This window comes from Anopheles funestus, chromosome 2RL (assembly GCF_943734845.2).
Source record: "Anopheles funestus chromosome 2RL, idAnoFuneDA-416_04, whole genome shotgun sequence".
Taxonomy (NCBI): Eukaryota; Metazoa; Arthropoda; class Insecta; order Diptera; family Culicidae; genus Anopheles; species Anopheles funestus.
In genome coordinates this window covers 36,178,538-36,242,159 of record NC_064598.1, presented here as the reverse complement: position 1 = coordinate 36,242,159, position 63,622 = coordinate 36,178,538, and the positions used below count along the sequence as shown (strand labels likewise).

The 63,622-nt window shown below is 41.3% G+C and overlaps 5 protein-coding genes across 7 annotated transcripts; 3 read left to right on the top strand and 2 right to left on the bottom strand.

Annotated features, from left to right (window-relative positions):
• Positions 1–3,213: 3,213 nt before the first annotated feature.
• On the top strand, positions 3,214–6,127 carry LOC125760529 (venom allergen 5-like). Of its 2 annotated transcripts, XM_049420727.1 has the most exons (6): positions 3,214–4,936; positions 4,990–5,136; positions 5,203–5,284; positions 5,369–5,516; positions 5,609–5,823; positions 5,888–6,127. In XM_049420727.1, exons 1-6 carry the CDS (start codon positions 4,793–4,795, stop codon positions 6,001–6,003), a joined length of 852 nt encoding a protein of 283 aa, XP_049276684.1. In that variant the 5' UTR covers positions 3,214–4,792; the 3' UTR covers positions 6,004–6,127. The 2 variants fall into 2 exon arrangements, with proteins under 2 accessions (XP_049276684.1, XP_049276683.1); XM_049420726.1 differs by having other exon boundaries at positions 4,990–5,284.
• A 3,858-nt stretch (positions 6,128–9,985) lies between these two features.
• LOC125760527 (uncharacterized) lies at positions 9,986–29,862 on the bottom strand. Of its 2 annotated transcripts, XM_049420723.1 has the most exons (3): positions 28,688–29,862; positions 17,870–18,201; positions 9,986–12,547 (listed from the first exon to the last, which is right to left on the bottom strand). In XM_049420723.1, exons 2-3 carry the CDS (start codon positions 18,106–18,108, stop codon positions 11,740–11,742), a joined length of 1,047 nt encoding a protein of 348 aa, XP_049276680.1. In that variant the 5' UTR covers positions 18,109–18,201; positions 28,688–29,862; the 3' UTR covers positions 9,986–11,739. The 2 variants fall into 2 exon arrangements, with proteins under 2 accessions (XP_049276680.1, XP_049276681.1); XM_049420724.1 differs by lacking the exon at positions 28,688–29,862 and having other exon boundaries at positions 17,870–18,827.
• A 13,523-nt stretch (positions 29,863–43,385) lies between these two features.
• LOC125760525 (mitochondrial outer membrane protein SLC25A46) lies at positions 43,386–45,291 on the top strand. The gene is made up of 6 exons (XM_049420721.1): positions 43,386–43,583; positions 43,666–43,829; positions 43,921–44,203; positions 44,279–44,335; positions 44,408–44,623; positions 44,684–45,291. The coding sequence occupies exons 1-6, from the start codon at positions 43,543–43,545 to the stop codon at positions 45,219–45,221; spliced, it is 1,299 nt and encodes a 432-aa protein (XP_049276678.1). The 5' UTR covers positions 43,386–43,542; the 3' UTR covers positions 45,222–45,291.
• Positions 45,292–45,418: 127 nt separating this feature from the next.
• Positions 45,419–47,444, top strand: LOC125760524 (gastrula zinc finger protein XlCGF57.1-like). Its single transcript, XM_049420719.1, has 4 exons — positions 45,419–45,733; positions 45,792–45,994; positions 46,072–46,886; positions 46,965–47,444. Exons 1-4 carry the CDS (start codon positions 45,596–45,598, stop codon positions 47,366–47,368), a joined length of 1,560 nt encoding a protein of 519 aa, XP_049276676.1. The 5' UTR covers positions 45,419–45,595; the 3' UTR covers positions 47,369–47,444.
• On the bottom strand, positions 47,417–47,967 carry LOC125760533 (probable small nuclear ribonucleoprotein G). Its single transcript, XM_049420732.1, has 3 exons — positions 47,806–47,967; positions 47,591–47,738; positions 47,417–47,521 (listed from the first exon to the last, which is right to left on the bottom strand). The coding sequence occupies exons 1-3, from the start codon at positions 47,835–47,837 to the stop codon at positions 47,471–47,473; spliced, it is 231 nt and encodes a 76-aa protein (XP_049276689.1). The 5' UTR covers positions 47,838–47,967; the 3' UTR covers positions 47,417–47,470.
• Between the last annotated feature and the right edge of the window lie 15,655 nt (positions 47,968–63,622).

Sequence of the window (63,622 nt, the reverse complement as noted above, 5' to 3'; positions counted from 1 at the left end):
TTTCCTCGGCACGTTATGTAGCTTCCGAAGGAAATCTTGTTGCTGAATCATCTTTTGCTGCTCAACCCGGTGGCATTGTGCTAGGGTTTCGATCGGAAGTGGTTCTACAGTTTGCTGTGTTGCCTCCATTCTTCCTATTGCGATGGTAGTTTTGATCGTGCTTCACGTAGGTCGAGGCACGATCCGGGACGAATGTGTCGAATGTTGCATCCTACCGTTGGACGCGATTAGACAGCACAGGCTGAAGAAAACGGGTCTCGTACGAGAATGATCTGTAGCTGTAGAGCTAACGAAAGGAACTAACGAGAGGAAAGTCATCGAATGCATTGCTATTATAACAGCAAAAGCTTGGAACGTGAAACGATGTAAGGAGAACGCGCAATAAGTTCCCATGAACTTTATGCCATTTAGGGATTAGGGATTCGATTACGGTTAGCTGTACAGGAGAGTTCACACTATCGTACACACACTCCTGCCAGACCTGCGGAATATTGCATTCCCCCTCTCTGCCAAAAAGAAAAGTAAAACAATATTCCACTTCCATACACTTCCTTCCTTCGGCCGATTTTCCCAACCCATCCCGGGCACCCTCATTTGATGAAACTTAATTATTTATCAAAAAACGCACACAGGAAATTCGTCTTCGGCATCGTGATAATGAGCGTTTTATTTAAATCATCACCATCAGTTTCAGCGTTTTGGTTCCATGCTTGGCCATTCGCGTCTCCCCATTCGCTTCGTCTCCGAATCTGTCCCATCTCGATGTGGACATTTTTATGCTAATTGTAGGCCACTGATTTTGGATATCGAACGGAAGTTCCGATTGCTCGTTCGGTCTCGTTTCACGAGCATTTTTGAGTAGCCAACGAGAGTGAAGTGTCACTTCACGCTTCGTGCCACAACCACCACCACCACCACCACCGGCAGTGAAAAGTGAATGGAAGCGGAAATGCTGAAACACACTGTAACGGGGGGGTTCGTTCGTACCGCCGGCTCAAGTCTTTCGATGAATGGGACGAGTTTTCGAACCGTTGGTTTTTTTGATTTTTTTTTACCAAAATATCTGTGTTTGTTTCACTCGATAATGTTCGTGATAAGGCATCACCAACCTCCTTGGCAGCTGTGATCGTATGGTATCGATATCGATGAGAAACTCAAAGATGGTGAAATTATGCACAACCTGTGAACAGCTGCAAAACTAAAATAAACAGGTTCAAAAAAAAAATTTGGTTGATTGGGGAAAAAACATCCTTCCGGCGGTGCGTGTGTATGTTTTTTTTTGTTTCATTGTGGAGAATTTCTCTTGTGCGTTTCTATTTTGGTCATCATAATGTTCGAACTCCATATATAACCACCTATACGTGAGACGGATGGGACGTAAGCTAACCGTAATGTAAATAATAATTGGCAAGCACTGTCCTAATGAAATTGACCTCGTGCAACGAGCTGCGGTCCTAAACAAATAGCGAGTTGCTTGTGATGAACGTACTCAAACAAGCCGCTGGCAATGTAAGAAGCATCCTTTTGTTGATACGCACTACAGATGGGGGGCAAATCAATAAAGGAAGCACCTTTAATAAGAATATGCAATCGCATTGTTTCATTTGGTGATCAGAAATAACATTCCTGAAGATAGATATGATGTGTGTTTTGATTATCTTTATATCATTTATCTTCTGCTAAGGTATTAAGATGATAAGAATTTATTTTGATATTAAATCCTCATCGCTCTTACACAATAAAGACATATTATGATAATGAATTAACCATTCATTTTCGTATCCATTCCAAAAACATTGGTTGCTCTCGAGGAGCATTTAGCAACTAATCCTATTTACTGGTAAGGATTACGATAGCGTAGTAGAGTGGCTTATTAAAAAATGATTAAACTTTGTGGAACGAGTAAGATATGCAAAGATGTCTTCATTCCATCATTATTTGCAGCTTAACAAAACTCGACCACAGTTTGCACCTATCGTCGAGAAATCGAACAATTTGGAATGAGATCGAAAAGGCTGATACGATAGAATAAGTCCGATGAAGATCTAACACCTTAACATCACATTAATCAGCTTAGTCTTCGTATTCGTGTGGTGTGTAATAGTAATACAGTTGTGACAAAATGTGATTTTTTATCCATCGCAGCTGAATTGTGTCTGCCTTTCTCTTTGCAGATAATTAAATACCATTTAGGCGATTTTTGTCATATGAACCATTTGCGCAAAAGAGTGAGAGAAGATGGAAGAGATTTCACCGGATGGTCTTTCTTAAAATCTATCGATCAGGAACAGGTCTATTGGGGGTCTATCGGCGCATGCAAGCTTCCGGTCGCAGACCGTCCATTCCATATGGTTACAGTTATTTGTTTTTTTTTGTTTGGTTGTTGTTTTTAGCTCTTCTGCTTTACTATTTTTCGGTACCGGGATCGAAACCCGAATGCATAGTGGTGGTGGAGATCCCAACGTAGAGCTACGATAAAAATACGCAACACGAGGGAATTTAATAACCACATTCGATCGTATCGTTGGAAACATTAATATTTAACCGAAATAATAACCATCCCCGAAACCAGTCGGTTTTTGGAACGGACGTGACGGTGCGGAAGGGTTGAAGACACGGGTACGATCCGAAGACAGTAGGGTGGACGATTAAATGCGAACGCGGCATAAGTTGGCGCTTGCGTTTTGATTTGTGATTGCCACGAAAATTGACCACCATCGCAGGCAGGGTTGGAAATGTGTGGTGTCGGTGAGCAGTGCGAGAAGGGCAAAAAGGGTCTCTTCATCGTCACAATCGTCGCACCGCGAACAGATGGGGTGTTATTAATGTCTATCTTCTCTAGCCGCATGATATGTTTTGTCTGAAGCGACAGCATACCGCACAGTGGGTAATTTTGTTCGTGGTTATGAATGGAATGTGAATATTGGTTTGGTATGTTTTAATCATTAAACATATCTTTTATTTTTTTTAACTGGGAGTTGCATTCATTTGAATAAGTTGATGAATTTAATGAAACACATTTAGCTTGTTTGTTGTGGTCGTTAGTATAAGTAGTGGTAGGGCTTTACATATGAACGAGGCTATTCAATTACCTTCAAGGTTTTTAGTCTTAATATACACTTATAAGGTTTCAATATATTCAAGTAAAAATACCTCATTACCTAACTTGATTTTTACACTTAATTTTGCACAATATTTACCCTCTCCCAACATCCCATAGTGTTGTGCTGTGCTATTGCAAAAGATTTTCATAACTGCTCAGATCAGACTATTCATTTTGGGGTTTTCGCGGTTCTTCTAACTCCCCCGGCAGGAGTTTGCAAGGAAGTAGGTGGAAGATATCCACTCATCACGTGCGTTTGTTGCCTTTTCAATCGTATCGCTGCCCGTCGGCAGCATAAACGCTCATAATCATAACACTACGGCCGAGGGGGGGGGTTTCTTTTTTTTTTTGGCTGTCCGAAACCTAGACACCGATCGACAAGATGTTGACGGCAGAAGAAGTGAGAAGAAAGACAACAAAACATAAACCAAGGGCCAAAATCTACTTCACCAGACAGATATGTTCGTGATAAATCATCAAAACGCGACCAACGGGCGCGCTCGGTAATCGTTGGTGATATATACCGCTGGGGCTTTTGCTTTCCTACGAACCGCCTAGCAAATGAACGCGAACGCTTTTCACATGTGCAAACGGGGCGAGAGAAATTGATGCGAAGCGCCGTTACCCACCGGGAGGGAAATAAAGATAAATAAAATAATACTACGAATTATAAATAGGTAGGTGGAGCTGTTCTATGCGCTTTTGTGGGGCTATTTCCTTTCCACCTTGTCAAAATTGTCGTTGTTTTTTTTGTTCTTGCTTTCCTAGCCGATAGTTCAATTCAAACCATGAAGAATATATGCTTTATCAAGCCGCCAGCATAACGCATATGAAGACTGTGGCAAATTGGCGGTATTGATTGAGCGACCCATAAAACAAGGGAGGAAATAAAATAGGAGAAAATGAAGGTTTTGTTGCCAATTTGCCAATTTTCTAATCAACCGAACGAAAGGCCACATCAAAGAGTTGGAAGGTAAGTAAAGGATCTTTCTTTGTGGCCCAAGAACGGTTGCAGTTAATTTTAAAATGTTCGTTTTTTTGTAACGTGTTACTGTTAAGATTAAATAAATTCTCTACCCAAAAACCATGTGCAATATTTCACAACTCAGCCCCGGTCATGGCGATTTGTTACCTTACCTTAGATGGGATAAATTATTTCAATCAAGCTGCGAAACATTAATCGAAACATGTGCAAAATGCATCAAAGCAAAAGGAACAAGAAAAAGAAAAAAACTTACCCACAAAAACACATTAGCGGAAGTCTTGGTACATAAATTTGCAATCGATATACTATTCCATCAAACGACACAGCAGCTTGAGGCAATAAAAGGCACACTTTATGTGCGCAATCTTTGTGCCGGAACAATACCGTGGATGATTAAACATTTATCGTACAAACATTTGGCCGAATGTTGCGTTGGGTTTGAAGAATGTACTTTATTTATGATCCTGGTTTTCCGTGATGGTAGTAGGCCATGATATCGTATTGTTTTTCCGCAAAGGGAAGATAACTGGTTAGTAGGTAATACGCTAATGGTGCCGGGATAGGGTGTGACGTTTTGTTTTGCCGAAAGCTCAAACCAATCCACGAAGATCCTGGTGTACGTCGAAGAGGAAAACAACAACCAACGTTCACGGTTTTTATCTGTTGGGTTTTTTTTAGGGTTGAAGGATTTACATTCGAACACAATGATGAAGATAGTGATTTTGATGATGCACATTATTGGCATCACTTTGGCACAGTATCAGTGGACCATTTTCGAGCAGGAGCATGTGAATCTTTGCCAAGACAGTTACAGCTGTGGTGGACGTGTGCATACGATGTGTTACAAGGTAGGTAGGAAGTCAATCGTAACGCCCTTACTTACATCTGTTCGGACTTCCAGCCAAACGAAACACATCCAAGATGTGAAAAGTTTGCACCAATCCGTCTGGGACAGGATAGCATCAAGAGCTTCATGATGGGACACAATGGATTGAGGAATAAGGTCGCAACGGATCCTCGACAACCTGCTACGAATATGCAATTTCTGGTAGGAACGGAATGGAAGGATCAGGATTGCTTTATGTTATTGACAACCTTCCACACGCTTTTCCAGCACTGGGACAAGGACCTTCAATCCATGGCGGAACGTTGGGTGCGTCAGTGCATCATCGGCTATGATGAGTGTGATTTCATCGGTAAGTAAGGGATAGCGTTGTGTGTCTTTGCTGCTCGGGACTCACATCACACCCAACCGATTGTGTCACCCTTCGGGTGTAAAGGTAACCCCTCCTATCCGGTCGGGCAGAATGTTTTCTTTCATCCCAAACCGATACTGAGGCACTGGGAAGCGCTCGCCCTGAGCACGTGGTTTAACGAAAAGGACAAGCTGGGCAACAACCTGTCCATCGGTAGCCTGCCGTCTGTCGGGTAGGTATGGCACGCGCCATTTCATATCCCTTCTTTAAAGGTTTTTAAAACATTGCATTGCTCTCTCGCCCCCCTCAAAACGTGGGCATCAGGGTGTCAAACTACACGCAACTCATCTGGGCCCGGACTCAGTTTGTGGGTTGTGGTGCCGCGAACATGTACGGTGGACATCTGATCGTCTGCTACTACCATCCCAAGGGCAACATAATCGGACAGCCCATATACACGGTTGGTCGTAGTGCGTGCACCGGCTGCCCACAGGAGCGTGCATCCTGTTCGCATGTGTTTCGTGGTCTCTGTGGAATTGGTAAGTTTGCCATGGTGTGAAGACATTCCAGTACAGTTGGCGAGCTTTGCGTACTTGTTTGCAGATGATAAACATTCCGCTGGACAGAGAACAACACTTTCAGTGAGGATGACGATGTTGGTACTAATAACGTTCGTGAATAATTTTGCATTGAAACCCAACTTAATTTTGCATTGGTAAGTGTATGGAGAGTAGAATGGATATTACAGAAGCTCAACTCAATAACGCTGGAGACCAAACCAAACAAAGTCAAACCTCAAACCCCAACACACTCACACGAGCGCACGCGAATAAAAAGGGGAACGCAAACTTGGCGAGTTAATTAAATGTAGCAGGCAAATTAAAAAGAATAGAAAAAAAAACAACAAAATCCAGCAACAGCAGAATGAAGTTATAAAAAAGTCATTAAGTTGACACGTTCACAATCTGCAATCCGCGATATACACGCGTGTCTGTGTGTGTATGTATGCAAAAATCGGGAACAAACGAAAGGGAGTTGCGTTTCGAGTTGCTGCTCATTAGACTCTGGCCGTACGATGTTAAGCTGCGGGGCCACGACAGTTGAGGATTCCCTCAGAACTCAAAACCTCAGGAACTCATGAGTGATTTTGAGGGATTTGCGTTTTGAGGAAAACCTGGCCGATCTACAAAAACCTCAAAAACTTTTTGAGACTTTTTTTGAGGAATCGTTTTGACAGTTCCGATGCCTCTGCCGTTCAGAATGTAAACAAAACATATTTTTATTTGCGATTTTTTTCAATGAAAGTACACTTTTCTTGTGCCATTGTTAATGCAAATATCTACTGAAGAACTAAAATTAACATTAATTATAATTTAACACCGTATTTGTGTGTTTATTTTTTTTTGTTTTTTTTTTCGACGGTAAATTGTTCATTTGTTGCACAGTGTGTGACACAATTTAGGTATACGATTTAATTTAAAAACTTAACTTTTTATGCGAAAGAGTATCCTTGAATCTCGTTCTTTTGATTGATAAAATGTTTAAATTCTTTCTTTTCCTTAAAACAACTTTTTATTGACTTTATATTTTCCATTAAATTGATCAAAAAACACCTTCGAACAAAGATTACAATTACATGAAATACATAGCATTTGTCAAACACTGTTTGTTGTCGCTGACGAAAAGAGAGGCAGCATGAGTGATTGTTTGTGTGACCAAATTTGAGGAAAACCTCAAACGGCCACGGCAACACTGGTTTTGAGACGTTTTTTGAGGGATTTGAGTGACTGAGGAAGTTTGAGGGAAAGTCTCAACTGTCGTGGCCCCGCAGCTTTATGTTTGGCGGCTTCCCTACCACCGAACGTTCTCCTTCCTGAGAGAGGGGGTTAGGCATTTTGAGCATGATGGGAAACCGTTTGTTTTACGAGTAATCCCTTACTGTTCGCTGCGGCCTGGAACTATGGAATTGTTTAAAGGGGGTGATTAAAAAAAAGGTGGCGATAATTAATATGAGGCAATTTATTCTAAATCTAAACGTTTTCATTCAACGTTTGGTGTGTTGTTTTTTTGTTTCGGTGTATTAGCTCTGATGTATCTCCGCGTAATCTTTTACTTTTAAATGTCTCATTTCCATCAACACATCACCAAACCGAAGGGAAGCAATCGACACCGGGAATGATGCGCCGATCGACGAATGTTTTTGCGGGAAGTGATTGCAAAAATTAGTAACAGCGCCATCGCGTTGTACCGTCGGACACAATCGACCAGTAAATGATTTAAAAGCTTGAACTAATCGCCGATGACAGGCAATCTCCATGTGGATTGCAAACGAAAAAAAAAACCGAACATACGGGTCGGAGTATAAGATTAAGACCAAAATCCCATTAAACAAGAACACCGCGCGCGGACAGCGAATGGAAGGAGTTCATCGTTGTCGTAGCCGGTAGTTGTCTGGCGAATGTTTTATGTTCATTTTCAGCATCAAGGTGCTGTTTGTCTGGTGTGTTTGCTCGTAAAACGATATCAACGACACTGTTGCAAGTTAACGGGAGCATTAAAGACTTTCAGGGTGAGCCGGTTCAGCGTTTTTTTGTGTGTTTTATTCTTTCCAGATTCTCACCGGTACGGTCACGAAGTGCAGACAGAAATGTGCAGAAAGCTATAATTATAGTTTCATTAGCATAGCTAGACGAATCGAAAAAAAAAACACGAAACAAATCCAATCACTAAGCTTATTGTGTGATGTTTGCATTTGTGTAGAATGATTACTTTGTGTTGCATCGTTTTTTTTTTGCTTCTTTCGGTTTTGCATCATTGAAGGTGCACCGATGGCCTCCATCCATGATGGATGCAACGTGCTAATCTAGGGATTAGATGTTTGAATTTGAAGTTACGGATTTTGCTTAAATCCTTTTATAGGCAATGTGAAGTAACGATCGTTATACGGCGACGGGTTGCATTATCGTTTGTCCATAATAGCATCAAACATTGCCCGGAGGAGAAATCTAACGACGGCTATCACGCTGTGGAAGCTAAGTGAAGGTTTTCTGCAAACGTACGGTAACGCAGGTACGAATGGCTAGACTAGGTACGAACTGCATTAATGACCGGTAATGCTGTCTCGCCAGACAAGGTTGATCGATGCACCGTTCGTAGGCGTTTTTCCGTGGAGGTACCAGTTTTTGAAAAACCTAGACAGAGATATATTTCAAATTAGACAACGAACTACACCGAACCGAACGGACCAGGTACCGGGGAAGCGTCTAGGATCAGCACGGGATTGATGAGTTGTGGAAGATTGGCTAGGTCGTCTCCGGTACGTAGGGCGATACTTGTACAGCCCAAAACAAAAACTTGGCCTGCATATTGAAGGCTAATTATGTCTTATTGCTTATTAAGTTTACGGCAGCCACCAAAGGATGGGAGACCCGGCAAAAAAAAACGAGAATTGCTCCCTTGGTTCGAAAAATGTACCAACTCAACGTAAATGTAGTTTTTGAGAATTAAATTTCCGCATACCTTTTGCCCCTGTGCGTCGAAGGGAAGTAATGATCGTTTGTTTATTTCGCCATTGGCCTTCGGCAAATTGTTTTGTGCGACTGGTACGACTCGTAGTGTAGTACGCGAATGGAAAATGAACGATCGTCAAATCGTCTCGTCGTTAAGGCTGCAACGAGTTTTCTCTCAGCGTACCTACTCGAAACTCGATTACGGGTAGGCTGTTGTGGAAACAAGATGATGGGCGAGGTAGCGAAACATGATGCAGCCATAAATCAGTCTTCATCACATCGATCGTAACGGTCCAATTCCTGGGTGATGAAGGTGCTTAACGGGGGTGGTGGGGAACGCAATGAAACAAATCCATTTCGGGCTGGCCATATTTTAAATCTAGTTTCTGCAAAACAAAACAAGCAATGCTAAAGTTTCGGGTTGTCATTAGCGGGTGATCAGCTAGAAAAATGGTTTTCTCTAATATCGTGTCCGCTGATGATGAAGATCTAAATGGATCGCACTATTGGGAGGATCTGATCCGATAGGTGATCTCCGGTACAGGATGGTTTCGTGTTAATTGTTGCATACTTTTAGGAGCATATGATATCATACAGGCAAAAGAGCCGATCTTCAAGCCTCTTATATAATTCCATAATGTAAATATCTTTATTGTTCTGGTGTTGTGAAAGTAGATCCTTTTTTTTCGGGGATTGTTTTTGAAAGCAAATTGCCGGTTCAATATCATCCCACAGTTAATCCACGTGGCGGAACGGTGGCAACGAGCCTAATCTCCATTGCCTAATGATACCTGATCTGAAGGGCAGATCCAGTGAAAAGTGTGATCTCTATTCACTTGAGGAACAAAAATACCCCGTCACACATACAGCAGAAAAAAAGGTTTTGCTTCCGTCTGTACGGAACCCATCGGAAGAGTCTGATTCTGGTCAGAACCTTTTTTCCTTTAGCCGTGCAGAAGGCGCCATCAGTCCTACGATAGGACCATATCCTACAGCATATATATAGGCGGCACACGAAAGTGATGCGCCATGAAAATCTGTCATTTCTCAACAATTCATTCCAATTCGCTTTTACACCCGGTCAGGGAGGCAAATATGGTGGATCTGGAAGGCTCGAAATGGGTTCAAAACACCACATCCTCACAAGGTGGATGTTTCGCTTGGCGGATTCATCGATTCCGATCGTGTGACGACTGACTGGCGACGTGCACACACACGTGTGTGTCTGTGTCTTTGAGCGGCTGTTTGGGTAATATATTATTTTAATTATCACCGTACAGCGATAGCTCATCGATATCCCTCGATTGGAGTGTGTAATGGCGCATCATCTTTTCGGGTCCCGTATCATTAGGACTCATAAATACAGCACCGGAGGAGATTTTTCTCCCTCGCTTGCGGTGTGTTGGGTTATAGATTTTAAAAACAAAAAAAAAAACAGCAAGAGGAAATAAAAAACTAAAACTCAAAAAACGCCCGGTAAACGGAAAACGTGGGGCAAATCAAATCAGTGTAAAGGGGAAAAGGGAATAATATTGAGCCCTATGATTTTGGGATGCTGTATGGCATGTATGGGCTTTTTTTGTTGTTGTTGTTGGGACCCTCTACTCCCAATCAAACGTTATTTCTATCTGCGCCGCGGATTAAATGGACACTGCTTTTGGTTACGTTCGCGTGTTTTCTATATTGTTCGCTATATTCTCAGTATAGAGATTAAGGGGCTTTTTTGCAATGGTTCTGTAAAAAAAAATTGCATGCGAATGTTGAATGAAGATTGTGGCGAATTTTGATTGGGAAAAGAAATTTTGAAGGGAACCACAAAAAAGGTAATATGGGCAGGTCGAAAAATGCACCGTTTGTTTCGCTTTTGTGTATATAATAAAAAAAGGAAGTTCTTGGAAAGTTGATTGACCTTTTTCGGGACGATTTGTATTGGGGTGTAAGAACACACCGTACATACTGAGAGCCTAACCTTAAATGTTGCGACTGAAGCGTGTATCACGAAATGAAGCTGTAAAAGATTATTTCGACTGGATTGTTGAGCTTATTCACATTGCTTATTCGTAAAAATCCCGAATAATTTTATAATACGCCATGCTGTTATTTTGTTTTATTAGAGTCGAATAACAAAGACATATTTGAATACAACTTTCAACACAAATGATCTACTCATTGTTAGCAAAGGAATGCACATCAAACAAAACAAAAAAACATCATAAAACGATCAGACTGATCGCTTTTCCACTTTCCACATGCACAAGAGGGGCCCCCGTTATCGGTTAATGTTTCCGCTATTAAAATCATTTTACGACACACCGACGCCGCTGCCGGCGTTCCCAATCGGAACGGCATCATTTGCGACAATGTAGTGCAGCAGGCATGGCAGTTTATAGCCGTGTGCGCGCGTTAGTTAATTTGTAGCTCATATTAGAAGCACATTTTGAATGCAGTTTTTGGGGCCGCGGAAGCAAATTGAAGAATCCGAACCGAGTGCTTTCGCTTGTGTGGTTCTGATGCGCTGCGGTGAGATGGGATGGCAGCAACTAATTAGCCATGGTGGATAGGGTTTTGTTTCCAGCTAGTTTTTGTTGTTGTTTGTCCTTCAGTTTGGTGTACAACAGCACGAGCCCCAAACAGCTGTCTGTGGATGTGTAGGATCCGCAATTTTCTGTTCAGCTGTTCCGATGAGGAATGGGATTCGTGCGAGATGTTGCTTTCACCTGGAGTGGAACGATTATTTTGTGGAACTTTCTAAAAGATGCTTGCTTTCCGAGAAGGTCTCAGAATAGCACATCGTTGAGAGGGTTTTCGAGACGATATTGGGTGGAACATTTAACCAAAAAACAAAAGAAAAGAATCATTATACGTCTAAACGAGGTTTATTTATTATTCGCATCTTGCAACGATTAAAGCAATTACCAACGATTTAACCCACTGTAAAGGAAGCTTTCAATACTTTTCCCTGCTGGTAACAATGTCCACTCGAATGATTTGACGCGTTTTGGGACTTGGTGTTCGGTAGCACAACGATCTATAACCTGCTGGAATGTCGGGGTTCTGATCATCTTGGCCCTCCGGCGTTACCGCTAATCGGTCAACCGAAGGACCCGATGCTGACTGTCCCCTGCTAGGTTGCCGCTCACGCTCCTCATGCGAATCCATCCGCCCGTCCATGGGCAGTAAAGCATCGGTGGATGTTTTGCTCTCCGTTCGCTCCATGCTGCTGCAACCTTCGACGTGCTGGAAACAGGTCGCACTACCACCCGTAGCACCCGTGACGAGCGGACTCTCCGTAATGGAGGAAGCCGTTGTACCGAGCAACTTCTGCTGATGACGCTGTATCATCTCCAGCGAAATGTTGGAAATGTTATCCAACAGTAGCGTCGCAAACGTATCCTCATCGTTTTCGGTAATGATGTTGTACTGGCTTCCCTGCTGTTGATCGTGCTCGGCCGATCCACCTGGACCGTCCACCGCTCGGCGATCCTGTAGCTCGAAGCTCTGGATGAATATCTGCGGAATGAGACCACTGCCAGGACCGCCTGCCGTACCGACGACGGTTGGAACTCCGGACCCGGGCCCGGTACATCCCGGTGGTGCCGAACAGTATCTTCCGAAATTACGATACTGCATGCAGAAGTGGGGCAGCTTGTGACGCTCCGAGCGGGATGCGCTTTTCGGTGCGAGTGTCTCCGTACCGGGCGGGATGTTCAAATTAACAATCATCAGAGGCGTTTTGGGCCCTTCGGTTGATTTCCTGCAACGGGTAACGGGAAGGTGGGAAGGACAGTGGATGAGAACACCTCGAAAAAGCGGAAGATGATCTTTGAAGCAAATTATGAAGTTCACGATAGGCATCAGCGCCAGCGCGGGATGATCTATGAGACAGGAGAACCGGCGCGGTGCGGCTCGGTGGAAGAAAAATGTATAAATTAACAGCCAACGATTCAAAAGGCCGCCTTGAAGACGTTCCAAGCGGCGCTTCCACCGGTAAGATTGTGTGTGAACATCTTCCGCTACATGTTTCGTCTGTTGCGAAACGTTCGGAAAACCCCCCCATGAAAGTATCTAGAAGCAACAGAATACGAGAAGAAGGCAGGAAGATTGCGCTCGTTTCTTGGAGCGTGTGAAAGCAGCCTCCAACTGTGCGGGTTAAGATGTGTGATGTGTCTTTATTTTTTGTGTGTTTGCTTGTTTTCGCCCTCGTTGGAACGTATTCCTGGACTTTTATGAATCAACACGCACGGGTCGCGAAACGCCTAACGAGGACTTCGGAACGGTGGTACCTTTTGGTAAAGACATATTCGACTTTATTGGGATCTTCAAACGCGGGAGTGAGAATTAGCTCACGGATGGCTAATGGGAAATTTTGGAGTGTCTGTGCAAAATGGGTATTGTCACTTTTCGTCAAATCGTGCCAAATCCTTGGACACCGTCCTATTTGGAGTAGAAGAGGGGAAAAACTTCTGCCGCCCACCAACGATGTTGGATCTCTGGTTGGGACTCCCGTATCCCGTAACCGAAATGATTCACGCCGTGCGATTTGTGTGTGTGATTCGTATCCTCACCCTGCTAATGGCATACGGCTTTTCGGAGCGAGGATTTGGCGGTTCGGTGTCCCACGACACGCTGATGACAGAAACAATTTACGGTAGGCCGAAAACAACGGCAAGAGCGAAAAGAAACAATGCAGCAAAACATAAACAAAATTACGCCACCAACTTCGTCGGACAGCGAACGCCAACGATATATAGATTGGGCTGAAATGAGCAAACAAAGCACGAATACAGGGGGGGAAATTCCCGCTTATTATTTTTGTTTTGTTCCCTTGAATGCAACCTGATGGGGCAGTTCGTAGAATGGAGCTCTGAGCGGGCAAGGAATGCAAGCGTCGTGGATATGATATGATCGAGAATGTTGGTCAAGAATTTGAAAGAAGTCACACGAGAAGTTGGTATGTTATTAAGTGTATTTTGAGGCTGTAGAAGACGATTATAGAGTCTTGGATTGTTTAGTTTTTTTCTCTTTAAATTTTGCATAGCTTGAAATCTTAAATTTAAGGCCTTTTGTATTGTTGTTATTTGCTCTTTTGTACTTGTAATTCTTTCTCAGGTAAGTAGTTGTTCTAATAATTGTCGAATTTGTCCAAATGTCTTGATAGATTAATAACTTTAATTTTGAGAAAGTTGAAGTATTTTTAAGAATTTGAGGAAGTACTTCACAATTACACCAAAGGGATTATTCTGTTATTTAAAAATCGTTTGTGAGGAATGCACTTTTTTAGAATATTATAGTATATTGAGATTGAGATAAGTTAGGCAACATAAGATATTCTGTTCCAACATTCCAATTGCACAGTTAACTTCTAATCTAAAACAAAAACAACTTTTTAGTAACAAACCGAACGTATGCTTAACAATTATCGCTGACTGACATTTGTTTGGGGGCTATTACGAGGATTTTAGGTTAGTTATCCCATTTTAGTGTTTCCCGAGGTTTCTTTAACTGTGCCACCTCCTCAAAAAACTGCATGCACACGATAGCGATACGTTTTACGTCGTCGAATGTCGCTCGCGGCCGTGATCAACCGTGGACTGCGTGTTATTTTTGAAGCTTTTTAGGCCCCAGTTTTTTTGTTTCTCCTTCTCCAGGTTCAATGTAGTCAGATGAATCCTAGCTTCATTAGTTGGCGGCGGGTCGAAGCGATGCGCCACCGGCTTCGTTTCGAGGGGTTGATGCGCATCGGACGCGTTCTCGGAACTGTAAGGAAGAATAGTCCCGCGAGAAGTGTGCTTGAAGACGCAACGGTATTACCGGACCGGTTGGTGAACGGAGCATAACAGGGCTACACCACACGCGAAAATAAGTCGCGAAACTGATGAGTGATGTTACACGGAATTGTATATCTCGCCGAGTACCCTCGACGACGAGGGGTGTTTCGAGCATGTCACTGTGAGTGCAGAGAGCTACACGCAGAGAGCATAACAAAAAATGACACAATGAAAACGAGCAACAATAAACCGCGAAACCAACACACGAAAAAAAAACAAGCACACGCAAACTATTCCCCACATGACATACGGGCTCAAACCCAAGAAGGAGGACAGACAGATCGCCCGTTTGCGAATCATATATGGATATATGGTGGAAAAGCGTAACTGTCCGGGGGTACGATACACGCCGTCCGGGGCTACGAGCCAAAGCGTCAGATCTTATTTACATAAATTTTTAATTATATGAATGCGCTATATTGGCTATCAAATTTTGGGAATCAAACGATGCCGCCCCGCTTTCGTTGATGGTTCGCAACTAGTTCGCATGGGAAACAAGGGAACACAAGCGTGCGCGATCGCGAATCGAGTCGAGGAGTTATAGATATGTTTTGGAACAGTTTTTATATGTGATTAGTGTTCTCGCGACCACCGCACGTCGTCGCATTGCGTGGCGTTTAAGGCGGTTTTTTTTGGCCCCGATCGTCCTAGACCGATCGCACTTCCTTCCTTCGGATGCGGCTGAACGGGCGCGAATGCTCACCCAGACGGCGGTTCCACTTTGGTTAAATGGTACGTTTCTTTATTTTATTATTTTCCACCCCAGGTTTCGGTTGTGCTCAGTGCCAGTGCAAGGCGTTTTCTGAAAACTTTACAGACAAAAAATCTTTTTAACTCCCCCCCTTCTTACCATTGGAAGCCTGGTAATACGAATGTTTAGATGAATGGACCATGATGGAAAGTGTCGGTGGGTTGGTAATGGGGAGGGAAAGTTGAAAGATGGGCGAGAAATAAAAGACACCACCCTTTATTTGGCCCGCTTGATTTAGTGCCCGAAATAGATTTGTAGCCCCGCAAAGAGCGCATTATGATGGCCGATGGGCCGCTAATAAATTGCAGGAAATGAAGCGAAATTGGATAATATACATACAAACACATGTGTGCACACAGCTAAAGAAAGATGTGAGAAAACATCCAAAATCAAAGGCTCGAATAAAACACTCGAGCATCGAAATGATATGGCACCGCGCGAGAAGATCAAGATGATACCAAACGCTCGGTGCATAGACGCGGTGCCGCTCGACCAAGCAATGGAGGGAAGTTCCGCGGGTTGCTATCAATTTTATATGCACGGTACTAATTAAAGCTCATGGCAAAATGGTACGGGTGTGCGGGTGGCCAAAACAGGGAACTTATTCGGGAAATATATATTTTGCAAAACCTTCACGTGCAAAAGCATTCGTTTTTTCCTGCCTTGTGCTAGAATGGACATAGGAACAGGTAAAAGCACAACGCTGGGGTATGCTAAAATAAAGCTTTAGCCGGGCGGTTGATGCCGTTTTGTTTATGATTGACATGATTTTACATTTTTTATTTTTTTTGTAGGAGAAGTTCAATTAAATTCAGCTATTCAGCCATGATAGTTAATGGTTGACGGTTTTAGATTTTGAAGAACCGTCGCGGTATCCTCATCAAATCAGCGGAGATATACAATAAAATAGCGATTCATTTTCCGCAGGTATAAGCATAATTAACCGTCATGCAGAAATATAATTTAAGATGATTTATTAATAGGTAAAATTGCAGTATATTCGTAATCACATTTCGATGGAACTTTAGAAGGTTTCTTTTTTAGTAATTGGATGCGATTGCGTACGAATCAGTTTTATATCTATGCATGATTAAGGATAAATATAGGCAATCCAAACCAAAACAATCAAAACTATTAAAACACATAAAATGGTTCGATCACAAGCCTTTTGATAAAATATGGTGATCTTCTCGCATTAAATTACTTTCTGGAAAATGGTGTTTATCATTTTTCATTAAACGAGATCCACGAATATAATACACCTTTATCAGCATCTATCGCTTCAAGGAACTAGCTGCCAAGACCACCTTGCTTTTGTAGCCAAACATATTTTCTAGCATTCAAAAAAATGTTTCTTTCTAATGATGATTTTGCTAAGCTTTTGGTTCATTTCGCAAGACATTCCATAAATTAAAACATTCCTTATCTCCACCCGGACCATCTGCTGGAGCCGGTAAGGTCACGTTACTTTCCTTTCGTGATGGGTTTGCTACATCTCATAAAGCATGCAGCTGAACATCCATCTTGCTCCTGTTACCAGTTGCATCACCATTGCTTAGCTTTACTATTATTTGTTCTCATCCTTCCTTCCCCGTAGATCATATCGTTGGCTAGCAGGCACACATTTTCAGAATGGACGATAGAAATCTAATCTAATTAATTTAAAGCAGCCAGTACGGAATGATTGTTGCAGCCACCAACAGAGCCATCAGGATTGGGTGGAGAGGATGTGAGCAGTTGGACCATAAATTCTGCCAGTTCGGTGCCATAAACCGATTAGCATAATAATGATAAGTCGGAGGCTTAAGGTGATGGTATTACGGGGTAGAGGTCACATCAGTGGTTGTGACGTAAAGGTGGAACTTTTTTTTCGTTAAGTCTTCAAACAAAACTCCAGCAGCTGGAAGAAATCTCTCATTGAGCGTACTTATTATTGGAGGTGTTGCAAGCGACTTTTTTGCTATTCTTGTTGGAAGTTCATACCATAGGTGATTGAAGAATTGAAATGTAGTATAATAGAAAAGATTTTTAGGAACGTGCGACTGAGTATTGACCAAGGACAAAGGAAACTTTGAAAGTCATACGCACCGAAATGAGATTAATTACCAAAGCGACAGCCTGTCACCTCGACCGTTTCGGTTGACACTTTTTGCGGGATCTCTCTCTCTCTCTCTCTCTCTCTCTCTCTCTCTCTCTCTCTCTTTCAATTCCGTCGGATGTGGTTGCAAAAACTTGTTGCAAAACACCGAAATAGAAACCGAAATTAAAACTAAACAAAATTGAAATTTGTACGGTGTATACACCAAGGACCAAAGGAGAGAAACAGCAGCTAATAATAATGACGACTTTCGAAGGTCCCTATTCGGTGTGTACAGGTAGAAGGATCAGACAAAAGGATGTGATGTGATCCATTGCGAAAGGTTGAATGTAGCACGTAAATAGTGAAGCAAAAATAATTGCAATCTCTCGGTGTAAAGCCACGAACAAAAGCATCTACCTCCCACGTGGTGAAAACGGTTGTCCCTCACAGTTTGTGCCAGCATCATCTCCCGTAGGTATGGTGATGATTGTGTGTGGGGAACTGTTGGCGATGTTGGTGGTGGTTGTGGTGTTGCTGGTGGCAGTATCGAGATTCATCAGTTTCCGTGCTGTACATGGCCGTACGATCGGTCCTTCCATTGGTTCCCTCGGTGGTTGAAGATGGCGCTCGGTCAAACGCATGCGACGGCACAACATTGTCAGCAGCAAAACTGGTCCCGTTGTCTCGGATGTCGTCTCGAGCGTGCTTTAGCAGCAGTGGACATAAACGGGGCGATTGGAAAGAAAAACCTGTCATGAAGAGAAATGAAGTATGACAGATTAGGCGGGTGCTTGGGGGTAAGGTAAGGGAAGTAACATCATAATCGACACAATCGCGAACGTCACTGATATTGGACACCACGGTAAAGGTGGAACCTGGACCCCAGTCATGCAGCACCTGAGCGTCTGGTGCGTAACAGAATCATCTCGCACACCGGTTCCTGGGGCGGCACGAAAAACCCACGGAGGTCTATTGGAGTTGTTGCTCCAGATTTGCTCCGCCGTCAATCAATCAATAGGCGGACAAATTTAAAGTTCATCTGCCTCGCGTGGTGCGGCCCCTGGTTTGTGGTACTGGAGGTAATGACGTGCGTGTGGTACGTCCATCGGCGAAAGGAATGGGTTGTGTTGGTGTTTTTTGAGGGTCGCGTTACTTCCCGGTACGTGAACAGTTTGAGATTGAAAGCAAACTTCAAGACGGCAAGCTTTTTACGATCGGGTAGGAGCAGAAAAGTAGCGCGACAGTGGCAATAAGTTTCCGCCAGCAGTTTTAGACACCGAGAAGGGAGTTGATTGCTGAACGGAGCCTTTACTGAGCTCCAATAAATAATAACTATTGAAACTGGAGCATAGATGGATGGGTGAGAGGTCCTTGAAAATTCATCTAATAAGTCTAATCTTATAACTTCAATTTGCAAGACACCTAGTTTTTCAGAAACATGAGGGTTTCAGAATTAGGGACTCCAGAGTTTCTACTTCGTCAAATCTTTGAAGAACATTTTGCGTATAATGTACAAATTAAAAAATATGTACTGTATTCTATAAGTTCTCAACTTTAATTAACTGAAATGTGTCGTGTGGTTAAAGTCTTGGGGACAAAGCTAGCAGAAGAGTGAAGAGAGGTAATCTTTACGATTTGATCTATTTCTGAAGCCTTTTGATAGAGTATTTGCGACTTCTTTTATTAACACAATTTCTTGAAAACTTATTAGTGCTTCTGTAGCATAACTGGCTTGAATTTTGGACAGAGTCAACAGTCCGCTTGATTCATATGCTGGTCGCGTTCGCTTGACAGATTCAAGCACAAACAAGAAAAGCACATAGACGGAGTAAGGATTTCCCTGACCAAACGTCATTGCCTTCAAAATGCCTCGAACTCCGTGCCTGCAGTTTGTGGAATCGCTGCCCTATTTCCGTGCGTCTATTTCCTCGTCCTCGGGCAACACGCTTTACGCTAATGTAACTCCCGTAGCGGCTGCCGTGCTGGTGGCGTGTCGGTGCGGAATATAAATTATCAATGATATCAGATTACACATTCATTGTGTTCACATGTTCCCTGTGCGTGCGTGCATGGGTGTGTGTGTGTCAGTATGTTTGCATCTAATGTTGCTTTTGGTGCTCTGCTTTGTTGTTCTTTTTCTGTTTCGCCAAAGCTTACGGAGTGTGTTGGATTTTCCTTTTTAATTCCCTTCAGTTGCTGTTGATGCTGTCTGGGTCTATATCTTGGGGTCTGCCAGTCGATTAAATCCAAGCTGTTTAATGCCAACGTAGAGGTGGCTTTCTGGCTGGTATAGAAGTGAAGGGAAGCAAAGCAAACCACCTCTTCACCCATTATCGCTGGGGCCGACTATCTTAATCTACTGCTGCGAGGCGTGCTTGATCGTGTGTAAAATAAAACGATACGACGCTGGTGAAGATTGTCCGGTTTTGTTTCAGTCCAATATGCTACCAGTTGCTACTAGCACGGGTGAAGGAAACCGTCTACGGTGTCCATCCGTACGATGGTGACATTTATGTGGTCCCCGTACCAAAATGCTGACGGCCAGAACCGAAGGGAAAGCATACACTCGCGAGTGGCGTTTTTAGTTGCTTCTTGTTTCTTCCTTCAGTTGTGCTTTGGAAGTCGGTGGACAGAGCATTGGGGGATCAAATTAACTTGTACTATGCTGTGGAAAGGTTGAATTATTGTGCGGTTCGAGCACTCTTCTGTGCGCCGAGGAGTTTAGTAGGTTAGGGAGGAAAATTATGGATGATAGGCTGGTGCTATATCACTCGCTAGATTTAGAGACCGAAAGAGATGAATTTTCGTGATTGCATTGGAATTAGAAGCTGTCGACAGAGAGAAAGTGAGAATGGTATTGTTTTTAATTCAATAAATTTTTATTTTCTATTTATAAATACAGTTCGATTTTGATTGTTGGCCAGAATTGTGTTAAAAATAGGAAAAAAATACAAAATTTTCAATTTGTAAACGGAAATAAAAATGAATGATTCACTTAAAACTAACATCGGCTAGGCGTTAAATGGCTTTAAAGTCCTCTTTCTGGGTCACTTTCTACTACTCGCCCGAAAATACTTTTCCGTTCTTTTGAACTTTTTCCAACACGAATAATACACGTCTGGCGAGCATGCATTTCCACGGTGTAATGAATCCCCTGAACCCCGCGGGATGCTAAAGCTGGCGTCTAATACCCGCTGTGTTACGGTTGAACTGATTCCTATGAAAAAGCTGGACAACCGATGTCGAATAAAGCGACAAGCAAAACGAGTGCGAGAGAAAAGAAAGAAGGAACGAAAAAATCTACAAAAGGATGCCACGAAGGATACGATTGAAGTGGACCGCACCAGCATCATTCCTTGCTTGTACTAGTGCTACGAAGGAAATAAAGTTAAAAGTAGAATCACTTTCTCGGAATGGTAACGGATGGACGTAACCAGTAAACTGCTCTCAAATATTTCGCATTCAATTGGCTTCGGCTTTCGATTTGCAAGTGGCCGTATTGTGGCAGAACATTCAATGAGAAATTACATTACGCTAATGGAGTGCGCTAAATAAATGTACAAAAATCGCACGGTATCATTTCGATTCTTTTTTTTGTGTATATTTCATCTTCATTCGCTTCTTTCATTCCACTGGAAACTTGAAACGAGAAGAAATTGAATAAAGTAATCGAAATTGGTCTTTGATCATTTTATGCATTACCACAGCACGATACGCACTCGGATGGTAACGCTTTCTTCTACGCGTTCGTAACTCACCTGGCGTGTCAACGCGTACAACAATGATTGCGATGATAGTAGAGAATACGAACCCCTCAGGGGACTTTCATCTTGGCTTGTCTTCTGACAACATAAATCGTAATGCTTGGGTGGATGGATAATGTGGAGCTTATTAAACAAAAAAGAAAAAGAAAACATAATCCCTTCCAGCCTGGTCTATTGTACCTCATCAATCTGTCACTATTTTAATCGATGGGAATTTTCTCTCTTTCTCTCATTCTCTGATTATTATTTCATCTCGTGTGCGTGGTTTTGTAGCATTCGCTTGGGCAGTATATTATACTTCAGAAGTGGTAATTAAAATTATCCTTTTCCTCTTCCCTCGTGAAACCCTCCTAAGCTAGCAAAGCTTATCGTTCATGCATGTAGTAGTATAATTGAAGATTTGAAAATTGCTTCAATTTTCGTTTTGAATTCAAAGGATTGCTAGCATTTTTGGTGGATTTTTTTTTTATTTTTTAAAATAATAAATTTAATGCTGACGAAAGCGCACTACAGAACGAGCGAGAAAGATAGATGTGGTTAAACAATTTAGTACATTCCATTTTTGCCCATTATCCTGTCGTGTCGATTCATCCATCTCGGCAAATGCCACAAGGATCTCGCTGTGGCATAGCTTTGGTGTGCAGAACACATTTTTTCATCCATCCAAAAACCGAACTGCTTCCCATGGTTCTCAAGTTTTTCCTCATTTATTTTTCAACTGTTGTTGTGTTGTAATTTCTTCCTGTTCTTTTTTCCATGCTGTTTCTATGCGCAAGCTTCTTTCGTTTCGCCACGCTATCCTGCAAACCGTCTCTGATCTATGATTGTTTCGTACTTCTACTTGCTTTGCATCGTTGTTCTTCCACATTGAAGAAGCTTCTTATTTGTTTGCTGTCGAATCTATGCGCTCTATGTATGCTGTGCTAATGTGTTTTTTCCCTTTTCTCTTTTTACGATTATTCGCATTTATCTCGCTTTTCGCTCTGTTTAATCTTTTTTTTCCTTCGTCCCCCTCTTCATGTACTCTTTCGACAGTTTTCTACAGTTGTAGACTTTTCCACGTTTTCGTTGTGTTGTTTTTGTTTTCTTAATTTTCTTTTACCTATTTCGCTTCGTTTGTCCTTTGCCGATTTTGCTTTGAAATTTTATTTATGTTCAGCCAACTTTTATGACCGTCGAAGGAAGGGAGAGAAGGGAAGGAGGGCGCAAAGGCTACGGGGTATGGTATGGTGCACGTGTGTTCGTCCTGTCGCTGGCAATAAGATGCTATTTGCTGGAAAAAGGATCACGCAGGATCAGATTCCATCGAGCAAACGGGACGCAGAAGCAGCAACAAGGCGAAGAGTGATAAGACAGAACAAAAAAATGCGTAAAACACATTGCAAAGCGAAGCTTATTTGTAATGTGTGTGTGTATGTGTGTGCTTGGTAAGTATGAAGCTTGAAAGTTGTGGGTGTTGTTTCGTAAAGTGCTGTTTTTTCGTCGACACTCACGAAAGCAGGATAACGAAGAGGTTGAAAATAATTTAAAAAAATAAAACGAACAAGAGTTCGGTCACAAAGCAGAGCGAAAGGGAGATACGATTGTTAACGAAAATCGTGGGAGGTAAACGGAAATGGGAAGAGAACAAAGGGCAAAAAAATAATAAATATAGTTTTCTACTTCTTTCTGATGTCCTGTCACCGTTGCCTGCCTATTGTTGGCCATGGCTGAGGCCGAACGCGTAATGTGATTTAGTAAATACTTTACCGATGCGTGTGTGAAGAATCAGTTTCATTGCATTTGTGATGCAGAGTGAACCGAACATAGAAAAAAGAAGAAAAAATGCTAAACTAAATGCTATAAAATAATAAAAATAAGAGAGAAACAAGTTGCTTGTTATGAATGTTATAAGTAAAGGATAAAAATAAGAAAAATTAAGCAAGATGTGAAACAAGATGACAACATACGCAGCATTTAAGATAAGTAAAGCAAATAAATGTGCAAACTTTATTACTTTCTGTAGCTAATGTGAAATTTGCTTGTTAAAATTTATCCTGTTATAAAATTGTTCTAGTATAAATTTGTTATTTCTAAAAGCAGTCAATCATTTACAATCGTAACGGCCAGTTACTTAAAATGAAAATAGCAGCTTTAGTATCAAACCATGCAAGTCATTAAGATTGTTATTTCAAATCATAAATTTATGCTCACAGCTTGCAGCATTGAGCAGTGGTATTTATCTTTTTCATTCCCTGAAACTACTCATTCTCCTAGAAAAAAAAAAATTAATGTGCCATTGCAACGAATCCATTCGAATGGATGGCACGGCAGCTGGGAATGGGCAAAATTCTTGGAAAAAGCAACACATTGTTGATGGCTGATAGAAAGAATAAGAAAAGGCGACGACGGAAGATAAAAAGTAAAAGAGAGAGAACGAGAGAGAAAAGGCGGCATAGCATAAATGACAATCGAAGCTAGAATGTAAGTGGTAGCGAAACAGAGAAGAAACAGAGGGCAAGAAAATATTCGATCTTTATGCTCTCGAAATGCTGTGCTGCACATGGTGATCATACAACAAAACATTCACCATGTTGGTAGTGGTGTGCAGCAAAGAGGAAGAATATTGAAACATAAAAGAAATCAAAAACGCACATGAAGTAGAGCAAACGAACAGATTTCGAAATGAAAAAAAGAAGTAATCTCAAGATGACATTAACAAAAAAAAATTAATGAGCGAAAGAGAGCAACGAAAGATAGGATGAACGGCAAATATTGGCAGGAACAAACAGGGAAAGCTTTTACAGTGCTTTAGAAAGTAGAAAACTGACATTTGATATATGAGTGTGCGCGAAGCAAATTTGAGAAATGTCCTGAAATAGAAATTGACTGTGATGTATGGCTTTTCTATTGGGGTTTGTATAGAAGGGAAACGAAGAGATGTAATAGTAGCTATAGGATTGCAAAAATTATTGCAAAAACGTGCAAACAGCAAAAATGCAATGTGCGTTACGGTGCTAAACGCGACCAGAACTGTAAAAATTTATTCGGGAAACTGATCCTTAGCGTCAATCATTTATAATTCAAACTTTTGCTTGATCACGGATTTCATGGATCTTTATTTGCACAGCAACATATGTGTTTATGCTTGCCTGAAGGATAGAAGTGAAATGAAACGTTGGCAAAAGCAAATGATAAACAGGAAATGTTCTCAAAAAAAAAGGATCAAATCCATCAATGCGAATGAATAAAAGGTGTACGATGGCCAAACAAATGGCTCACCCACTAGAATAAGAAAAACATGACTAGAAATAGATTTCGAGAAAGAAAAAGAGCACCAAATAGAACAGCATAGTGAGGAAAACTTTCTCACGCTTTTTTTTGGCAGGATAGAAAAGTCATTTCAGGCCGAATTGAAGGTTATATTTCTTCTACGCGTTCTGCCTTGTTGCAGGTGCGAAACAATGGCTAGACGACAGCATCCGATGCACTTGAGCGATGCGGCCCCATGTATGGCACATCCTGTATGGCTTTGGGTTTCGTTAAATGTCACGCACCCGGGTTCGCTTTGTGCGAGGTGAGAAAGTGGCACGGATGACGGATGATAAAGGAGGGGCCGGGTTTTTTTTGGCAATTTCCATTGCCAACTGCTATGATTGATGGGATGGTATTGTTTTGGAAGGTGGTTTTAGTTCTTCTGCACCATGATCGTGGTGTGTGTGTGTTTTTTTAAATTTTTTAAGTTTGATAATGTTTAAAATTTTACTGAAAAAGTTGGTGTCTTGCATGTTTCGTTAAAAATCATGTTAATTTAAATTTTCGTATTAAGGTGAAATTGTTAATAATTCTAAAGTTATTAAAATTAAATTATTATTTTTCATACCAACTTATTCCTAGTTAATTTTAGCGAAAATGAAAATGTAAAATATAAGGTATTTAAGACATTTGAAAAGATTTTTTTCCTTTCTTCACCGGTCAAAAATAGATTTAAACATACGCATTTAAACATAACATATATCTTTAACTAAATATAAACGGTGCCTCTTAGTCGCATTCAAGAGGAAAAGAAAGTTGCAAAGAAGGACTTTTGGGCTGGATGTGTGGAAGGACAACAAAGAATCCGTTAGCTCTATAAATTGTACAACGAACTTAATATCATACAGCAAATTAAACTCTCCAGTCTCCGGTTGCCGGGTCATGTCATTCAAGTGACACCGGACGACCCAACCTGTAAAGTCTTTCAAAGTTTTCCAGGACAACGGATAGAGGAGCCTTAGCTAGGTCCAAACGGATAGGGTGTGATGGCGTTGATTCGTTCGCCAGATAAACTAAAATAATGGATTTTCAGACGATGTAGTATATCAAAAACTGTAAATAAAATAACGCATCTAAATTGCATGAAGTGATAAATTGTATCACTTTAATATTATGTGTTCAAAATAGCCATAAAACACAATTAAGAGTGTCGTTTGTGTGTTAGCGATAAATTAAGCAGCATCATCTCGATTGGTAGAAACTTCTTAAATTATCAGGCAAGCAGCTTTAAACCCCAAAAACTATAACTCATTGCCCAAACAATAATAGCCAATTGAGAAACATAAAAGTCAATTAGAACCACCTAGGGTATAGTTTTGCATGAGAAGTTGCGAACCATTGAGGACGCCGGACTACTTCCCGAGTTCCATAGCGAATTCATATGAAAGGAACTCAATTTACTCCAAGATATTCTACCCCGGAATGAGGTGAGATTATTCAGTATATGAAACTATCGTTTTTATTTCTTTTTATCCCATAGCTGCTGAACCTTACGCTGGGAAACCCCGAAAGAGGACACCTGTAATTGAGTCCTACTGAAGGAAATGAGCATATGTTTCCTCATTTCACTCGTCCCTTGCCAACCGAGAGCAAACATGCTCCGTTCAGTTATGCTATTATCACGGTACTGTCTGCTTGTCCTTTCGGTAAGTCTTTTCTCAGTCCAACATCATATCACGCACCATACGAACACTTTGATTCGTTGTGGAATTTATGCTACATCATCATCTTCTTCACATCGAACATCATCGATATAGGTTCCGTTCCAGAGGCCCTTTCACGCACTCGTTGTCGGCTTATTATACGACCAAGGTACGTTATACCACCGGAAGTAACGATGATTCCTTTTTCGCGGGAGTCCTTTTCATGCCAACGCGTAGGTATTGAGGTGTTCCGTTCAGACAGAGTGTGAAAAGTTTACCGTTACCACTTCGTCCATTGCCACAGGAAAGCCTACAGAAAGGCGAACGGGAATTATTCCTTCAAATATTAATTTCCGTGTCGGGAGAATCGGCTTCAGGTGGGAAATAAAAATCACTGTTACGGTAAACGGGCTCTAACAATTGTTCGGGGTGTGGTACGGTGAGTGTTATTCGACGACGCTATGAAGAAGGCCAAGACGTACAGCAAGACCGTGTGTAAGGAAAAGAGGGTCGTCGGTTTTTGGAGAGGTGGGTCCGGGTTTTCTGGTTTTTTTTTCTGTGTTGATCCTCCTCTGGGGGAAACAGGTCCCGGTTGCGTTTTCTTCGCGTTCTAAAGGGATTAAATATCGTTTTCTGGGACGCCCTCCCGAACGTGTCGCGTGTGCTCGATATTTGCTCACTTTTGGGTTAGTTTAAGATTCGTTCGCTAGCAGCTGGTGGATTGGTGAAGGGTGAGCTTAGGTTTTTGTGTAAAGTGCTGGGAAAACCCGTCGTCTCAATGACATTATTCTGTATAGGAATAGAAATCATGCAACGAACGTAATTTCAGACACTAACAAAAAATAATTCAGTTTTACTTTAAAGGAAGATATTTTCTTTAAAATCTTTAAAATAAGGTCCAATACTTCTTCTTGTTTTGAGGGACTTCAAACTTAGGAGGTGTTTGGCCCGTTTTTTGGATTTCATTGACTTTTTTATCCGTAGTAAATTAGTTTTTTTATGTACGGGATTCAGTCCAAATTTGATTCAAAGATCGAAACAATTTACCTTACATCACGTGATATTTTATTTTCGAGGAAAATTTAAAAATCCTTTTGGTTACCAAAAAAAAACCCTAAAGCGTTTATAGGGTGACTAGGGCTTAGTAAACAGAATGGTGACTTTTTGGCGTAACATCAACTGAAAAGTTCTAAGAGTCACTGACGTGAAGAAGAATGTCCCATATGTTAATGCCTTATTCAGTTTACCTACGTTAGCTTTTTAGTATGTTTCATTATTTTAGAATCGCTATATTTGATTAAATATAAATTTGTGAACTTGTGTTCAGCAAGGAAAAACTAATCTTTTTTTAAACATTGAATTAAGAAGATGAATAAAAAGGATCTAAGCTATGCGGATAGCATACATTTGGGCACCTTTTTACAAGTCAACAGAAAAAGATAAAAAGAAAGTTAAAAAAACTCTTCACACAACACTATTTTATTCTTACTAGAGAACATTTCTTGAACCATTAATCGATTATTGATATATTGATATTATTGATATATCTAGTTTTCAGGACCGCGAAGCTCACTTATGTTTTGTGCTTGTTTAAAAAATCTCACTTAAGAAGTGGCTTTTCTTTGTAACCAACTCGCACGTACACACACACAGTGTATCCCATTATCAGCTCACCAGTTTACACAGCAAACCAACAAACTTAAGCAAAGTCTGAAGTTTAAAACACACCCCAAAACGGTGCCCGTCTCGTTGCGCTCACTTCATTAATATTTGATCATAATTATGGACGAAGCTTTTAAGATTCAATTCGGTTGATTATTTTTCATCCATCTCGCATACCACAGTACCCCGTAACCGATTGGAAGCTGTGGTAGGGAGCAGAAGCTATCGCAGTATCTTGGTTGCCACAGGAAGAAAAAAAAGACGCAAAACAACACTTGGAACGATCATTGAACGAGCGCCCCCCGGGGAAAGGGAAGAAACGATTTTGCAAAACAATTTATCCACCACCCACAATTTGTTCGCGGGCTTTGTGGACGTGTTCCGGCGTGGCGAAAGATAGCTTACTTTCTATGAACGAAACTGTTGCTTTGACTTCGTTGTTTCTTCCGGCGAGCAGTGGGAGGAGGTTTGGAGTTTGATTAAAAATTTACCTTCTAATTTGCGTTACGAGACCAATGACTTTCCGGTGGAATTCAAGGATTTTCCACCATGGCACGTGTATTGTAAGAACGGACCAAGACTTTCGTCACTTGCTTTGTTGGCTTGCCTTGCGTTGGGTTTATTTTTTTTTCCTTTCCCTTGCCGTTAAGAATTTCTCCCGAAGGTAGGGTAATTTGGAGCAACTTGAAAGCATTTCTGAAGAGTAGATAATTAAATCTCATGGTATCAATTTGTTTTTGTAATGATCCTATAACGGGGTGTACCACAAAATAAAGACGTGAAACGCTCTCAAGAGATAGGTTTATCTTTCCCGAATCAGTAGCAGAACGATTCTACATCACAAACAATAAGGGGCGAGTTCGATTACTTGCCTTCAACTTCCCAAAGCCCGAAACCAGCTCAATCGGATTGTTGTACACAAAGTTTATCAACAAAGCATTTTCGGTTCAACAACAACTCGCCCGAAAATCAACACCAAAATCGACTGCACTTCACAACCATACTAAACTCACAAAACACAAACACGCACACACACACACTCCCTCACACCCTAGTGCCGATGGTTCGTCGTGGCGTACGGTTCCGGTGGCGGATCATAACTGTGCAGTCGCGACGATTGGGCTTATGGTTTTATGGCTCTAAATGGTGTTATTCTCGACAGCCACTTTGGAGTGGAGCGAAGTTGGGGGAAGCAACGATAAAGTTATTTTCACGCTGATTTCCGCGAGTTTTCACCTCGCGGCTCAATTCTCGAGCCACCTGTACTCCTCCCCCTACCGTGTTGGGCAACGTGTTGGGCCGTTTCGCGCTGCAAAACAATCGGTTCAATTCACCCTACTTATTGGCCCTGCGGGGGTTTGTTGTTTGGTACACGCGGTGTGCACAACCCCCTGCACGGATGGTAAGAGCAGAGTGGGGTGGTGAGAACAACATCTATAGCAACGAGTGACGCACGCGGCGCCTGGTACAGAGGTATATGTTTAGGGGTAAGTATTGGGAAATTATCCTTTCATGCATAATCAATTGATGTGGGAATGGGAGGATGTGACAAGGATGCCATGCAAAGTCGTTTAATGGTGGCTAATGGTCGCGATCTTTATGCACAACAATTGAAATGATGGGATGAGGTTTGGTTTGCAAAAGTGCACATCTGCGCGGACCCGTTGAGAGTTATGAGACGCATTAGGGCGTCGATGTATCCGCCAAAAGTGCGAGTGAAGAAAATGGCAAGTGAAAATCAATTATCGTTTATTAATGTTTCTTCTGGCTGTTTTTTTGGGAGGTCAGTAGGAGAGTTTTTAAGATGCGCGATTGGTGCTTTAAATTTAAACGAAATTATTTATTCATATCATAATGGAAGTTTTAGTGTAAGATATGTTTGCTTATGGAAGTGTTTAGCACAAGAAACATAATTAATAACTAATGATGATGAAAGAAAAATAATTATGTTGCCATTCTGGTGAGTGCGCTGAATAAAACTACATAAAGTACCTAATACTCGATAATAGTCGATTAGTATAGTACCTCAAGCGCTTAGTAGGAAATTAAATGTTCATTGCATACCTTCTGGGGCAGCCAAATGGAGACGCAATCAAAGCAAAGTTTTAAATTTTAAAATTTTTTAAATTTTTTAATTAAATTTGCTGTTATAATTTACTTTTAAATTTCTTGTTTAATCAAAAAGCGACAGGATTAATGCGCATTTTACGAAAATGAAAAATTGAAATGCAATCGAACAACATGCTCTGCGAAAATTTGTCATGCGGATTGCATATTTTAGTATTAAGGTATGCAATTTGCATTACTCTATACGAAAATGAATAAAAACTAAGTTTCAAAAAAGTCTTTTTAACAATATAGGCCACTAAAAGATATTTGTTTTAAAGCCACACACACACACATTCGTTACAAGTAAATATTTGTAACAAAATGCAGCAGAAAAGTTTAACACATTCAACACCAACGCGTATATAATGAGGCAAATTGTGGTGTTACCCTGTTTAAAGACTTGTTCATGTGTTCAAACGTTCAACGTTTGCTGGGGAAAGCCACGCAAAACCGTTTGCTTGCATGTTGGAATGCTGATGAAGCGTTTCGCCTTGTACGGGCCACTGAAATACGCTTACTTCCTGTTCTAGGGCTAAGAAGGGTTTTCCCGGTTCCAAGCGCAAGAAACTGGAATGTGCCAACGAGCCGTCATTAAAAATGAACAGTATCGATTGGGCTTCCGTTTGGCACGTTTCACTGCATAAGTCTTTTGCTACTACTACTACTACTACTACTACTACTAGCTCTACTACTAATACTACTAATACTACCAACTCCGCTGTTGTTGCTGTTTGATTTGTTTCGCAGCTGACCCCGAGCACGAGTTGAATAGTCTTCACAAGCACCGCTCTCGGCGTGCGATGAATGGAGTGATGCATGGCGAGAGCTTTTGCAAAAAAATATTCAGTTTAAAAATATACGCCACCCTGCCTTCAACGGCCTTTTTCGGAGGATGGGGGTTTCGAACGGATCCCCTCACTGAAACGAAGTGTTTGCTGGATTGTCGGTCACCAATAAAAGCAACACTCTCACAGATCGATTGCAAGAGGGTGAAAATTAGATTTAAATAGGCTAACCGGAGGAATCGGGTTGATTTGCTACAAGCAGGAAGGAATTTAAAATAAAAGAAATGTACGCTTCGTTGCATGGCACGCATGGGCTGGAAAGTTCGTGAAAGGTCCTTGCGAAGGCGTGCTGATGCCTTGACAGGTGGCAATGAAAGTAAAACGCTAACTTCCGGTAATTGAATCATGAATAGTGATCCGTTACTGTGCATTTGGTTTTTTTTGGTAAAGTGGGTCAAAACTGTCACTTTGAGGAAGATAATAGAGCAAAAGGAAATGAACACATTGTTGTACATGTATAACATAGTAGTAATGTATGGAAAATGATAAACAACTGACACAACTAATGCCACAAGGATGGGAATTGGATACAAATTCATTCTGCAATCAAACAAGATTAGACATAAAATTTGATTAAAAATCGTAAACATACTCAAAAGCTTCAATTTTGACAGAGCTGCAGAAGTTACAAACGAAATCCTTCACAAATAACTTTATATCTGATACGGCACTGCACCTGCCTCGAATGGACGCAATAAAAGTACGCAACAATCATTCATTTGCAAAGGGTGGCATTTTATTTTAAATCCACCTTTGAAGGTAAGGACACTTTGGTGATCTGATACCTGTTGCCCTACGGTGGCTTTATACCCGTAGAAGAAGAGAACTTCGAACAAGATATTTATGACGAGTATTTCCCGCTTTTATTGCGGTTATCGCAAAATTTCCACCCACCACGCTAGATCATAACTCGAAGGGACACGACTCGTTACCGATGCACGAGAACGGATGCGAGTGGGAAATTGGCTCTCGTACCGGATTAATGTGTGTTCGGAAGTAACAGGGCCGATTGGTAGGAAATGGGATTTAATAAAAATTGCCCGATTCGATTTATGCCTGCAACGCGTGCGTATGTCTGTCTAGTGACCCCCAGAGTGTGTGCTTATTTGTAGTAATGCTTTACATGAGCCTGAAGCTATGGGACGGTTTTTGTACTTGTACATACAGCAGGTTGGTTAGGTTGTAAGAAAATCTATTAAAAATATCAATAAGCTCGGATCAATCTGGACGACGTTTATGTATGTTCCGTGGCGCTGATTGATGCATAAAAGTGTTACCATTTATTACACACCGCACAGTAAATTTATTTTCACGGTGGATCGAACAGTGGAGCCGTGGTATCGGTGGGGAGTATGAGTAATACCATCGTTCAGGCTAGCTTACATGCCGTTTTGGGAGGATAAAACGGATGAAACTAAAATAAAACCATAGATTGTATTATATTTCTGACACGATTGTTTATGAGTCGCGGATTATTTATGTTGTGCGGTGGGGTTATAGCATGAGTTGTATGGTCTTATATGTGGGTTGTATTGTGGTTTTTGTGTATTTTTCCTGAATTGATTAAAACAAAAAAAAACGCAAGATTGTCCTTCAAATTTTCCCTTAAATGAATGTTTATTATTTAATTTAATTTGCTTTATTTTCTTTTATCTTTGAAGCACAATGACTTGACAACAAACTAAATAAAAAAACTCTGAAACTCTAAATTCGACTAATAAATATAAAAGAAAATCTACGTAATATACTCTCAAGCCCTTTGGCTGTCAATACTGTTGCTTTTAGATTTTGAAGTAAATGCCTAGATCTATGTAAATACCTATTAAATTATATTTTCAAACTTGTAAAATTATTTGTCTTAAGCAAAAGATAAACATGATCAATTACAAGACGTTTAGAAAGCTCAACTTATAAGCTCTGATGTAGAAGGCTGATAGTACATAATCCATGCTCGCATTACAAATAGCTCCTGGTCAAACATGGCTCCCCTTCGCGCCTGTGCTTTCCCCCAAAAATCAGCTCCAATCCGATGAACAATTCACGTCTCTTCAAACCTTTCCGCACCGCACCGATATGAAATGAAAACAAATCGTGTGAAACTTCCACGGCACCGCCATGGCATGCCTTCCGGTGGTTTGAGGTGGATGAAATCTGTCTCGGTTATGAGGTTTCGGTTTGATTCGAGCAATGTATGGTCTGTACCAGACCGTTGCTCCGTGTGCACTGTGATTTAATAGGCATCAACGTTTAAAAGGCTTACCCATGGGTGAAGTCACGCAACTCAACCCCGATGAAATCGACGCTCGGAATGGACTCTCGACACGCAAGTCTCCGCACCCGAAACCATCTTGTCAGGCTGAGGAGTTGAGGTTTCAAAGTCCTTCCCGAAGTGTGCTGGAAAGTTGTTCGTTTATCTAGCGATGCATGCCGCTTGCACGGCCACTAAATCGGTGAAGAGTTATTACCCGGTTAAACAACAATTATAGCGCCTACTTGGGGGAAAAGTTGGCTAAAAAAAGAGAACAAATTCCGTGCAAGAAGGTGATCGGGTTATCTTTCGGGGGGGGGGGGGGGGGCCGTTTGTTTAAGTTTAAATCATAGCGAATTATCGCTAGAAGTTAGCGGTGCAGTTGGTGCATAATGAGTTTGCTGCTCGTTTCAACTGCAGTTGGTTGCGCAACTGTTCGTGCTAAGGTTTGGGGGAAATTCTTGCGCCTCGGAAACGTGTCAAAATGCATTTCATATTTTTTTCTAGCAGCTAAATGAAGAAGGGTTACCATAAATTTCATTATGTCATGAAACACAAGTAGCAAAACCTGCGAGTTTTAAAGACATTTGTTTGGTTTGTTAAATTTATATAATTTTGCAATTGCTCAATTATTAAAAATTTCCTGAATGGAACTCACTCATCAGCAGCTCCTAATGACAACTGCCACTTTCACCTAATAACTTCATCGAGGCCATCATCAAAGTAACTGGTTCGTCTCAAATCTTCGACGCTACTTCAATCACCTTTCGTCAACTGGTTGACCGATTCGACGGTTGATTATAGCCGCGGTTGACAAGGACTAAATTGATATTGACGTCCGAGCGTAATTAGTGTTTCGTTTCACCGAACGCCCGGCACCCGTTTTCTATCCCATCCCGGCCCTACAGAAACGATCACTCACGCACGAAGCACAACACTTTACATTCGTTTCTGTAAACGTCCGCATGGCACAAAGGAAACTACCCGAGCATAGAACGAGTATTCGAAAGACGGGTGAAGGAAGGTGTTTGAATATTTATCAAGCAACTATAAAATGTTCTTACGTTGACAACATGTCAACGGCAGGCGCGGGCACGTTTCTGCAAAGCTGGTTTGGCTGTTAAATAATTCATTACCGGGTTTGTTCGGTGTGCGGGGACGCGATCGGTGCGTCGGATGAAGGGACTGGTGATTGGGGCTCGATTTGGCGGCCAAGTCGTTCCCTACGCCACGAAGAAGACTTTCATCGGCATGTTACGAAGCGTACGATATCTTGTGATTTTGGGCTGAGATTGTGCAAAAACCATCATTCTCGTCCCACCCGTGGTGTGCTCATGTGGGAATATTTACGTACGAAGCAGTGACATTCGCCGGCGATATGTTCAATACCGATGCTGCAAGTTGTCGACAGAGTCCGTATGAAAGGCCACGTGTCTGGGGAGGGGATGAAAAGTTTTCGTTTTGCACCTGTTTCTTACGTTTTAAAAATACTTTGGAGCTATTTAATATTGCATTGGGCGCTTTGGAAGAATGTTTCAATAGACCGTTTCAAAGGATGTTCATGTACGTTATAGGGTGGCTTATAGAAAATGGCCATGGGTTATATAAGTGGCGGCTATTATTTCTACTGTCAATGGAGATAAAAATATAAATTTGTGTAAATATAATATAATACAAAATTTAATTCGGCGAAAAATTCGGCGACCATTAATGGAGACGCCTTGTAGTTTACGTAAACACGTGGTTTTGATTTTTTCTATTGTATGAATCACTAATGATATTGACTTAAAAAAAAAACAAATAAGAATACATTATTTATTACCTAAAGTGTGCTTAAAATGTTTGAAATATAATTTATATAGCTTTCTTAACATTTTTTTCCGCGCAGCATAAATAATTGCCCCCGAAAAGTATGCAATTCGCTGTACACCACGACTTATTTGAATGAAAAGCAATCCTATATCAGAGTTTGAACATTTATCAGCTTATTATAATAAAGTTAATTTACCTGTCAAGCTTCAACTAATCATCAAGGGGGCTCATTAGGGCAATCATTATGATAGATTAACTCTCAGCTCATTTCTTTACCATGTCATGTGTGAATAATTTTTTGCTAAATTTTTCGCGTTGCACGCTCTATTTGTTTTATGTTTATACAAGGTATTAATATAATAACTGTAGAGCGTGAACGAGAACAGAACGAGTTCACTATCGATGCTTAAAATCTGTGTTCGACATCATCAATAGTGAATGGTGCTAGCCAACGGGCCCGGTTGTTTATGCCGGGTAGTTTGCCGAGTCCAAGGTTTATTGTTCGGTGTCACCAAGATATGTTCTATGACACAAAGAGTAAAAGTAGAAACATAAAGTCGACATTAGAGACGACCTTCAAACAATTGATAGCTGTACAGAAGCTGTGAATCTATGCTTAAAAAAAATTAATAATTGTCAAACAAAGACTTTAGTTTAAAGGTTTAATTCCGTAAATGTGTTTACTTCAAATTTGAATACTGTGCCCCGATTCAACTCGATTTCAAGTTTCATGCGAAATTCAGCACAGTAAACATCAAGGACACGCATCCGGTCTCCGTATTTGGCCCGAACCAAAACGAAACTACTTTCGATTTTATGTGTGGCTTCGTGTCCTCTCCCACTGGACATACCCTTCGAGTCTTTCGACCCATCTGAAAGATGAAACGAAAACACAACAGCACGGTGAGAAGCCTCCTTGTGGCTGCCGCTTGTTGGATGGTTTAGAATGTTCCGCCACCAGGAATTAGAGGGGTCGGTTCCGAAAGGAAAGTCGTGTCCAAAATGCGAAGACCGAAACCAACCACCCATCCACCTTTTCGTCCCTTCGTCCTGGCAAAAAACGATGGGCAATGGTGAATTCTTCCCATACATTACCACACATACGATCCGTTCCACCCTTAGCCAACCTACCCAGCACACATACACACCTTCACCACTGCTTTCGGACGTTATCTGTTTGTACCCCCTCTTGTACCATCCGGTTCCACCTCGCACAAAAAAACACACCCACAAACGGACGCAATTTTACTGCTTTACATTTCCATCGACCTATACCTATGTAATGCTCGACGCACTGTCCTGTGCTATCAGCACCGGCGTACACAGAGAAACGGTCCGTCGGACGAGCTCGTCTTCCCTATGGTTTGGTTTCTTGGTCGAAAGAAAATAGCCTCTTTCTGGCCCCCACATGGTTTTAAGCTTTTGAAAAACCCCTTTTACCATTTGCCTCATGTTCTGCCTTTCCCTTCCTCGCCCTTCATCTCACCCGATCCGGTGACCACCGAACAGCGGAGTGGCCAACGGTCCCTATGTACAGCGCATAATATGTATACGCATGTTGTAAAATATACGCACAAACACACATAATCCCGCTCTCGAACTCGAGGCTGGTTCAAAAATTCTGCTTTGCTTTCTCCTCACACACCATTAAAAGGCTTCGAAGGATGCTGGGCCCGGAGCTCGGAAAGGGGGGTAGACGATGGGCATCGACGTAGTGGGAGTTGAGAGTAAATTATGCGTGTCACCCTTTCACTGCAAAGCCGTTCGTTTGTCCTGATGCTGCTACTACTGTTGTTGCGTCACGTCGCCTGGACACTATCCTTGGCCTGAACCGATGCTCTGGCCTGCTCCCGTACATATTGTAATTTATGTTCTGCCACACCAGAAGGACAGAGAAAGGCACAAGGAGAAGTGGTGTCGGGGGTGAAGGGGCAGGAACCAGGGGCCGAGGTAGAGCAAAAGAGTGGAAACTCCACGCAATGACTAGTCCGCCAGCCAAATGTGTCTATGACTAGGCGGTTGTTAAGGATGGTCTGTTGCTTTGCTTACAATCTTTCCCACTTTCTCAGCTGGCCATTCATCTGACCGTTTCTTTTACTTTTGCTCCACTGTTCCATTTTCACGATGGCACAGTGGGTGCGGGTGTTTGTGTTTGGAAAAATTTAATTTAATTTTAAAGAGATAAAAGTGATGTGGAAATTAATTTATTATATTTTAAGAATATTTTATAACAGTGAGTTTCTAATAGCAAATAGATTGAAAAACTGAAAACGAAAATAAATTGTGGCAAGTAGATTGCATAACTTTAGGCAAAACTCATAGCTTTTTAGACAGGCAAATATATTTGTCCAGGAATGTTAAAAAGCTTTGAATGATAAGCAAGACGTAAGAGTATATTTTGTAAATAGAAAAGAATTTATTAAAATAAAAAAAATATATATATTATTCTAAAGGACACTCAAAATCCCAGGCCAACAAACACATTTCACCCAGTTCAATCCTGCGCCTACTCATAGTGCAAAACAATACGAAACTCACCCATTCTGTTGCTGTGAAAAACCGGTGGGAATGACTGGCCTCCTTCCCCAGACGGTCCATTCGCTCGTTTACAGTCGCACAGCTTCAGTGCGCCGGCCGGCCAAGGAAGGAAGCGCCGTGAGTGTTTGTACCAACGTACCACCCTCGGTATTTACCGTCATTTCCACTTCCACGTTCTTTCGGCTGGTATGTGTCGATGAGTGAGCAAAAGACAGAGAAAGAGAGAGAGAGAGCGAGAGACTTGGTGTGTGAGAGGTTCCATGCGTAGCAAAACATCTCAACGTCCGAGTTTAAGTTGTACGATCTGGGAAGGAAATTTTTCCCGATGTGTGTAGATGTGCGTTGAGAAGTTGGTCGTCCGGTAGGTGGAAGGGTTGATTGGCCGTTCGGGTACGGGGGTAACGTGTGGAAGCAATGAAAAATGGAATGAGTCGAAGTGAAAGCGGATAGCGTCACCGTACGCTGTTCGCGTCCCGTGTTGATGTACGTGGCGTTGTCTACATTCAGGCGTTTTTGGCTAAAACCAGGCACCGGGCCTAGAGCTTAGTGTGCTGCAGGGGCGGTTGGGGGTGGTATAGGGCGATAGAATGGCCGAAAGTTACCATCGGTTTCGCTCTAAAGTATGTGTGCGTAAAGGGAAGGATGTGTGTTTGGTTTGGCCCATTCTCGAAGCACATACTGAGGGAGATATAATGATGATTTTCAGAATAAATATAAACCAGCATGGTGCTGCTGCTGCTGCTGCTGGACTTGTTTTGCTCCGCTCCTCCCTTTTGTGCCCACCTTCAGGTTGAGCTGGTCCCTTTGCTAGGGACGATGTAAATGTGTTGCGCAAACACGCCAACACAGAAACATACTTACAGACAAGCTTTCGAGCAGTCGAAACGAAAGGAAGTTTACCGGCTCGTACGCACGAGACTAGTGTCCTTGCCAAAAAAACGAACAAACCGTGCTATTCCCGTATTGTGGCATAGTTCTTATTGGAACGCCTTAGTAGCTAGAAGTGCGAGTGCTAGTTGTACTTTTTGGTGCACTCTTTACATTGGGAACAGGGAGGCAGGGTGATAAGAAGATTTAAAATTGCGACACAAGCCCGTGCAAAAGGGGGGCGGGGTAAGGCAAAATTATTGCCTTACACGATTCTTAGAACATGCGGACTGTTGTATTGTTTGGAAGATTCTAAATTTTGGAACCACACGCTTCCACCGAACAAGAGTCGTTGAATTGGGAATCATTTGTTGGTTGGTTGTATTTTCGTGTGCGTATGTCTTTTTGCTGTCGCTTTTTACGATGGGTTTTTGGAAGTCACTGAGCTATTGAACTGCAGGATAAATAAAGAACACAACATATTGCAAATTGTTTCTTTAGGGATGCTAACATTTTTAAGAAGTGATTGCTCTTTATTAATATTGAAATTAATATATTTTTGAATAAAAATAAATTGTAAAAATTGATATAAAAAAAGAATTACCACCCCAAAACGCCTAAAATTATATTATTTGTGTTACAAAATCGCTAAATTTTGAATTACTTGCTTAGTTGATCTTAGAAAATGTTAACGAGTATTAAAATAAACATTCAGCTCAAAATGTTTATTATTCTCCGCACGACTCTGTACATGAAGGACATTTAATCCAATTAGAGTGTGACGAAGTACCTTTTCAAATCTTTGTTTGAATTTTTCTATGTGTGCATTTTTTTTCCATATTTCTAATGCAAATAGAGAGAAGGAATTGCTCGCGCACCTAGGCACGTTAATACAATCGATTTCATCACTCATCCCCACATTAGACAATCACACGTAGCGAACCTCTTACAACCGACACTTTGGAGAAAATCCGTCCCTCTTACATACGGTCAGTTTTGCGATGGTCTTTGTTTCGGAGCGAATTTTCCCGCGCCAACCCCATCGCACAGTATCCCCGGGTGTTTGGTGGAATGAGGAGGTATATTTTAGAATGTATGAAAGGAATGGGAGGAAAAGTTTCCTAGGAAACAGGTGTACCCATACTCACAGAGGGTGACAGAGGGAGACATACGAACATTGAGAAGGCAATAGAAGCAAGGGAAGCTAATGCGATGCGTAGCCGAGTAGCCGTGAGATGTCCGGTGGCAGGTTCGTATCGTGGACTATGTAAATTTCTATTTCCTTCCACCCAGCTTCGATTGCCCGGTTTGGATCCTTCCTTGAGAGCATCCCAAACCACCCCTTGCGAAGGCGGCCTTCGGTATGCTGGTGGATAAAGGTCCAGTAGCCGTGTAGTTATTATAGCGCTACACTCACCCTCGCACCGTTCGTTTGCATATCATGCCATTCCATGCGTATGTGTTATGCAAAATGTGAAGCACCGAATGGTAAAGAATGCCACCGTTTCCCTCATATGACAACCGTGGGCAAAGTCCGAAAACGTCGTTTACTTGCGCGACCCTTTCTATGCTGACATTCTAGCCACCGTGTACACTCACATGCAAAGCGAACCGAGTGTTCGGCCGCGTCCTTTAAATATCCTTCGACCCGTTTCAACGCTCGGGACAGCAGCTCGTTTGAGAACATGCGTACGTGGACACGTGTGTTTCTTGCTGTGCGTGTGGTCCAGCGCGCTGTACGGTGGCTGGGCAGCCGGGGGGAAGCGATATGCGAAAGGGGGAATGTAATATATATAATAAGTCACCGGGTAGCAGGAGTAGTGTCCGGCACAGTGCTCAGACCAGATAACGCGTCCCATTCGAAGTGCTTTTTGGAATGGCAGGGTCGGGTTATGCTGGTGGAGGCTGATCGTTTGTTCCTACCCACGTAACAGTCTTGTTAACTCTTCTAAAGAAGCTTTTTATTAAGCTAAAACAAGACAACCGATCATAGAAGGAAACTCGTTTTGTAATGCAAATTACATACCTTTAGGCGTATATATAAGGTATGGTATAGGATAATAGTTAGTAAAACGCCTAAAAGTAGGCAATATTGACAAATAATATTTTTTTCATATTCTTTGTTGTTATATTTAACAAAACATGTTTTTTTTTCTTCAATTTAAACAAGGCTGCCACTTGGGAAGATTCCGGCCCAGGACCGTGGTCTGTTAAAAGTGAGATACCTCTGTAACGACGTGTTTTTCGGAGAATGCGCAATCTTCTACCCCGCCGGACGCTGGACACCCTTTTTGGGAGGATTGCGAAATAAGGATTGCGCCCCAGCCCTGAAGGTAGCGCAAGCGGACAAACAAATAAAGCGAAATATTTTTAATAATAATCGAATCGAATACATAAAAGTCACCAGCGTGCGGAAAACGAGAAGGGTGCGGAGAACAAAATGTAGGCCGGCACATGACACCGAGACAATCCGGAGCTGACCCGGCTCGGACACACTGTGCCTGTGGACGATTCCCGTTAGTTTCGGCAGTTGTGGCTCAACACCATCGAAATGAGGAAAAAAAATAATAGCTAGCCGGATCGAAGTCTGTGACGTGTGGCGTGGGACTTAATCGACCCTCCGGTATGAAGGCTAAATCCTTCGAGATTTCGACAAAGGTAAAATGGCAAATTGCTTTCCGTAACGGTGTTATCTTGCAGAAAAGGGGTTGACCAAAGGGCCAAGGGGCCATGGGCAAATGGAGGAGGGTGATAGTCTAAAAATTATCGATATGAATTATGATCGCATTCGTCGGTAAATAATGATGGTCAGGGCTTTTGGACGGTGCAGAAACATTCGAGTCGGCTGAAGGGATGGTAAGTTTATGTTACGATAGAGAGTATCTTCTCTGTCCCCCTGCTGGATTGTTTATTATCAAGAAGCGATTGTGTTCGGTTTATTTTTTAAGATAGGACCATTCTATGGTGGATGAAAAGTTTGTCTTTGCTGCTGTCCTTTCCAGTCGACAGTGGAGCGCCTGAAGGTAGGCTAGGTTGATAAGTTTACTAATTGAATCATAATTAGTCCAAACACGTAGAAGAATTGTTGGAAATTTGGAAGCAAGATGGAAAGTGAATTTTTAGAATTGGCATGTTTAGGGTTCAGAAAGGGGTTCCGTGGAGGTGGATGGGTGGACTGGTTAGTATAGATTGCTTTTAATCAGCATTTCTGGTCGTTTGTGATGTTCTACCATGGAAACTGAAACAAGGATGAAAGACAAAACCGAAAAGATCTATCTACAGTTTAAGGAGGTTTGGTTTTGTTGTTCCTAATGCAAGAAATATTTTACTTTTTTAAGTGGCATTTGCCAAAAAATAGTCAATACAGAAGCAATCATAACTACTTATATGATCTGTGGTAAGTTGGTCATATCGTTACCTTGTATTATCCTTTAAGCGGTAAATATAATTTTTATTATTTCGTTCACCTCCTCCCTGGAGCAAAGTTCTTACACAGCGAAATTATTAATCAGTGAAAGAACACTGCACAAGTGTGTTCAAGCGCCATGGACATGGACAGTACATCTTGCGTACAAATTAATAAGACGCGCATCACCAACAAAAAAGCGACCCTAAACGACCCACACCGTGAACGTGCAATATTATCCGTGGCAATAAAATAATATGGAACTGTAATGCCGGGGGTATATAAACATTCTTTTAACCCCTTTCGCCTTCAGGCTTCAGGTGGATCCCGAACCAGGATAGGCTAACGGGGGCGGTAGTACAAGTGTCAACGTACAAGTGGACGGTTTTTATAACTGTCCGTACGTGACTATTCCTCTAACGGTGATGAGGCCGAAATTCGTTAAAGTAAATTGATAAGGTAAGCCATTTCGGTACACACAAGCACTTAAGCATGTGTGAGCAGATATCTCAAAAAAATTCTTCTTCATGGCGCGATTATCTTGAGCCATAAAAAAAATACCACCTGAATGAGAAAACGGAAAATGACCACTTGGTTATATTATATGCCACTTCCCGGAAGAGGATGTCGTGTGTCATGTCGTCGTTTAGTACAACGGGTTGTTGCTTTATGGAAATGGAGGAAATGTTTGTTGAGTGGTATTTCATAATTGAATTTCGTAAAAAAAACTGATTACCTAGCGTTTTTCATGTGTTGTTTGTTTCTACACGGTGGTGTATGTCATAAACGGCACAGGTTTCACACGACAGGAACGGGCATTAAATTCCATCTAGACCGATACACCGTTGCTAGGACTGACTATCCGGATAGGTGGTAAAAATAAATCTAGCAAGCCCAGAAATGGCATTCATGACGTTAGAGGTCGTTAAACCAAGAAGAGAGGGATGGGGAGAGTGCTCGGGGCGAGTATTTTAAAGCAAATCCAAATCTTTGGAAAAGACTAATTTTTCAATTTTTTTAACATCTAGTGGGAAAGAAAGACAGTAAGGAATGGAACTCAGACTCAGTTTCATCATTTCCATAATACATTTTTACTTCTCTCACCGTGGTCCTAGTACCACTAGGTAGTAAGCGCACCCTAAAATGACTCCCTGCCTTCCTGAGAAGCCAGCACTTTTGAAATCGGTCCATTATCAGTTGATAATGTCTTCTCATTTAATAAAATATTGTTTTTACATAATTTGTATGATTCTTTTCCTTCAAACATAGCCCAATAACGGAATACATTACGAGCAAAAAAGGAATTTGAATTTATAACTGTCAATTTGAAACGAAATTATATCAGGTTTCGGCATAGGTGGAAATTAGAAATACGTTGATTTATAGGGATTAAAACGGTCCACTAATAATAGTGCATCGTCGGGATTACTACCTGTAGTGGTATTATGATATCCTTAGCGCAAAATACAATTTATGTATATTATAGATTTCTTCGAGTATTGAGTAACATTTTCACCGGGTTGAAAGCTGATGACATTTCTCAAAGCTAAAAAGTTTCAGGCTGGTCCATCTGGAATCAGTTTGAACGCTCTGATCAATTATTTCACGGAATTTGTTCTTCGTGACTATAGTTTTAAAGCTTTTTCATTGCAATAATAAAGTAGATCATTTTCTTTAAACATTTGCTGTAAAGAAAAGGTTAATTTGTTTTGTTTCTCTCGTTTTCGTGATTGTGTGCTGCTCTCAACTGTCAAATGGGTATGTCAAATGCTTTGAAGGCAAAATAGAAATGATCCAGACCCGCTTTGATGGATTCTTCTATTAGTTTTTTTAGTCAAATATTGAGCCAGTGCAAAATTTTGCAAACATATTAAGAAACCGTTTTGCACATAAATGTAGCCGATGTTTAACCATCAAATGGCCGGCCTGGAAGATTACGAGCGGTAAGGACGGAGTACTGATTACTGTCCTTGAACCAGTGGCATGATTTTGTGTTGTGTTTGTGCCATACTTTTTCTACCGTAGGTACCTGGAAGATGAGGACGAGTTAGATAATGCGCGGTTCCTCTCGGCGTACAAACACACGCTGGACGATGGGCAGTATCAGTTCATCAACTCGGAGCGGGATCTTACGCTTCCCTTGCAAAAGCACAAGAACGTACAGCCAATGTACGAAAGCCCAGAGGATGGTGAGCGAATAATAGATGTTTGTTTACATTTCGGTACTATTTCATCGCTTTTTATTTTGATTTTCGATTGCTTGGTTGATGGCGGATGTAGAAATATCGTTGCGGAAATATCTCGGTGCAAGCGTTAACCTCATCAGCTTGATAACGGAGAACCTGTTATGCCATCCGTTTTTGGTGCTGCGACGCCAGTGTCAGGTGCATCATACAGCCAAACGGTATCATGTTGTTCCGATCACTCTGCTCCCTGTGATTGTGCATCTGCACCAACGGCAGGGTGTCACGACGCTATGGAAAGGTATCGGAAGTGTGCTGCTGGTTCGTGGCATGACGCTGGCTGTGGAGGATGTGATATCAAAGTTTACGCCCTGGCCAAAGTGAGTGATCCACGCCGAAGAAGAGATGCGAAAAATGGGTTTGTTTTTAACGCTTTTGGTTTGTTTTTCTTGCAGGGAAATTAATGCTAAGACTACCGTTAAACAATTTGGACAACATTTGTTGCTGAAATGGTAAACTATCGGCTAGGATCATTCAATCCTATCGCGATACACTTCTTGTACCATTGTTTCTTCTTTCCACAGCATAAGCATAGCGGCGGTTGTACCGTTTTATTCTGCATCGCTCGTCGAAACCGTCCAGAGCGATATTGCTAGTGAAAAGCCGGGTATATTCGACGTATTCCGTGAGGGAGCTAGTCGGTTACTGTCATGGAGCGTGCCGCAGAAAGGACGTATGTTACCGGTGTGGGCTCTAGTTGGACCGAGCATTTCTCTCGGACTATCGAAATATGTTTGCCAGTAGGTAGCAATGTTGGCTTCTATAAGTGAGCGTTGATAAAGCGTGCCATCCAATTGCAGGTTGTTCGTGCGTGGAATATCAACGAGAATCATGTGCAGACGGGTAACGTTTTACGAGGAACGCCGGGGTGCTCGAACACGGGATTTCGCAGCCCAAAGTCAGGTGATCGAGGTGTACTCTACCATGATCTCGCTGATGGCTACGGAGATGATTTTCTATCCCTTCGAAACGATCTTACATCGGATCCAGCTACAAGGAACACGCACAATCATCGATAATCTAGACTCGGGCTACTCGGTGGTGCCCATCCTAACCAGCTACGAAGGTGTGATCGATTGCTACCGGCAAACGTTGGCTACCGAGGGTGTTAGCGGGCTGTACAAAGGATTCGGTGCGATGATCCTTCAGTTTGCGGCCCATGTGGCCGTGATAAAACTGGGCAAATGGTTTATTACGCAGATTTCAGAGCTAATGTCAAGCAAACCGCCTGCCAAGGTGGTGGAGTTTTACAAACTAGAAGGTAAAACGCCGGTCGGTTCTGCAACGATGTCCCGAAGCATTAGCGGCATTAGCTCGCTTAGTGAAGAAATATCGTAGTGTGTGTTGTAATGATTTGCACGTTGAAATGAAAAAAAAAAAATACAAAATATGTTTGTTCAAATCTTAAGTTGCTTTTGTAACAAATGGTAGGGTAACTGCTCCAGTTCCGGCAGCTTAGTGCAGCTGTTATGCAAAAAACGAAAAAACTGAATGAGAAAAAGTGGTAATATAGGTTTATAATGGTTAGCTTGGAGAACAGAATTGAGAAATGCAATTTGTACAACAAATTCGTCATTTGCCAACTGTTCAATTGATTTGACTGCCCCAAACAAACTGTCAAATGGGAGCTGTCAGTCCGTCTTTGCTGAACTGGTTTGTTATTGTTTAGAAATGCATCTGCGCCTGTAAAAAAGCTGAAAGTGGACGATAAAATGGATAATTTGTTGGATTTGCGTGCGGTTTGCTGTACTTGTTTGAAGGTTACACATAGTACGATATCGATTCAGCAAAAAGATTTAAAGTATAACGTTTCACTTGCGGAAATGGTGAACAAAATTTGCTCCATTGAGGTACGTTGGAACGATTGAGCGTTGATGTTGTAGCGATAACAAAAATTTACTTTTGCAGTTCAAACCAAACGATGAATGCTCCGATAAACTGTGCTATACGTGTGCAGATAAGCTTCGGAATGCTTATGATTTTCGATTAATGTGTGAGGATTCTAGAACCATCCTTCTCAGCCATCGGGAAAATAACCAGCATCCAGTGCCATTGGTACTTCCTCAAGCAGATGTTGAAGAGTTGAATCATGATGAAAACCTCGCTTCCGTGTAAGTACCATCATTTGTAGTATTAGTATGTAGTCTTTCAATGATACAACTTACTTACATCAAACACTTTTTTCTAGTGATTCAAGTAACGATTTGATTGAGTATGTCGGTGAGGAGGAATATCTGGAGGAATATCTAGTAGATGTAGAAGATACTGTATCATCCAATCATTGTCAAAACCTTGAAGAAGATATCGATGATTCAATCATTGAAGAATGTAGCGACCATGAGACCGTGATTGAGGAACAAAGTATTGCAGAGGAGGATAATGCAATCTCTGAAATAGAAACTGAGAGTGAAACAAACCCAGACCACCATATCACCGACGAGGATAAGATGTTGGAAAATGAAAATCGGTGCACTATTTGTGGTGTTGTGTTAAGCAAAATGGCTCACCTAAGGCGTCATATGAAAACTCACAGTGCCTCCAAACCTCATCGATGTACCCAATGTCCGAAGACATTTACACGATCGGATAATTTACGAGTGCACGAAGCAAATCACTCACAGGAGCGCCGATTCAAGTGCCCGCAGTGTGACCAGCGGTTTAAACGTACCTATGCCATGAAGGTACATATGGGCGTACGACACAAACACTTTGTGGAAGCGAACTTTCATGTCTGCACTATTTGTAGTACGTTTTTTAAAACGGTAGAACAGCTGAAAGTGCACATGAATAAGCACCGGATTGAAAATCGGTTTGTTTGTTATGTTTGTGGTAAAACCTACGCCGAATTGTTGCCCTATGAAGTGCATGTAAAAAAGCATGCGAGTGAAGAACCTTTCGACTGTTTCCATTGCTCGAAACAGTTTCCTAGTAAGGCTCATCTTATGCTTCACATACGGTACCATTCCGCGGACAAATCGTTCAAGTGCCGATATTGTGAGACAAGTATGCCATCAACTTTGAGAGTGATCGAAGCAAAATGGATGTTTTCATTTGTTTGCTTGTTGTACCCCATCGTTACAGGTTTTGCGCGGATTAGAGACTTAAAGGTGCATGAGGATTATCACACCGGTACAAAGAACCATACGTGCAAAACGTGTGGCAAAAGCTTCCATCGGCAGTGCGCACTGAAAACGCACATGATGACTCATACAGAGGAAAAACCGTACCCGTGTTCACACTGTCCCAAAAAGTTTCGCCAGAAGTATGATATGATAACGCACGAGCGGCGTCACACAGGGGAACGGTTCCAGTGCGATATGTGTGTGGAAAAGTTTATCCACGTTCATCAGTTGAATTCTCATTTGAAAATAGTACACAACTGCGAAGTGCAGTGTCGCAGGCGAGGCGTGACAAAAATTTTTAACGAGCCTAGTTATCCCACAAGACCTCCAGCGGAGAAAAGTGTCCATGGTAACGAAATTTAACTACGAAGCGCCACTTCCATGCTTACTTCTATTAGCGAAAATGTACAATAAAGTTTTCCACGTGTTGTTTAGTTTATTCGAAGGTTATATACCGGTAGCCGACTATATCCTATCTAATGCTTCCACCATGATGATACTGTTGCCCCGAATAACCTGCAATGTTAGATGATAAGTTTTTAGGGGCATGTCATTCGCTACGTTATCAATGCTGCATCTACTTACCACCATTCCGATGTTATTACGGGTGCCATCTTTGCATTCCTCAATAGATTCGTCTACTACTACGTTCATAAACGGATCGAAACCACGCAGGATGCCGGACACAACTCGTCCTCCATTGAGCTTCAGTGAGAGCCGCTTGTCCATGTACCTTACAGAAAGAGGTAAATCAGATAAGTATTTCTATTACAATTGTTACAAATCAATGCTGTACTTACTTCTTCAGCTCTGGCGGGTGTGCTTTCGACATTTTTTATGTAGATTGTTTAATATTTCGATGAAAAGCAAGGAATATTCACACCACAAATCACCGCAAATTGAGAACGCGCGTTGTTTGGGTTTGTTTGACAGCGGTTTGACGGTTCGGAATGAGCAGACAGCCAGGCTAGGACATTGCACGAATATCGCATGTGAGATGCAGATGGCGCTGTTTTAACTGTAATTTTACAACATTTAAATTATTTTTCAAATTTTTAACTTAATAGGACATTTTTAAAGATAAAAAATTGATTAAATAAGTAACATCACGAAAGTTGAATTAATTTGTTTTTTTTTATTAGGGAAATTAGGCGTTCAAAAGAATGCAACACGAGCAAAAGTTAATACCCCTGTTTAACGGTGTATGGAAGCTTTTAACCAGCTTCAAAGAATTGGAAAGAAATGATAAATAGCACAAAATTAACACAATGAAGGTCTTTCATACTAAAAGTATTACTGTACAGCATTTGTTTACTTAAGGTTGTATGAAAGTATAAAAGTGTTCTGTTTTTGAATCACTATAGCTCAAACGCCGTGAAGACTTGTAATCCTCAAATCCTCCGTTACAATCAAGCGTGGGATTAATTTGCAAACGTGTTTTAGATACATTTTCCAAGCACCTGAACCACAAAGAGCACCAGGCACGGTATTAAATATGAATTAAAAGTTTCCACACCCCATGTAAATCGCCACTAAACCGTTGAAAGATCACAGCTTGACACGCACATTAGCGAGTGGATGATTTGAATGCTAGATTATTAAACCAAGCATCGTAGGCAGAATCTAAATCAGTGGACTGGATGTTAGTAGACGCTACGAAGCATACCGCAAGATGTCGTGTGCGCCCACTTTTTTCGAAAGCGCCCGTATATATGTGTATATGCATACACTGGATAAGCCCCGATCATGTCAAACGGGTTGCCAATATTAGTCACTATCATCAAACGCTAAGTCGCCTGTTTCTGGGAAGCCTTCGCCATATTCTCGGAACATTGTTGACCGAGTCTTGCCTTCCACTTGCGGCAATCGTTCGGTTCCGGAGTAAACAAAACAGCAACATAACCGGTACGGTGAAGGAATACAAATGACTGCTTCTTGTATCATCAGCTCGTACGATGGGATAAGTTATTTGATAGGTATCCATCCATCTTCCTGACTTTCCTTGGGTACGGTTTGCTAGAGGAGGCCCGGGCTAGAATGCGGAGAGATGGTGATAATGCGTGGAAAAGTTCGGTAAAATAAACAAGCTGGTACTGTAGTAGCGGCTAGAAAGTATAGCCTGGAAGCAGTGACATGGAGGCTGCATGGGGCTTGGGTAATAGAAAAACGTAGGAACTTTCCGCTATGTCAACAAATTGTACCAAAGTTCAGCGAGCCATTGTGTGTGTGTGTGGTCATGATAGTGAAATGATTTCATTACAGCATTGCTGAATGAATTAAGGACTGTAATGAATGAAAAGTGTTTTCTGGTCGATGGAGCTTTTGTTTTTTCTTTCCTTTTTCCATTTTCCATGAAGTGTAACATTTTAATCATTCTCATGTCTGCTGGCTTCTCGTGCCTTCTTCAAACTAGCTTAACGTGTATCCGCATGCAGGAAAATGCGATAGTCTTATTCACAATCGACTGATGCTATCTTATCATACAATGATGCGACGACGCCACTTGAAAGGCAGCAACCAGCCCCGCAAGTAACGATCAGAGCACTATGCTTGAAGTCCTTGTTAAGCGCACGAGTGACACAATTTCATCTTATGCGAGCTTTTCCGAATAACTTCCGCAAGTACTCTTGGTTTGGAATGGCAGGAGTTGGAAAAGGAATGGCAGGAACTGGTGTTTGTGTGGAGGAGCCATTTCTGAGGCCCACTCTCAGCAAGAAAGAAAAAAGAAACGCGAATAAATGCTAGAATAAATTAGTTGAAAACTTTGTCAGCACGCCACCCTGAGAAGCTGCCGCCCGGATATGATAAGAGAAGGGGGCGAACATTTGGAACTCGTAAGCAATGCGTTGCCGCTGTACACTGTCATCAATGCTAGTGGTTTTGTCAAACTGTCAGTACACGTACCAACGGAGAATTGGTTCCGAATGGCTTGATCACGGAGGTACTGTAAGGCTCCGTCGGATAGTAAGGTGGTAAGGTTATTAGACATAACAGTTACCAGCGATTTGGTGAGTTTAGGTGCCGATCTGTGACTAATTGAAAGGCATCACACTGGGCCAAACTTCAGTTCTGACGTAGGCTTGTGTTGGCCTGTCATCACCGTACCACGGTCGAACCAATCTGTTCCAACATCTCAAACCCCACTTGGACACTTGGCTCACGCGAACAATTCCTTTTTGGGGAAGCAGCAAAACCCTTACCCGAAAAGCCCGATACCGGAAGGTTGAGGTTAGTTCATGACAAAAGATCTGACCCCCCCCCCCCCCCCACCCTCCATCCCTAACTGTAACTGTAATGCCAGAAATCGACTGATGTTTGGCCTGGAGTAATTGCAATTTAATTGATAATGCAGTTCAATTCCATTCCTCTGGGCCGGTTCTCCCGACGAAAGCGGCCGGGCTTTCGTACCAGAAGCCAGAAGATGTTGTACCATTGGAAGATGTGTCTTGGCTCCACACAAAAGTGGGTTCTCCACACAAAAGCCACCAGATGTAATTAATTATGTTCATCTTACCCTTGTCAGTGTGTTGATAGGGCGGAAGGTGTTGTTGGAAGGTGGAACCGGAGCAACGGGAATAGGAGCAACCGACCGACGGAGCAGAAAATCAACCGGCATTGATGACAACGATTCGGTGCTCGCAAGTGACATTTGATGTGCCCGGGGTTTTTGGGAGGGAATCGGTTCGACAGACTGGAGCAACACGTCTAACAAGTAGTATCACACACGTACACTAAGTGGTGAAGACAACAAGTCCGCTTTCGTTAACGAATCGTGAGGGTGAAGTTCCTCGCACACACACACACGTACAAGCACAGAGGAAAAAAAAGAGCAGAAATAAACCCACAGGACTTTCGGTAACACCTGTTGCCGGTGCCATGTTTGCGTTTCATTAAAAGACGAACTGTTTGGAACAAAGTTTCCCCGCACACACACACACACCGTTCCGGGCGAATCTCCGTTTGTATGTACATGCCGGGGGAAAATGCATTCAAAGCCGTCTCCCGTCAAGGGTATTAATTTTTCGCTTCCACGCCGAATAAAGCAAAAAGAAAAAAAAAACTCCGGTAGCTTTTTGATGTGAACCGTCCACCGAAAAACCGGATCCCAGTAGTACGGAGTACGGAATGGTGGTGGGAGATTCCACCCTAGGCCGCAGTCAATTATCGTATTTTTGGGATGAAGCCGGGAAATGGGTGCGAATTTGAGAGCCACCGGTTGGGTCAGCCACATCGTTTGACAAAACCGCCATAAACTTCTTCATTTCATCGCGCCTATTGGGTTGTGTGTGTGTATGCTGGTTGGTTGGGCGTTTTTTTTTATTATTTCGCCCGAACGATTTTGCATCCCCATACATACTACACAGGGAAGTAGTATGCTGTCGCAGGAGCTTTTAACAATCGTTTTCAATTAAATTCAATTACACACTCCACTGGACAAATTCCACCAGATTCACTGTCCATTTATTAGCGTTTGGATGCTTCCCTTCCCAACAACCCACTCCCTCCACCCTATTCACCCTCTTACACAAAAAAAAAATGTCTGGCAGTATGCTCACTGTCCCCCATTGGCTGTATGTGCGATTTCGAATGAAGCCGAAAGTTTGTGCGGACAGACGCTTTTCACGGAACTTCGTCAGTCAATGAATGGGAATGAATAGAGTTTCAAATAATTACAACAACAACAACAACAAAAAGGACTTTGCGAGAAGAAACATCGACAAGACAACACCAACATTGATGTTGTCGTCCCACCGCTTTGCGGCCCCACGAACACTGAATAGTGGGCACTGTGTGGGCACGCCGTGATTAAGTCGAACTCATTCGAACGAAGAATACAAGTCACGCTAAGTAATGGACTGTGTAACGGGTGGTGAAGTGGTTTTGTAATACAACCGATACGAATCGGCATATTGTGTTGGCTTGGTGATGTGAGGATATATTTTAATTAAAGGGACGAACATTGACAATACTGGGTGAAGATTTCAATATGACTGATTCTTGTCCAGTAATGTAGAAAAAAAACTTACAATTATTCTTGGTTTTTGGATCTCTTATGTAGCAGACGTTTATCAAAGGATCGTTCAATCGATCCTTCTACAGATTGAGGAAACTTTTCCACTCACAACACCTGTCGCGAAGATCGAAGCTATATATAGGTCTAGTACTCTCATATGCCTTTGAGATATGGGCTTTGTCCTAAACTAACGAAACTCTTTTAACCGCGTTCGAGAGGAAAATGCTTAAAATGATTTTTGGCCCTATATGTGTAAAGACAATGGAGGCGCCGCTTTAATGCCGAGCTCTATGAATTGTACGAAGAACTGACAGGATCTTATTCAAGTATGGACATTTGAGTGTTACCCTCTCTCTCTCTCTCTTCTTGGCTTAACGAGATGTAAGGCCATGTCGGCCATTTCTTGCTTACTAGACTTATTTTTACCACGTAGCCGGATAGTGAAACCAGCGCAGTTTATCACATGCACCACCGACCCACTCAAGTGTTTTGTAGACACTATTACTGTGTCCGAGGTAAATAATTTTGCTTCTTAATCAAATAAAAAACTTGCTTTTCAAAATGTCCTAAGCCCATAGCCTTAGTTTCTTTTGGGAAATTTTGCAAAATTCATGAATTTGTGTATTTTAATGTAAATTTGTTGAAATTCGATTCTTTTCACTCAAATAATGCTTAAAACAAACAACAGAATAAAAAGTTATAAAAAAGTAAAAAAAAATTATAAAAATTTGAAAATTCCCTAAGGCTCTAGTCTTAGTTATTTTAGGGAAATTTAGCAACATTTTATAACTTGATTTATTATAATGCGAATTGGTTGAAATATATTACTTTTCACTCAAATAATGCTTTAAATGAAAAAAGGATTGATTTATTTTAATACGAATTGGTCGAAAATAGTTATCTTTTCACTCAAATAATGCTTTAAATGAAAAAGAATAAAGAATAAAAAAATAAAAAAATGTAAAAATTTGAAAATTTCCTAAGGCTATAACCTTAGCTTTTTTTGGGAAATTTTGCAAAATTTATAAATTGGTGTATTTTTATGCAAATTTGTTGAAATACGTTTCTTTTCACTCAAATAATGCTTAAAACAAACAATAGAAAAAATTGGAAAAATTTTAAAAAGTTATAAAAAAGTAAAAAAAAAAATTATAAAAAATTTGAAAATATCATAAGCCTTAGCTTTTTTTGGGAAATTTTGCAAAATTTATAAATTGGTGTATTTTTATGCAAATTTGTTGACATACGTTTCTTTTCATTCAAATAATGCTTTAAATAAAGAAAAGAATAAAAAATTAAAAAAAGTTCTAAAAATTTGAAAATTTCATAAGGCCGTGCCTTTTTTTGAGTAATTTTGCAAAATTTTATAAACGGATTTATTTTAATGCCAATTGGTTGAACTAAGTTTCTTTTCACTCAAATAATGCATTAGATAAAGAAAAGAATAAAAAATTATGAAAAAATAAAAAAAAATTAAAATTTGAAAATTTCATATAGCCTTGACTTTTTTTTCGAGTAATTTTGCAAAATTTTATAAATGGATTTATTTTAATGCCAATTGGTTGAACTAAGTTTCTTTTCACTCAAAAAATGATTTAAATAAAAAAAGATAAAAAATAATAAAAGAACTTTAAAAAAATCTAGAAATTTGAAAATTTTCTGAGGCTTTTTGCTTTTTTTGGGAAATTTTGTGAAAATTTCCTAAGGCTATAGCCTTAGTTTTTTTTGGGAAATTTTGCAAAATTCTTAAATTAGTGTATTGTAATGTAAATTTGTTGAAATACGGTTCGTTTCGCTCAAATATTGATTTTTTTTTTGCTCGGTTAGAACGGCCTGGCCGTATCAAGACCAATTTTACCACGTAGCAGGATAGTCAGTCCTTGCTACGGGGGGACGGTTCGGATGGGATTTGAACCCGGTCCGGATGGGATGTGAATTTGTTGAAATACGTTTCTTTTCACTCGCAGTTGATAAAACGCCAGAAGTTATATGCAATGTTAATGCGAAAGAGTCATTTATGTTATGATTGTATGTAATAAATTCAATAAACATTTCAATTACTTGCTGAAAATTCTAATAGATGTTTAAAATGATTGCTATAAAAATGGCACACAAATGTTTCCAGATTACATAAAACACTGTCAAAATGGCAATTGAAATTGATTTTTTTTTTCACACGACCAAAAATGGCCAAAAAGTTGTTTCCCATCGAAATAATCATCTACTTACACGTGCAGTGTTGATCCGCTAGACAGTAAATTGATTTCCAAACTTATTCCATCCACATACAGGGACTGTTTGATTGATTTTATTCACACTGTATTCACAATGAAACCATCCGAATTTCCCTCCACAGGCAAGTATGATGCTGTCGCGGCAGGAACGAATCGAAACAAAAAATGTGCGATGCAGCAGTACCGCCGGTGCAGGCATATGTGAAATTCGGCAAATGGTGCGTCCTCCTGTAAGCCTCACGCGAACGTATAAGCCCCAGCTGCGTGGTGTAAGAACGCGTGGAATAATAATTCACAACTGTTTACGGGCGTTTTGCGTATTACGTATGCAGAACGTGAGATGATGGAGTCAATTAACTTCGCACACAGTCGAACGCCGGGTGTGTGTGTGTGTGTGTGGGTGGGTGTTGCCAAGGAAAATGAGGAAGGGAATTGAGCTTTGTGGTGACATAATCAACTACCCCGCCGATACTAAGCCCGTACGGAGTAGATATTCGTTTTTTGGAAAATTCATTTTTTGGTCGAGTTTTACATTTCTCATCCTACTCCTCCGGCTTGCGTGCAGCGTTGCTTTACTGCGCTTGATTGGGATTGCGAGCTTTTTTTTATCTTATCCCCCCACCAAAAAAAAAAAGCCAAGCGAACCTTTTAGCCGTTTGTCTGTGTGTCTGCAGGTTGGAGTTATGAATGTAGTTTATCAGTGGGAAACAAAAAGTGAAATCAATACGCACTATGCTTTCTCCAGGTTCATGCTGCAAACCGTTCGTCATAACGAAAGGCACAAAAAAAACGCACCCTCTATTGAATGGAACATTGTGCGGTGTTCTGCATTTTTTGGGGTCAGGAATTTATTCTCGAATAGTTCCCGTTTTAACTGATTGAACGAAAAATTGAACGTAAAAAAAACACTCACTTTTCTCCGATTATTGTTCCATTCCGTGAACGTTGTGTGGGTTTAATTGTTGGGCTGACCTTTCTGTTCCATTTTTCTGTTGTTGTTGTTGTTGTTGTTGTTGTTGTTCCTCCTATTCGAATCAATTTGATAAATGCTTCAGAATGGTTTGTTTTTGCAACGATGGTCCATTGGAAACGGTGTTGTTGTTAGGGGTTTTTGTTAGAGGGATGGAGAGGAATGATGGAATTCAAGCCAATTGAAGAATGCTGTATTTGAATAATTACTTACCCAAACTTCATTTATCATTCCGATACGAATATATAGAATCGTTCGGCACAAATGTGAACTAGCTGCTTTCAAATAGACCGATCAATACCGAAGCGAAACGGATACTATTAGCACAGTAACAGGCCTCCAGACAATACCTTTTTCCAATCCTTATTGTAAACTGTACCAGTGACCAGTTGAAAACGAACATTCATCCGTACCGAAGTTGTTGTGATTAGATTTTCATGACAGTTACAACTTCACTTTGATTACTTTTTCCGAACCCTTTCGGAGCTGGCAAACAATCTGCACCCTCCTCTGGAGCGATCCCCAACGTATGTAGGTGTTTGTGCAACATGAATTCCGTACCCAGAAAAGTGAGTGCCAGATCATCTTCCGGTCTGGCCCGATGGGACACAAAATGCTTCTGGAAGCGCTGATCGGTGCAATAAATCATTTACTTGTTGTACTTTGACAAGTGAGCCGTACTGTACGGTACCTTCTGGTGCGACATGAAAGTCGTTGAGTTTGGTGAGCAGCTGGGTTGTAAGTTTCATCTCGTCACTGTCGAAACGAAGCAATGTCAAATTATCCCTAACGGCAAAACGGGTGAGGGCGAACGATTCAATCGAACACGAACCGTGTTCCGTGTACACGTGTCAGTGGCTTGGACTTTCCAGTTGGCACAATGTTGGTGTGGCTTATCAACCGATTCCATTGCCCAACGGCTCTAAACAACAGTATGTGAGTCTTTGCCTAATTAGTAGCAAAGTGCGTGATACTCCATGGGTCTATTTTTGGGAATGTGCTTGGGCATAGGCACCAGCAGTGTGAGATTTTTACACCATCGAGAAGTGTATGGCTCTGTTTCGAAGGCGTGAATGCGTTTTGCAAATCGGAAGCACATGAGGTGTAGGATTGTTTCATATCCGGAAGAGTCTTTTGAAGACCACAGCACAACTCAAAATGAACATGTGACTAGCATTTGCTTTATAGCGTAGTAGAAAAGCTTGTTTGGTTACTTGACCAGTATGCTTTCAGGCGTTTTTCATATTCCGATCCAGTGTTGGGCAAGGAGCAACAAGAGCTACAACGAGTCCTTTGCTCCTTAACATTAGAGCTACGGGAAGCAATTCAGTTGACTGGAACGATCTATTTTCATCACATTAATTTTTGAGCTTAAACTATTATAAGTTACATATTTATTCTATAGTACACCAAAAACTTTAAAATGTAGTCCAGAAATTCTAGATATCCGAATGAGAAGAAAAGTTCTGTGAGAAAAAAGGAACTTCGTGAGACAAACGGACTTCATGAGAGAAGAGGCCTCACTAAGAAAAGATTCCTCATTGCGAAAAGAGGTCTTAAAGAGCGATTAGCGATTAGAGTAAAGTAAATTACAGTAAATTCTCTACCTTTATCTCATTTATTCGCTTTTCGATTGTTTTTATCTTCCCGTTTCCCTGTCCATCAGTGGAATAGAATAGGGGTATGAGTCAAAGGACGAACTATCGTTATCGGTACAGGTTAGGACTCAGATAAGTTGTATAATACTTAACATGTCTAAAATATCTCAGCTTCACTAAGGACTCACTTTATCCTATTTCATATTGAGACTTGCGCCTTGTATTCTCATCATGATGCTTCAAAGGTTGGATTTAAATTAAAATAAAAAAATATGAATTTATTTATTTTTGCTTGATTTCCAGCTGACGAAAAAAGCTATTAACAGAAACTATGTCGGTGTTTAGAAGAAAAAAAAAACAATTTCCGTTCAATCAGCAGTAATCGCTAAAAGTTTCAGCTACTTTTGCAAATAAAAGAAGAGACGGCCCAGTAAGAAAAAATCAGCTTTAGTGGCGAAACAGCGGCTTATTGTCTCTAAAATACCTCCTCCGAGCAGAATACAAGCTTACCCACTCTAAAACTTCTCTTCCGATTCTAACTCTAGCATCTGAAAGCTTGTGTTATACTTCGAGTTCTACCTAACAGCATCCAGTTGCTAGTGCGCTACTGCAGAGCATCCCGTTAGCGCCTTTAAGCTTGTGTTATACTTTGAGTTCTACCTAACAGCATCCAGTTGCTAGTGCGCTACTGCAGAGCATCCCGTTAGCGCCTTTAAGCCTGTGTTATACTTTGAGTTCTACCTAACAGCATCCAGTTGCTAGTGCGCTACTGCAGAGCATCCCGTTAGCGCCTTTAAGCTTGTGTTATACTTTGAATTCTAGCTAATAGCAATCAACAGATTGAACAAGCCGTCCATTTCACTTATTGGTCCTTTAGCAAGGGTCTTTCATCATAGTTTAATAGCTCATACCGTTAGACCATCTAGAGTTTAACATTTGGATTAGATAGACAGAGTTCATTTCTCGAATAGCCTCCAATAGTGTAAATCTGTTAGTCTCTCAAAATATAATACTGAAATGAAGAGATAAGACGCACTTAGTCATAATTGATATGAAGAGAGCATATTCATCAAAGAAAAAGAGAGAAGAGAGATTAGAGAGAGGAGAGGGAAAAAGAGAAATAAACTTTTTTTTCTCCAATTCTACTTTCGGCTTAAACAGCGCTTAAGCAGCGCTCTTTTAGCATGACACTTGGCTCTAAACATCGCCGTATAATAGAATCCAAATGCTGTTAAGCTGCGCTGTATAATTACTGAAATTATACCGCTAAGGAACTTCGATTTAAGCGATGCTTAAAGATAAAATCTTTCATATTTTCTTACTGGGGGACAATCTGCCGTTTGGCAAAGTTGAACATAATGAGCTCCATATGCAGTGGTTCCATATGAACCACACGATAACGAAAACAAGCGTAGCGAAATCAAACTTTTTGATGTGTTCGGATTGATCGCTAGTAATTGGATTCCTTACGATCCGTTCCCGGTTTCAATCGTTCGCTCAGCTCCCGTGGGGAATGTTATCCGTTTGATATCGTCTCATCTTACTACTTGCACAGATGCCTGTGAAGCGTTTGAAAAACTTTTTATCCCAAAAAAAGCTTGTTCATATTGGGAACTGACCTTGGTGCTGTCGGATGTGGCAACAAACTTAGCTGGGTAAAGATGGAGAAGTTTACACAGCAGAAGGAAACGAAAGCAAAAAAAGAGCAACACGAGTTGTGAAGTTATTCGGGCTTTAGATCTCGTGTTTCTGTGTGGCCCACTGTAGGGAATTACAGTGGAAAACTTCACCAGTGACATAAACATACTAATTTAACTTCCTTAAAATGCCGTTCAAGTGATCGAATCGCACGATTGATGCCTTCTTTGCTGTATACGATCGATGTGTACGGTGGAATAGTTTCGAATCGAATCGCTTAGTGATGAGCAGACAGAAAGATAATTTATTTCCCTACTGCCAGAAGTGCAAAAAAGTTACTTTGTATCGATTAAATCAGCTCCGTCAGCAGAGCGTTGGTTAGAAACCGAGAAACGAGCAGCAATTGACGGCTAGCGGTGCCATCCATCTTGCTTGGGACGGTTTCCGCCCACTAATGGCAGGTTCATTTCCGCTGACCTTAACCTGCAAACTAGATACTAATGATACTAATTAACGTGTTGGCCTTTTTTTCTGTGCTCGCTTGTACGGGACGCTAGTAAAACGCCTGAAACTATGCAAAACAAACAGTTCGAATAGATTGATGGTTTAAAAGGTAGTTTCACTGTAATTGAAACAGTTTGACTTTATTTCTAGATTAGACGAAGGCGTGAACAGCTTATCATAAAGATTCCTTAACGATTTGTTTTGTGTTTAATTTAGCTGTGTTTACAGTAAAAACATTTGCGTGCTCCAGTGATGAAAGGAGAGCGCCAAGCGCCACGATGTCCGTTACCGATGAATAATGATCGGTTCAATTAATCTAAATTGTAAATGTTAACAAGATCAAGACAAACTCAACTCTCCCCCAAAAAAAAAATCTTCCACCGACAGGTACGTCCGGATGCTAAGATGTACCGCTGTACCCGTTACGGTAGAAGGTAATTAAAAAGGGATTAATCAGGGATACCGGGAAATTGTCAAATGGCTTGGCGTTCGGCAATGAAAGACAAACGCAGCACAAGAGACAGCATGATTTTCGGATTATCAGCATTAAAGCAAATGTTTCGACTAATGTTCATGGGAAAGTTTTGTGTGTTTCCGTTCCGTTTTTTTTACCCGTTCCGTTTACTTAACACAAAAAGAAAAGCAAGGCTCATCGTTACAACAAAAACAAAAAAAACAGGCTGTTTTGTTTCCTGTTTTCTTGTATTTCATATCGTAATGAAGCCAGCATAAAAGATAATCGTGAAAATCATTTTATATCTTTTTGATTCGGTTGAGTGATGTTTTTAAGGCACCGCCGGTTTGACTTGCACCGGTTGGGTGCATTTGTGTACGAGTTCCTTGGAACTTTAATTTCGGGACTGAGTGTATTTCATGCTCTGTTAGATTGATTGAATTAGACGATTTTTGTGATTAAGAGTATATAAAAGAACTTCAGGAAATGTCATTTTGAAAATTAAAATCAGCACATACTTCAAAACATGTCATGCTATATGCTTACTATATAAATGTTTTTAATGTGAAACTCCTAAATGTATGCAATTTTCATGACAAATTATTGATAAAATAGTTTTGACAATAGTTTCTCATTTTTGACGATTGTGTAAGCTTCCGATATCTTTTCAATTGTCCATTTACGTTATAAATTACAAATGTCTCGTCTACCGATATTTTCTCTAACATTTGTTAACATCTTAAAGTTAGTTCCTTCCGTTTACGCTAGTTGTAATTTATTGCTATCCATATCCAAACTGATCGCAATGCATTATGCTCACTTTCGTCCCATTTGCTACCATCGGTACAAACTTTCGAGGAAACTCGTGGTAAGAATAAAAAGTGGGTTCAATTATTGAAAGTTCGAATAGAAACGGACAAGAGAAAAATCGGGTTTCCACCCGGGTACGTTTAATCCCATCTTGGCGGTGACAGAAGGTGCCAGAAATGCTTCAGGTGTGCACCTTGTGCGAAATGCAATCAGTTTCCCATGAAAAGAAACCGGACGTTCACTGCAAATCACCCTCTACTTAGCACGCCCATTATGGCTGCGGATGCACGGAAGGCCAGTAAGTCGGATCCCCAACCTCCCATCCCCACCTAGATCTCCGTTCCGGAAGTTCTGTCGGTGGACATAGAGAGATTGCTTTTAGCACCACCATCATCACCACCATCCATCCGCTGTTATGTTGCATTCGAAATCATAGCTGTAAAGCGGATTAGAATAAGGTAATCGGCAATTCGATCGAACTGTACGTACAGCTTCAACTCACCTTGAATACGGTTAGCCCCACACGGTTACAATACCCCATCGGGGTGGATAGACGAGAGGAAACGATTCTCAGTGGTTGAATAAAATGCTTCGGTCAGTTGTGGTGCCGGCCAGTGTGGTTGGCTGTGGCTGTCAAATTGCTTTTTAAAGCCCAGCCTTTGGCCCACTTTCGTTCGATTGCTTCCGAAAGGTTGGTTCAGATAAATAAATAAATTAAATTTAACCACCATGCTGGGATGGGGTTCGGTTCGTAGCAGCACCTAGCAGCGAGAAGGAAGGGATAAAAAAGTGAGAAGGATTAAATCGAATCGTGTTCAGATTTGATTTGTATCGAGGGGTACAAAAAAGAAAATTGAAGATGCAAATGTGCAAGGATGAAGGTGCTATTATTCGTCGAAATATTTTACGTGATGAAGTAGGGTTTTTTGGAAGTCTTGAAAGAATTTACCACTCTCGGTGTTAGTATAATGGAGTACGTTCAACAAGCGTTCGAAGGGGAAAGGTGTTTAGAAAATAGTTTATACATGTCAACTGCATTGTGCAGGCAACCACATTCACCAGTAAGAGACCGTGTCAAATGAACGCTTTAGAAGCTGCACTAAGAAAATGATTTTTTTCCAAAGTGAGGTTTAACTTGAGCAGCAAGCTAATAGAAATTTCACAACACAAAAGGGACGTCTTCAAGAGTCAGAGTGTTTGTGGCATAAATTTATACACAGCCAAATGATTGGCACACCGAATGCATATATCACACATCGACGTGACGGCAAATTTTCCATCGATGTGCACTCCACCGTGGAAATTGTGTTCCGGGGCCGCTTCCACTTTTCCTCCCTATGCCAAAAAAACCGCATCCGTTCACTACACACTAATGCCATCGAGAAAAGCCACGAATTGAGCCGCTCAATGGCTTTGTTGTTTCTGAAACAGTGGAACGACTGTTACGTGACAAATTTTCTGCAAACGCAAAATATTTCCCCACACACTGGGTAGTTCTGGTACCGATCAGAAAAACGCGAGCCAGCATGAGACGAATGCTTAAGAGAGTTTGTCACGTACGTGGGGGCTAGTTGTTGTTGTGTTTTTTTTCCTTTTTATATATTTTTTCCCCCTCGTTGTAGAGAGCTTTGTTCGCTGGCAGTTTAGCAAAATGCTGATATTGAGTAAGAAATAATACAGCACATAGCAATGGCAAAAAAGGATTCCTGCGGGACATCCAGCCGGCTTTCCAGCTGTGGGGACATAATGCTGTATTATCGTTTGTGAGGCAATGGATTGGAAAATATCGGTAAACCGGTGTGTTCGATGGCCAGCTGGAGGAGTTCTGAGTGCCACTGAAGGATTGCAAAGTATGCTTCATTTATTTTGCGTTTCGAGTGTATATAATCAAGAATGCAAGCGGCGAACGACTCGCATGATTCTATAATTAATTATCAACGCAAAGTGATGGGTGAGGTAAAGTTGTTATGGAAAAAATATTAAACAACATCTGGAACAAACTTTTCAACTATTAAGTGTAATAACGATATAACACATGGACGCAATTACTTCGTCCCATAGGAATACTTATACGTCCCAGATTTAGTCGAATATTTATCTCCAATTTGAACTCCACATTGACTTATTGTGGAGATCACATGCCACAGCATTATATACTGGTCAACTGCCTTTGAAATTAAAAGAAAAATGTTTTAATGAGCAGTTTTGTGAAAGGAAGGCCATAACAATTATCCGGAACATTTCTTAAAGTTTACTCAGATTATACTATATACTTATACTTATTTTTTATGCATGTGTGAAAAATACCAGCTACGGAACACATCATCGATATTAAGATGAAAAGTAAAGTATTGTTCGAAACTTTCCTGTTGTAAATGTCCCGATGATCGTCCGGTATAAACCTCCAGAAACGATTCTTCCACACTGAGAGAACATCAGCGAAGGAGGTCACTAACTCACTTCCTCAAAGTTCATTTATCTCCAACAAAAAGGGAAAACACAAAGCAATCGCATTAAAGCAAAAATTTACTCCCGAAGGTTACTATCGAATTTAACTTATTGAAGTTGTTTTTTTTCTTCAAGCAAACGATAAACCTGATTTCTTTGTCCCGATTGTAGTTGATTGAAGTTTATTTGGAAACTTTCACTGCACAATAATAATAATAACCATCGCTGCGATCATAACGGAGCCACCTTCGTCTAAGGATCTGTATTTGTCCGCCAAAGCGTGTTGTGTCGTTTCCAATAGAACCCCATGTGACAATAGTCGCCACGATAAGGATAACCATTACCTTCGATAAACCTCAAGAGCGTACACACACACACACGTCAACGTTATCTGTGTGGTGGGCGACAGTTGTACTCGGTTCGGTCGGTTTCGGTACGTTCAACTTTACCCATGTCAGTAAAGTTTACCCACGTGTTACTGCTTCTGGTGCTGATTGACTCACGGGAAACTTTTTCCCTCTCCCGAGAACCCTATCGATAGGGTTCTGCCGTCCCATGAGTGGCAGTGCATCGGTTTAGTAGGGCCCTTTTGGGATGGCTGGTCGTATGGCAGCCTGCTACGGTCTAATTGAGCGGTCGAAAGCGGACAACAAGCGGACGAGAAGATGCCTGCAAAAGTAATTAGACCATGAGCATGTACGGGTATTGTGTCGTGTCCATACCACCCGGTTCGGTGTGCTGCTCACAGATTAAACATGTTTCGCAACTAATTAGGCCGCTGTAAAGTATTGGTTTTGAAGATGTTTGTACTGATGCTCGATGGGAAACGCGTACGAAAACAGGACCAAGTGCGAACATTCCACCACTCGTGCTTGAGTGGCGTATCAGATTGCAACAGCCGATTTTCATGCAGCTTTTAAAACGTAAGAATATCATATGGGCGCTTG

Bases quoted from the DNA above. Each gene is read 5' to 3' on its own strand.
- LOC125760529 (XM_049420726.1), top strand. From the start codon at position 4,793: ATGATGAAGATAGTGATTTTGATGATGCACATTATTGGCATCACTTTG. The intron at 5,285-5,368 runs GTAAGTAAGGGA...TCGGGTGTAAAG, and splicing joins TGATGAGTGTGATTTCATCG to GTAACCCCTCCTATCCGGTC. The intron at 5,517-5,608 runs GTAGGTATGGCA...CGTGGGCATCAG, and splicing joins GGTAGCCTGCCGTCTGTCGG to GGTGTCAAACTACACGCAAC.
- LOC125760527 (XM_049420723.1), bottom strand. From the start codon at position 18,108: ATGTTGTGCCGTCGCATGCGTTTGACCGAGCGCCATCTTCAACCACCG. The intron at 12,548-17,869 runs GTAGATGCTTTT...TACCCGTTGCAG, and splicing joins CCGTTTTCACCACGTGGGAG to GAAATCAACCGAAGGGCCCA.
- LOC125760525 (XM_049420721.1), top strand. From the start codon at position 43,543: ATGTTTAACCATCAAATGGCCGGCCTGGAAGATTACGAGCG. The intron at 43,830-43,920 runs GTGAGCGAATAA...TGGCGGATGTAG, and splicing joins GTACGAAAGCCCAGAGGATG to AAATATCGTTGCGGAAATAT. The intron at 44,336-44,407 runs GTAAACTATCGG...TTCTTTCCACAG, and splicing joins CAACATTTGTTGCTGAAATG to CATAAGCATAGCGGCGGTTG.
- LOC125760524 (XM_049420719.1), top strand. From the start codon at position 45,596: ATGGATAATTTGTTGGATTTGCGTGCGGTTTGCTGTACTTGTTTGAAG. The intron at 45,995-46,071 runs GTAAGTACCATC...ACTTTTTTCTAG, and splicing joins GATGAAAACCTCGCTTCCGT to TGATTCAAGTAACGATTTGA. The intron at 46,887-46,964 runs GTATGCCATCAA...CCATCGTTACAG, and splicing joins GTGCCGATATTGTGAGACAA to GTTTTGCGCGGATTAGAGAC.
- LOC125760533 (XM_049420732.1), bottom strand. From the start codon at position 47,837: ATGTCGAAAGCACACCCGCCAGAGCTGAAGAA. The intron at 47,739-47,805 runs GTAAGTACAGCA...TCTTTCTGTAAG, and splicing joins CACCCGCCAGAGCTGAAGAA to GTACATGGACAAGCGGCTCT. The intron at 47,522-47,590 runs GTAAGTAGATGC...CTAACATTGCAG, and splicing joins GTAATAACATCGGAATGGTG to GTTATTCGGGGCAACAGTAT.